This window comes from Heterodontus francisci, unplaced genomic scaffold (assembly GCF_036365525.1).
Source record: "Heterodontus francisci isolate sHetFra1 unplaced genomic scaffold, sHetFra1.hap1 HAP1_SCAFFOLD_136, whole genome shotgun sequence".
Taxonomy (NCBI): domain Eukaryota; kingdom Metazoa; phylum Chordata; class Chondrichthyes; order Heterodontiformes; family Heterodontidae; genus Heterodontus; species Heterodontus francisci.
The window spans coordinates 3,616-74,841 of record NW_027141926.1 but is presented as its reverse complement, the minus strand read 5'-3'; positions in this window follow the sequence as shown (position 1 = coordinate 74,841).

Below are 71,226 nucleotides of genomic sequence, written 5' to 3'. Positions count from 1 at the left end.
AAGATAGGTACATGGAGTTAGATCACACATCAGCCATGAGCTCATTGAATGACAGAACAGGGTTGAGGGGCCAAATGGCCTCCTCCTCTTCCTCTGTCCTACGACAAATATCCTGCGATCACGCTCTGTGTCTTGGTCTCTGTCTCCCTCTTTGTCTCTCTTTCTGTCTGTCTGTCTGTCTCTCTCTCACTCCTCTCATCTGTGGAAATCCACACACATCAGTCAGCCATTTTAGGTTCATTTTCAGTGGCCATTTTATGTTCCCACAACACTGGGACATTTATCGCTGTCTATCCCAAACCATCTCTCTTTGTAGTCTATTTGTGTTCTCCTCACAGCTTATTGTCCCACCTAACCTAGTATCTCTCTCCTTTGCTCCGTCTCACTCACGCACTCTCCCCCCTCTCTCTCCCCCCCCATTTCTCTCTCCCCCCATTTCTCTCTTCCCCCCCACCCCCCCCCCCCGCAATCTCTCTTTAAGTGTCCTGTTATCACATCCTTTATTATAGATTCGACCATTTTCCCTATGACTGATGTTAGACGAACAGGTCTTTAGTTCCCTATTTTCTCCCTCCTTCCTTTTGTAAATAGTGGGGTTACATTTGCTACCTTCTAATCTGACTCTCTCACTCTGCCTCTCTCACACTGCCTCTGTCCTTCGCTATCTGACTTTCCCCCCTCTCTCTCTCTCTATCTATCCCTCTCTGTCTTTTTCTCTCTCTCGCTCTATCTCTCCCTCTCTCTCTCTCTACCTCTGTCCACGTCTCAATTTGTGCCTCCCTCACACCATCACTCCCTCTCTCTCTGTCTCTCTCTATCTTTCTGTCTGCCTCTCTCTCTCTCTCTGCCTCTCTCTCTCTCTGCCTCTCTCTCTCTCTCTCTCTCTGTCACTCGCTCTCTCTCTTTCGCTGCCTCTGTCCACGTCTGAGTTTGTGTCGACTCCACACCATCTCTCCCTCCCTCTCTCCCTCCCTCTCTCTCTCTCTTTCTCCCTCTCTCCCTCCCTCTCTCTCTCTGTCTCTGTCTCAGAGTTACAGCTCAGATGATTAACCTCTTTATCCATGTGTTATGAACACGGGACTTTGTCTCTCTCCCATTTTCCAGGATGTTGCCAGGACTGGAGAATTGTAGCTATGAGGATAGGCAGGGGTTGTTGTCCTTGGAACAGAGAAGGCTGAGGGGAGATCTGATTGAAATGTACAAAATGTTGAGGGTCCTGGATAGAGTGGAGGTGAAGGGCAGAGAACCATAGCAGAAAGGTCAGTGATGAGGGGGCATAGATTTAAAGTGATTGGGAGAAAAATTAGAGGGGAGTTGAGGAAAATCTTTTTCATCCAGGGGGTCGTGATGGTCTGGAACTCACTGCCTGAAAGGGTAGTTGAGGCAGAGACCCTCAACTCATTCAGAAGGAGTCTGGATCGGCACCTCAAGTGCGGTAAGCTGCAGTGCTCGGACCAAATGCTGGAAGGTGGGATGAGAATAGGTTGATCGTTTTTCGGCTGGCACAGAGAGAATGGGTGAAGTGGCCGCTTTCAGTGCCTTAAAATTTCTATGTTGCCCTCGCCAACTCGATTTTACCCTCTGTTACCCTCTGAATCTCAGTCTCTCCCTCTCTGTTACCCTCTGAATTCCAGTCTCTCCCTCTCTGTTACCCTCTGAATTCCAGTCTCTCCCTCTCTGTTACCCTCTGAATCTCAGTCTCTCCCTCTCTGTTACCCTCTGAATCCCAGTCTCTCCCTCTCTGTTACCATCTGAATCCCAGACTCTCCCTCTCTGTTACCCTCTGAATTCCAGTCTCTCCCTCTCTGTTACCCTCTGAATCCCAGTCTCTCCCTCTCTGTTACCCTCTGAATTCCAGTCTCTCCCTCTCTGTTACCCTCTGAATCCCAGTCTCTCGCTCTCTGTTACCCTCTGAATCCCAGTCTCTCCCTCTCTGTTACCCTCTGAATCCCAGTCTCTCCCTCTCCGTTACCCTCTGAATCCCATTCTCTCCCCCTCTGTTACTCTCTGAATCCCAGTCTCTCCCTCCATGTTTCCCTCTGAATCCCAGACTCTCCCTCTCTGTTACCCTCTGAATCCCAGACTCTCCCTCTCTGTTACCGTCTGAATCCCAGTCTCTCCATCTCTGTTTCCGTCTGAATCCCAGTCTCTCCCTCTCTGTTACCCTCTGAATCCCAGCCTCTCCCTCTCTGTTACCCTCTGAATCCCAGACTCTCCCTCTCTCTTACCCTCTGAGTCCCAGTCTCTCCCTCTCATTTACCCTCTGAGTCCCAGTCTCTCCCTCTCCGTTACCCTCTGAATCCCAGTCTCTCCCTCTCTCTTACCCTCTGAGTCCCAGTCTCTCCCTCTCCGTTACCCTCTGAATTCCAGTCTCTCCCTCTCTGTTACCTGACCAGAGCTTTATAAATGTTCAGCGCACCCTCTCGGCTTTTGTACTCACTGTATACAGTGTAAATTGTGGTATTCCCCAGGGGTTTTGATTAGGACCACTGATCTTATTGATATATGAATGACTCAGACTGGGGTAAACAGGGCATAACTTCAACATTGTGCCATTTGCAATGTAATAAACAGTGAAGGGAATAGGAGTAGACTTCAGGAGGATAGAGGCAGTCTGGTGAAATGGTCAGACACATAGCAGGTTAACTTCAATGCTGAGAAATGTAAAATGATGCATTTTGGAAGGAAGACTGAGGAGAAGCGATATAAACTAAATGGTACAATGTTAAAATGGGTGCAGGGACAGAGAGATCTGGGATTTCATTTGTGTCACTTTTTACATCTAAAAGATTCAATTTGGGGCTTGCAATCTCTAAGTTGAATTTAGCTTCATCCTGAAAAGTGTTAGTAAACGTGTTGGGAAATGTGTCAAAAGCTGTTTCCATTCAGACATTCCAGCATTGTGGAAGTGTGAGCTGTCTTTGCAGAGACAGGAAATAGAGTTGTTTGAATGGACCTGCAGGTTTTAGTTGATGCAATAAGGTGAGAATTTGAATTGTGTCCCTTCCAGATACACAGAATTGAAGGTATTTACAGAACACCACATGAAGTAGTTTACCAATGTCTGATAAACTTCAAAGACTTCAAACACATGGAAGAAGAGGAGAAGGGAACAATATACAAAACCTCAGTCAGTCAGACATCAGCAGGAGGAAAATGAATCTCTTTTTATGGGTTTTAATTTGAAGGCCTGAGCTGATGATTGAAAAAGTAGGAGTTCAAATCCCACACAGGGCTGTTGTGAATTTGAATTCTATTTTTTCTTTAAAAAAACATAAATCTGGAATTAAAAAGCCTCTAGGATGGAATGATTCACTCCTGTCTACTAGTGCAAAGCCCGTGTGTGTCTCAGTTTTGCTGTATTTATTAATGATTTAAGATGATGTGGTAGAATGCAACATACCCAAGTTTACCAATGACACAAAAATAGGCAGCATTGTAAGCAGTGTAGCTGGAAGCAGAACAATGCAAAGAGATATTAATATCTTAAATAAATGGGCAAAACTGTGGTAGTTAGATTTCAATGTCAGCAAAAAAAGACTAGAACAGAGTACTTTATAAATGGTGAAAAGATAGAAATACTGGAGGTTGAAAGAGACTTTGGGGGGGTCCATGTCCATTTGAGTGCAGTGTAGATTTACCAGAATGATAACTGGACTCCAAGGGTTAAATTACGAGGTGATATTACACAAACTAGGGATATATTGCCTGGAATTTAGGAGGATCAAGGTAATTTGTTCAAAGCTGTTGAGATATTAAGGGGAACTGATGGGGTAGTTTGGGAGAAACTATTTCAGCAGCTTGGGAACATAGGAACAGGAGTAGGCCATTCAGCCCATCGAGCCTGCTCCGCCATTCAATACGATCCTGGCTGATCATCCACTTCAATGCCTTTTTCCCAGACTGAGTTTCCACAGCCCACTGGAGTAGAGAATTCCAAAGATTCACAACCCTCTGAGCAAAAATCCGCCACTCCAGGCTAAAGGTGGTAGTAGTATGGAACGTGTCTTCTGCACGCAAACATTGATGCAAAATCAATTGTCATTTTTAAATCGAAGGTTGATCTCATCAAATTCCTTTTGAAAATTGAAATATTCTTCTTTCGCGCTCTGTCCCTGAGTCACTCTGTTTCTGTGTGTGTGTGTTTCTGTGTGTGTGTGTTTCTGTGTGTGTGTGTGTGTGTTTCTGTGTGTGTGTTTCTCTGTGTGTGTGTGTGTTTCTGTGTGTGTGTGTTTCTGTGTGTGTCTCTGTGTGTGTGTGTTTCTGTGTGTGTGTGTGTGTTTCTGTGTGTGTGTTTCTCTGTGTGTGTGTGTGTTTCTGTGTGTGTGTGTGTGTTTCTGTGTGTGTGTTTCTGTGTGTGTGTTTCTGTGTGTGTGTGTCTGTGTCTGTGTGTTTCTGTGTCTGTGTGTTTCTGTGTGTGTGTTTCTCTGTGTGTGTGTGTGTTTCTGTGTCTGTGTGTTTCTCTGTGTGTGTGTGTGTTTCTGTGTGTGTGTTTCTGTGTGTGTTTGTCTATGTCTGTTTCTCTCTCCTCTCTCAGACCCTTTGTAAAGCTCCACATGCATCAGTTTGCCATTTGAAGTCAGCTGCTTTTGGTTTCACCGCATCTGCAGAGGTTGCACTTCCTTATGCAGGCTGGTAAGAAACATGTATTCCGCAGTTGGCTCCAATGTTCCCGTGAAAATTTAGATGTTGTGCGTGCCCAGTTTTTTTAACGTGAGCTCTCCCTTGAAATCTTTGAAGAATCTTTGAAGACGTGTGCTATTTATTGTGGAACAGGATCTGCGTGGGACCTTTGAGGCTGCTGCACGCAGATTTGCAGGAACATTGACCAACACTCTCCATCCCAATCTCTTCCTCTTTCTCTCTGGTACTCTCTCCCCATTGCAATCCTTCCCTCTCTCTCTTATTCTCCATATCTATCCCTGTTCTTTCTCACTGTTACTCTCTCCATCTGGATGGAGGAGGAGAAAGAGAGGCATATACAGAGGCAGCTTTACTCTGTATCAAACCCCACAGTGTACCTGCCCCCTAGATCTAGACTTCCCCACAAGGGGAACATCCTCCCAGCATCCGCCCTGTAAAGTCCCCTCAGAATCTTGTATGTTTCAATAAGATCACCTCTCATTCTTCTGAACTCCAATGAGTATAGGCCCAACCTGTTCCACCATTCCTCAAAGATAACCCCTTCATCCCAGGAATCAGCCGAGTGAACCTTCTCTGAACTGATTCCAATGCATCCAGGCCTGACCATTTATCCACTTTCAAAGCTGCCAAACACCTTCATATTTCCCCTCTCACTCTGTTTATCCCATCCAATATTTCACACTCCTCCTCTTTAACTACAATCTCTGTATCGTTCCCACTCTTTTATAAAGACGGACACAGAGAATTCATTAAGAACCATGCCCACATCTCCCACCTCCACAGGTAGGAAGAAGGAGGAGAGTCAATCTAAACTAAAGGATATAGTTATAAAGGGGCTAACATTCTCTGCCTCTTCCTTTGCTCTAATATAATCCTTGATTTCTATCATTAACAATGGTTGGAACAATTTACTGAGGTTCTGTCAAGGCTTACTCACATTCTTTATCTGTGTCTCTCTGTCCCAGAGAGATGGTGAAGAAACTATTGATGTGTTTCGTTCAGTTAAGTTTGATGTCAATGTTTCCCCAGGATGTTGACGCTGGGTGATTCAGTGATGGGATAATGCTTTGAATGCCAAGGGGAGGTGGTTGGATTCTCTCTTGTTGCAGATGGTCATTGCCTGGCACTTGTGTGACGTGAATGTTACTTGTCACTGGTCGGCCCAAGCCTGAATGTTGTCCGGGTCTTGGTGCATGTGGCTCTGGATTGCTTCATTATCTGAGGCAAAATACTGTGGATGCTGGAAATCTGGAAAGCATCGAGCTGAATCACTAACTCTGTTTCTCTCTCCACAGATGCTGCCTGACCTGCTCAGTATTTCCAGCACTTCCTGCTGGGATTTCATTATCTGAGGAGGTGTGAATGGAACTGAACACTGTGCAATCAACAGTGAACATCCCTACTTCTGACCGTACGATGGAGGGCAGGTCATTGAGGAAGCAGCTGAAGATGGATGGGCCGAGGGCACTAACCTGAGGAACTCCTGCAGTGATGTCCTGGGACTGAGATGATTGACCTCCAACAACCACAACCATCTTCCTTTGTGCTCGGTATGAGTCCAACCAGCGGATTCCCACTGACTTCAGTTTTACTCGGGCTCCTCGATGTCACACTCGGTCAAACACTGCCTTGATGTTAAGGTCAGTCTCTCTTCCCAGTAGCAGACAGGAGTGAATCGTTCCCTTTGACCCGTTGTACACTGAACAAGCTGTGTTTCTTCACAGCCTGATACAGGACTGTACACGGCCGATTAATGTAGCCCATCAAACACTCCCAGAGCAGGTTCAGCACAGCTTAGGAATAGAGTACTGTTCCTTCAACATTCTCTCTCTGTCTCTCCCTCCTGCTATCTCTGACACTAGGAGAGAGACAGAGGGAGAGAGGGTTAGATATACAGACAGAGAGAGTGCTGTGGAGAGAGACAAGGTTGGAGAGACAGAGAATGCAGGGTCGATTGAAAGGGAGAATGTAAGAGAAATTAATTTGATGTAATCCTTCACAAACATTTAAGAAGTAGGTATGGAGACAGAAACATCAGCAGAGATCTCTGTCTCTCTCTCTGTCTCTCCATCTGTCTTTCCCTCCCTGTCACACCCTCTCTCTCCTTCTATCTCTGTCTCTCTATCTCTCTGCCTCTCCATCTGTCCTTACCTCCCTGTCACACCCTCTCTCTCCTTCTATCTCTGTCTCTCTATCTCTCTGCCTCTCCATCTGTCCTTACCTCCCTGTCACTCCCTCTCTCTCCTTCTGTCTCTGTCTCTCCATCTCTCTGTCCCTCCATCTGTCTTTCCCTCCCTGACACTCTCTCTCTCTCCTTCTATCTGTATCTCTGCCTCTCTCTCTCGCTGTCCTCCATCTGTCTTTCCCTCTCTGTCACTCCCTCTCTCTCCTTCCAACTCTGCCTCTCTCTCTCTGTCTCACCATCTGTCTTTCCCTCTCTGTCTCTCCTTCTCTCTCTCTGTCTCTCCATCTGTCTTCACCCACCCCTCACTCCCTCTCTCTCCTTCTATCTCTGTCTCTGCCTCTCACTCTGTCTTTCTCTCTGTCCCTCCATCTGTATTTCCCTCTCTGTCACTCACTCTCTCCCTCTGTCCCTGTCTCTCTATCTCTCTATCCCTCCATCCATCCTTCCCTCTCAGTCACTCACTCTCTCCTTCTGTCTCTGTCTCTCACTCCGTCCCTCCATCTGTCTTTCCCTTCCTGACACTCCCTCTCTCTCCTAATATCTCTGTCTCTGCCACTCTCTCTGTCTCTCTCTCTGTCACTCCTTCTGTCTTTCCCTCTCTCTCTCTCCGTCTTTCTCCTTCTATCTCTCTCTCTGCCTGTCTCTCTGTCTCTCTCTCTGTCCCTCCATCTGACTTTCCCTCTCTGTCTCTCCCTCTCTCTCCTTCTCTCTCTGTCTCTCCATCAGTCTTTCCCTCTCTGTATCTCCCTCTCTCTCCTTCTCTCTGTCTCTGCCTCTCCCTCTGTCTCCCTCTCTGTGCCTCCATCTGTCTTTCCCACTCTGTCACTCCCTCTCTCTCCTTCTATCTCTCTCTCTCTCTCTGTCTCTCCATCTGTCTTTCCCTCCCTATCACTCCCTCTCTCTCCTTCCATCTCTGCCTCTCTCTCTCTCTGTCCCTCCATTTGTCTCCCCCCCTCCACACCGTCACTCCATCTCTCTCCTTCTATCTCTGTCTCTGTCACTCTCTCTGTCTCTCTCTCGATCCCTCCATCTGTCTTTCCCTCCCTGACACTCCCTCTCTCTCCTTCTCTCTCTGTCTCTCACTCTGTCCCTCCATCTGTCTTTCCCTCCCAGTCACACCCTCTCTCTCATTCCATCTCTGCCTCTCTCTCTGTCTCTCCATCATTCTTTCCCTCCCTGTCATTCCCTCTCTCTCCTTCTCTCTCTGTCTCTCTCTCTCTCTCTGTCCCTCCATCTGTCTTTCAATCCCTGACACTCCCTCTCTCTCCTTCTATCTCTGTCTCTCTCCCTGTCTCTCCATCTGTCTTTCCCTCTCTGTCTCTCCCTCTCTCTCCTTTTATCTCTGTCTCTCGCTCTCTGTCTCTCCATCTGTCTTTCGCTCCCTTTCGCTCCCTCTCTCTCCTTCCATCTCTGCCTCTCTCTCTCTGTCTCTCCATCTGTCTTTCCCTCTCTGTCTCTCCTTCTCTCTATGTCTCTCTCTCAATCCCTCCATCTGTCCTTCCCTCTATGTCACTCCACTCTCTCCTTCTATCTCTGTCTCTGCCTCTCTCTCTCTCTCTGTCCCTCCATCTGTCTTTCCCTCCCTGACACTCCCTCTCTCTCCTTCTATCTCTGTCTCTCTCCCTGTCTCTCCATCTGTCTTTCCCTCTCTGTCTCTCCCTCTCTCCTTCTCTCTCTGTCTCTCAGTCTGTCCCTCCATCTGTCTTTCCCTCCCTGTCACTCCCCCTCTCTCCACTTCTCTCTCTGTCTCTCTCTCTGTCCCTCCATCTGTCTTTCCCTCCCAGACACTCCCTCTCTCTCCTTCTATCTCTGTTTCTCTCTCTCTGTCTCTCCATCTGTCTTTCCCTCCCTGTCACTCCATCTCTCTCCTTCTCTCTCTGTCTCTCTCCCTGTCTCTCCATCTGTCTTTCCCTCCCTGTAACTCCATCTCTCTCCTTCTCTCTCTGTCTCTCTCTCTCTGTCTCTCTCTCCGTCCCTACATCTGTCTTTCCCTCTCTGTCTCTCCCGCTCTCTCCTTCTATCTCTGTCTCTCTCTCTCTGTCTCTCCATCTGTCTTTCCCTCTCTGTCACTCCCTCTCTCTCCTTCTCTCTCTGTCTCTCTCTCCCTGCCCCTCCATCTGTCTTTCCCTCTCTGTCTTTCCCTCTCTCTCCTTCTCTCTCTGTCTCTCACTCTGTCCCTCCATCTGTCTTTCCCTCCCTGTCACTCCCCCTCTCTCCACTTCTCTCTCTGTCTCTCTCTCTGTCCCTCCTTCATTCTTTCCCTCCCAGACACTCCCTCTCTCTCCTTCTATCTCTTTCTCTCTCTCTCTGTCTCTCCATCTGTCTTTCCCTCCCTGTCACTCCATCTCTCTCCTTCTCTCTCTGTCTCTCTCCCTGTCTCTCCATCTGTCTTTCCTTCCCTGTCACTCCATCTCTCTCCTTCTCTCTCTGTCTCTCTCCCTGTCCCTACATCTGTCTTTCCCTCTCTGTCACTCCATCTCTCTCCTTCTCTCTCTGTCTCTCTCCCTGTCCCTCCATCTGTCTTTCCCTCCCTGTCACTCCATCTCTCTCCTTCTCTCTCTGTCTCTCTCCCTGTCCCTCCATCTGTCTTTCCCTCTCTGTCTCTCCCGCTCTCTCCTTCTATCTCTGTCTCTCTCTCTCTGTCTCCCCATCTGTCTTTCCCTCTCTGTCACTCCCTCTCTCTCCTTCTCTCTCTGTCTCTCTCTCCCTGCCCCTCCATCTGTCTTTCCCTCTCTGTCTCTCCCTCTCTCTCCTTCTCTCTCTGTCTCTCACTCTGTCCCTCCATCTGTCTTCCCTCCCTGTCACTCCCCCTCTCTCTACTTCTCTCTCTGTCTCTCTCTCTGTCCCTCCATCATTCTTTCCCTCCCAGACACTCCCGCTCTCTCCTTCTATCTCTGTCTCTCTCTCTCTGTCTCTCCATCTGTCTTTCCCTCTCTGTCACTGCCTCTCTCTCCTTCTCTCTCTGTCTCTCTCTCCCTGCCCCTCCATCTGTCTTTCCCTCTCTGTCTCTCCCTCTCTCTCCTTCTCTCTCTGTCTCTCACTCTGTCCCTCCATCTGTCTTTCCCTCCCAAACACTCCCTCTCTCTCCTTCTATCTCTGTCTATATCTCTCTGTCTCTCCATCTGTCTTTCCCTGCCTGTCACTCCCCGTCTCTCCTTCTATCTCTGTCTCTCTTTCAGTCTTTCCATCTGTCTTTCCCTCCCTGTCACTCCCTCTCTCTCCTTCTATCTCTGTCTCTCACTCTCTGTCTCTCCATCTGTCCTTCCCTCCCTGTTACTCCATCTCTCTCCTCTCTCTGTCTCTCACTCAGTCCCTCCATCTGTCTTTCCCTCCCTGTCACTCCATCTCTCTCCTTCCATCTCTGCGTCTCTCTCTCTCTCTGTCTCTCCAACTGCCTTTCCCTCTCTGGTTGACTAACAGGAAGCAGAGAGTGGGGATAAATGAGTGCTCTTCTGGCTGGCAATCAGTCACTAGTGGTGTGCCTCAGGGATCGGTGTTGGGACCACAATTATTTACAATTTATATCGATGATTTGGAGTTGGGGACCATGTGTAGGGTGTTAAAGTTTGCAGATGACACTAAGATGAGTGGCAGAGCAAAGTGTGCAGATGACTGTGAAACTTTGCAGAGGAACATAGATACATTGAGTGAGTGGGCAAAGGTCTGGCAGATGGAATACAATGTTAATAAATGTGAAGTTATTCATTTCGGTAGGAGTAACAGTAAAAAGGATTATTACTTGAATGGTAAAAAGTTGCAGCATGCTGCTATGCAGAGGGACCTGGGTGTCCTTGTGCATGAATCGCAAAAGGTTGGTCTGCAGGTACAGCAAGTAATTAGGAAGGCAAATGGAATTTTGTCCTTCATTGCTAAAGGGATTGAGTTTAAAAGCAGAGAGGTTATGTTGCAGCTGTATAAGGTACTGGTGAGGCCGCACCTGGAGTACTGTGTGCAGTTTTGGTCTCCTTACTTGAGAAAGGATGTACTGGCACTGGAGAGGGTGCAGAGGAGGTTCACTAGGTTGATTCCAGAGTTGAGGGGGTTGGTTTATGAGGAGAGACTGAGTAGATTGGGATTAGATTCATTGGAGTTCAGAAGAATGAGGGGGGATCTTATAGAAACTGAAATTGAAATATTATAGAAATTGAAATATTCTTCTGTCACTCTCTGTCCCTTGGGCAGTCTGTTTGTGTGTGTGTCTGTGCATGTCGGTCTCTGTGTGTCTGTGCATGTCGGTCTCTGTGTCTGTGTGTCTGTGCATGTCGGTCTCTGTGTCTGTGTGTCTGTGCATGTGTGTTTCTCTGTGTGTGTGTTTCTCTGTGTGTGGGTGTGTGTCTGGCTGTCTGTGTCTATGCCTGTTTCTCTCTCCTCTCTCAGAACCTCAGTAAAACTCCACATACATCAATTTGCTATTTTAATTTGGCTGCTTTTGGTGATACCACAACTGCAGAGGGTGCACTTCCTTCTGCAGGCTGGTAGGAAACCCATATCCCGCTCTTTAACAGCATATTCTGTCTGCTTTGTATACTAAATTGATTAATCCCTAATAATTGATCAAATCAGACATTGATTACTGTTTGAAAGTCTCCAGGTTTACTTTCCTCCCAGGGCTGATTAAAAGTTCGAGTTTCCCTCAGTGTTTTGGAAATATCAAACCCTGATCCCACACCCAGTAAAGTATTTTACATGATGGGACACTGCAAATGTTGTTATACTCAGTGCGCACGGTCCCTTCATGTTGCAATAAGATGTTATAATCTCTATTCAGATAACTCTCATGCCACAGGGGCAAAATTTCACTGGGTCAACATTCTGACCAAACACTAAAACATTACAGAAAGCGAGGCTCACAAATTCAACACAAGTTTCCTTTTCTGTGTCTCGCTGGTCTGTTCTGATTTTCTGTTGGGTGACATCAGCCTAGATTTTGTGTTCAGACCTGAACCCACAAACGTATAACTCAGAGGCAGGGTTATTACCCACTGAGCTACAGCTGGCTCCAATGTTCCCAGAAAATTTAGTTGTTGTGCACGGCAAGTTTTTTTTGACCCACGTGCAGTCCCTTTAAATTTTTAAGAATCTTCGAAGACGTGTGTTATTTATCACGGAACAGGACCTGCGTGGCACCTTCCAGGCTGCTGCACACAGCTTTGCAGGAACACTGACCGACACTCTCCATCCCAATCTCTTCCTCTCTGGTAATCTCTCCCCATTGCTATCCTTCCCTCTCCCTGTTCTTCCCTCTCTATATCTATCCCTGTCTTTCTCACTGTTACTCTCTCCATCTGGATGGAGGAGGAGAAAGAGAGGCATATAGAGGCAGCTTTACTCAGTATCTAACCCCACACTGTACCTGTCCTGCGAGTGTTTTATAGAACAGAGAGGACAGAGATTTGCTCTGTAGATAACTCCATTCTGTACTTGGCTTGGCAGCATTTGAAGGGACAGTTTAGACGGAGCTTTACTCTGTATCCCTGGAATTTTGAAGTGTAAGGGGTGTTAAGTTTAGTTTAGTTTAGAGATACAGCACTGAAACAGGCCCTTTGGCCCACCGAGTCTGTGCTGACCATCAACCACCCATTAATACTAATCCTACACTAATTCCATATTCCTACCACATCCCCACCTGTCCCCATATTTTCCTACCACCCACCTATACTAGGGGCAATTGCTAATGGCCAATTTACCTATCAACCTGCAAGTCTTTGGCATGTGGGAGGAAACCGGAGCACCCGGTGGAAACCCACGCAGACACAGGGAGAACTTGCAAACTCCACACAGGCAGTACCCAGAATTGAACCCGGGTCTCTGGAGCTGTGAGGCTGCGGTGCTAACCACTGTGCCACTGTGCTGGGTGAATTGATCAAAGTTTACAAGACAATACTGGAAACTGATGGGGTAGATAGAGAGAAACTCTTCTCAATGGTTGGAGGAGTCTCGGACGAGGGGCACAGTCGAAAAATCGAACATTAGTCGAAGACCCTTTCAAGGGTGAAATTTATTAACACTTCTACACACAAAGGATGGTGGAATTTTGGAATTGTCTTCCACAAATGACCCCTCCCTATCTCTGCAATCTCCTCCAGCTCCACAATCCACCAATATCTGCCATCCTCTAATTCTGGCCTCTTGAACATCCCCAATTTGAATCGTTCCACCATTGGTGGCCGTGCCTTCAAGCTGCCAAGGCCCTAACTCTGGAATTCCTTTCCTAAACCTCTCCATCTCACTAACTCTCTTTCCTCTTTGAGGATTCTCCCTCAAACCAACCTCTGACCAAGTTTTTGGTCATCTGGTCTAATATCTCCTGAAGTGACTCAGTGTCAAATTTTTATTTTCTTGATTCATTTGTTGGATGTGTGCGTTAGTGGCCAGGACAGCATTTATTGCCCATTCATAATTGCCCTTGAGAAGGTGGTGTTGAGCCTCCTTCTTGAACCGCTGCAGTCCATGTGGGGTAGGTACACCCACAGTGCTGTTAGGAAGGGAGATCCAGGATTTTGACCCAGTCACAGTGAAGGAGCAGCGATATAGTTCCAAGTCAGGATGGTGTGAGACTGGAAGGGAAACTTGCAGGTGGTGGTGTTCCCATACGTGTTTCCTGTTTGTTTGCTCTCTCTCCCCCTCATTATTTCTAGACCTCCCTGTCCTCCTGTCCCTCTCTGTCATGGGAACCTAAGAACAGAAGGAAGTGGGTGCAGGAACAGAGAGCCCTGGGGATGTCTGTGCACAAATTGAAGGTGGCAGAGCTAGTCGAGAAAGTGGTTAAAAGGCATATGGGATCCTTGGCTTTGTAAATGGAGGCTGAGAGTATAAAAGCAAGGAGGTTATGATGAAGCTTTATAAAACACTGCTTCATCCTCAACTAGTATTGTGTCCAATTCTGGACACCGTACTTTCGGAAGGATGTGGAGGCTTTAGAGAGGATGCAGAAAAGACTCACGAGCAAGGTTCCAGGGATGAGGGACTTCAGTTACGTGGATAGATTGGAGAAACTGGTGTTGTTCTCCATAGAGAAGAGAAACTTGAGATGAGATTTGATAGAGGTGTTCAAAATCATGAGGGGTCCTGACAGAGTAGATGCAGGAGTAGGAATGCAGTACATAGGACATTCCAGACCCATTTCTGTTCAGTGTTTACTTAAACAAGTGAATTGACCATTTAATATTTTTAACTAACTTAACCCTTGTGTTCCCACAAAGATCAAGCTGGCAAATTCAACAGTGGTCACTTTGACTTCATCCCATCGTGTCTTATGTACATTCTCACAGGATAGCAGGTATAACTGTAGTCATAAAATTCAGCTGAAAATTGATCAGTTACATTGTTATTTCAGTCCATATTTACAGTACACACGGTACCTTACTGTTGTAATCAAGTCATATAGTGTCTATTCATCCCACTGGGGCAAAATGTCACTGGCTCAACATTCTCACCAAATACTAAAGCATTCCACAATGCAAGACTCACAAATTCAACACAAGTTTCCTTTTCTGAGTCTCGCTGGTCTGTTCTGATTCTCTGAGGGATTACTGATGCTTATCCTCCACATGAGCAGTCGTCCTAATCCCGTGTGCCTGTCCTGCTCCCAAACCCGGCATCCGCTTATGTTAAGGCAAGTGATACAGGAGCGTCTCAGTGACTGAGGCAGGTGAGTCTTGAGGCTGAGCCGGGGGCAGTGAGTGACCCGGGTTAATCCGACACTCCAGGGATTGTTTAAACGGAGCTTTACTCTGTATCTAACCCGTGCTGTACCTTCTCTGAGAGTGTTCGATGGGGCAGTGCAGACGAGGAGAGTTATTCCTTACCCATTTTAAATATAGAGAAGTGAATATCCAAGAGATTGTTTTAAATGTGATGAGGGTTTCTGCCTCTACCATCCTTTAGAGTCATCGAGAGATACAGCACTTATACAGGCCCTTCGGCCCACCCGGTCTGTGCCGGCCATCAACCACCCATTTTATACTAATCCTTTCAGGCAGTGAGTTCCAGACACCCACCAGCCACTGGGTGAAGAAACTATTGATGTGTTTCGTTCAGTTAAGTTTGATGTCAATGTTTCCCCAGGATGTTGATGCTGGGGGATTCAGTGATGGGATAATGCTTTGAATGCCAAGGGGAGGTGGTTGGATTCTCTCTTGTTGCAGATGGTCATTGCCTGGCACTTGTGTGACGTGAATGTTACTTGCCACTGGTCGGCCCAAGCCTGAATGTTGTCTGGGTCTTGGTGCATGTGGCTCTGGATTGCTTCATTATCTGAGGCAAAATACTGTGGATGCTGGAAATCTGGAAAGCATCGAGCTGAATCACTAACTCTGTTTCTCTCTCCACAGATGCTGCTTGACCTGCTCAGTATTTCCAGCATTCTCTCCTGGGATCTCAGCTGAAGATGGTTGAGCCTCGGACACTACCCTGAGGAACTCCTGCAGTGATGTCCTGGGACTGAGATGATTGACCTCCAACAACCACAACCATCTTCCTTTGTGCTCGGTATGACTCCAACCAGCGGATTCCCACTGACTTCAGTTTTACTCGGGCTCCTCGATGTCACACCCGGTCAAACGCTGCCTTGATGTTAAGGTCAGTCTCTCTTCCCAGTAGCAGACAGGAGTGAATCGTTCCCTTTGACTCTTTGTACACTGAACAAGCTGTGTTTCTTCACAGCCTGATACAGGACTGTACACGGCCGATTAATGTAGCCCATCAAACACTCCCAGAGCAGGTTGAGCACAGCTTAGGAACAGAGTACAGTTCCTTCAACATTCTCTCTCTGTCTCTCCCTCCTGCTATCTCTGACATTAGGAGAGAGACAGAGGGAGAGAGGGTTAGTTATGAAGGCAGAGAGAGGGCTGAAGAGAGGGACAAAGTTGGAGAGAGAGAGATTGTTGAGGTGGATGAAAAGGATAATGTAAGATATATTAATTTGATGTAATCTTTCACTGCTGTGTACACAAACAGAAAGAGATAGATACGGCAGAAAAACACATCGGCAGAGAGGGAAATGTAGATGAAGTTGGGGCACAGGCAGATACATTTGATGATCCAGAAGGAACAGCCTCCATTTTAAACATCCAGCAAGCTATTCCACTGTGGGAGCCATCACACCCTCATGATATTTGATGTGCAAATTTCATGCTGGCTTATTGGTTAATTTTTAAATCTGTGATTGATAGATTCTTGTTAACCAAAGGTATTAAGAGATAAGGGGCAAAGGCAGGATATATGGTGTAAGTTACATCACAGATCAGCCAAGATCACATTGGATGCCGGAACAGGATTGTGGGGTTAAATTGCATCCTCCTCTTCCGATATCCCCTGTTAAATATCCTTCTTTCTCTTTTAGTCACCCTGTCAGTCTATGTCTCTCTGTTTCTCTCTTTCTGTCTCTATCGGACAGTGCAGAGTGAGATTCACTCTGTATCCACCCCATGATGTTCCTGCCCTGGGAGTGTGTGATGGGACAGTGTAGAGGGAAATTCACTCTGTGTCAAACCCAACATTGTGCTTAGCTTGGGAATGTTTAATGGGACAGTGTAGCTGGAGATTTACTCTGTATCCCTGGAATTTTGAAGGCTCAGGTGTGATTTGATGATTGTTTTCAAGATAATAAGGGAAACTGATGGGGTAGACAGAGAGTAACAATTCCCACTGGCTGCAGAGTCTAGAACATGGGGGCATAGTCTAAAAATATAAACCTAGTCTAAAAACCTTTCAGGAGTGAAATGAAGAAACACTTCAACACACCAGGTGTGGTATCAGTTTGGAACTCTCTTCCACAAACAGCAATTGATGCTGAGACACTTGTTAATTTTTAAATCTGAGTTTGATAGATTTTTATGAAACCTCTCTGTCACTCCCTCTCTCTTCTCCCATCTCTGCCTCTCTCTGTCTCTCCATCTGCCTTTCCATCTCTGTTGCTCTCACTCTCTCCTTCTCTCTCTGTCTCTCTCTCTCTCTCTCTGTCTCTCCATCAGTCTCCACACTCATCACTCCCTCTCTCTCCTCCTATCTCTGCTTCTCTCTCTATCCCTCCATCTGTCCGTCCCTCCCTGTCACTCCATCTCTCTCTGTCTCTCAGTATGTCCCTCCATCTGTTTTTCCCTCCCTCTGTCACTCCCTCTCTCTCCTTCTATCTCTCTCTCTCTGTCGCTCTATCCCTCCATCTATCCTTCCCTCCCTGTCACTCCATCTCTCTCCTTCTCTCTTTGTCTCTATCTCCGTCTCTCCATCTGTCTTTCCCTTCCTGTCGCTCCCTCTCTCTTCTTCTATCTCTGTCTCTCACTCTCTGTCTCTTCATCTGCCTTCCCAACCCCCTGACAATCCCTCTCTCTCCTTCCATCTCTGTCTCTGCACCTCTCTCTGCCTCTCTCTCTGTCTCTCTCTCTTTCCCTCCATCTGCCTTTCCCTCTCTGTCACGCCCACTCTTTCCGTCTTTCTCTGTCTCTCTCTCTCTCTATCCATCCATCTGTCTTTCTCTCCATGACACTCCCTCACTCTCCTTCTATCTCTGTCTTTCTCTCTGTCTCTCCATCTGTCTTTCCCTCTCTGTCACGCCCACTCTCTCCGTCTTTCTCTGTCTCTCTCTCTATCCATCCATCTGTCCTTCCCTCTCTGTCACTCCTTCTCTCTCTGTCTCTCTCTCTCTGTCCCTCCATCTGTCTTTCTCTCCATGACACTCCCTCACTCTCCTTCTATCTCTGGCTTTCTCTCTGTCTCTCCATCTGTCTTTCCCTCTCTGTCTCTCCGTCTCTCTTCTTCTATCTCTGTCTCTGCCTCTCTCCTTCGATCTCTGTCTCTGCCTCTCTCTCTGTCTCTCTCTCTGTCCCTCCATCTATCCTTCCCTCCCTGTCACTCCATCTCTCTCCTTCTCTCTCTGTCTCTCACTCTCTCCCTCCATCTGTCTTTCCCTCTCTGTCTCTCCGTCTCTCTTCTTCTATCTCTGTCTCTGCCTCTCTCTCTGTTTCTCTCTCTGTCCCTCCATCTGTCAAAGAACAAAGAACAGTACAGCACAGGAACAGGCCATTCGGCCCTCCAATTCTGCGCCGATCTTGATGCCTGCCCAAACTAAAACCTTCTGCACTTCCGGGGTCCGTATCCCTCTATTCCCATCCTATTCATGTATTTGTCACGATGTCTCTTAAACGTCTCTATAGTACCTGTTTCCACCACCTCCCCCGGCAACACGTTCCAGGCACTCACCACCCTCTGTGTAAGGAACTTGCCTCGCACATCCCCTCTAAACTTTGCCCCCTCTCATCTTAAACCTCTGTCCCGTAGTAACTGACTCTTCCACCCTGGGAAAAAGCTTCTGACTATCCACTCTGTCCATGCCACTTATAACTTTGTAAACCTCTATCATGTCGCCCCTCCACCTCCGTCGTTCCAGTGTAAACAATCCGAGTTTATCCAACCTCTCCTCATCGCTAATGCCCTCCAGACCAGGCAACATCCTGGTAAACCTCTTTGGTACCCTCTCCAAAGTCTCCACGTCCTTCTGGTAGTGTGACGACCAGAATTCTAAGTGTGGCCTAACTAAAGTTCTGTACAGCTGCAACATGACCTGCCTATTTTTATACGCTATTCCCCGACCGATGAAGGCAAGCATGCTGTATGCCTTCTTGACTACCTTATCCACCTGTGTTGCACTTTCAGTGACCTGTGGACCTGTACGCCCAGATCTCTCTGCCTGTCAATACTCCGAAGGGTTCTGCCATTTACTGTATACTTCCCACCTGCATTAGACCTTCAGAAATGCATTACCTCACATTTGTCCGAATTAAACTCCATCTGCCATTTCTACGCCCAAGTCTCCAACCGATCTATATCCTGCTGTATCCTCTGACAATCCTCATCACTATCTGCAACTCCACCAACCTTTGTGTCGTCCGCAAACTGACTAATCAGACCAGCTACATTTTCCTCCTAATCATTTATATATCCTACAAACAGCAAAGGTCCCAGCAGTGATCCCTGCAGAACACCACTAGTCACATCCCTCCATTCAGAAAAACACCCTTCCACTGCTACCCTCTGTCTTCTATGACTGAGCCAGTTCTGTATCCATCTTGCAGCCAGTTCTGTATCCATTTTGTCTTTCCCTCCCTGTCACTCCCTCTCTTTCCTTCCATCTCTGCCTCTTTCTCTGTCTCTCCATCTCTATTGCCCTCTCTGTCTCTCCCTCTCTCTCCTTCCAGCTCTGTCTTTCTCTCTCTCTCCATCTGTCTTTCCCTCTCGGTCTATCCCTCTCTCTACTTCTCTCTCTCTCTGTCTCTCACTCTGTCCCTCCATCTGTCTTTCCCTCCCTGTCACTCCCTCTCTCTCCTTCTATCTCTGTCTCTCTCACTATCCCTCCATCTGTCCTTCCCTCCCTGTCATTCCATTTCTCTCCTTCTCTCTCTGTCTCTCTCTCTCTGTCCCTCCATCTGGCTTTCCCTCCCTGACACTCCCTCTCTCTCCTTCTCTCTCTGTCTCTCTCTCTGTCCCTCCAACTGTCTTTCCCTCCCTGTCACTCCCTCTCGGTCCTTCTTTCTCTGTCTCTCTCTCTCTGTCTCTCCATCTGGCTTTCCCTCTCTGTCACTCCCTCTCTCTCCTTCTATCTCTGTCTCTCTCTCTCGCTATCCCTCCATCTGTCCTTCCCTCCCTGTCACTCCATCTCTCTCCCTGTCTCTCTCTCTCTGTCCCTCCATCTGTCTTTCCCTCCCGAACACTCCCTCTCTCTCCTTCCATCTTCCCCTTTCTCTCTCTGTCTCTCCGTCTGTCTTTCCCTCTCTGTCTCTCCCTCTCTCTCCTTCTATCTCCGTCTCTCTCTCTCTGTCTCTCCGTCTGTCTTTCCCTCCCCTGTCACTCCCTCTCTCTCCTTCCATCTCTGTCTCTCTGTTCCTCCATCTGTCTTTCCCTCTCTGTCTTTCCCTATCTCTCCTATCTCTGTCCCTCTCTCTCTGTCTCCATTTTAAATATTCAGCAAGCTATTCCACTGTGGGAGCCATCACACCCTCATGATATTGTTTGTGGAAATTTCATGCTGGCAAAGACAGGATATATGGTGTAAGTTACATCACAGATCAGCCAAGATCACATTGAATGCTGGAACAGAGTTGTAGGGTTAAATTGCATCCTCCTCTTCCAATATCCCCTGTGAAGTATCCTTCTATCTCTTTTAGTCACCCTGTCAGTCCATGTCTCTCTGTTTCTCTTTTTCTGTCTCTCTCTCTCTCTCTCTCTCTGTCTCTATCAGACAGTGTAGAGTGAGATTCACTCTGTATCCACCCCATGATGTTCCTGCCCTGGGAGTGTGTGATGGGACAGTGTAGAGGGAAATTTACTCTGTGTCAAACCCAACCTTGTGCTTGGCTTGGGAATGTTTAATGGGACAGTGTAGCTGCGATTTACTCTGTATCCCTGAAATTTTGAAGGCTCAGGTGTGATTTGATGATTGTTTTCAAGATAATAAGGGAAACTGATAGGGTGGACAGAGAGTAACAATTCCCACTGGCTGCAGAGTCTGGAACGTGGGGGCAGAGTCTTTGGTACCCTCTCCAAAGTCTCCACGTCCTTCTGGTAGTGTGACGACCAGAATTCTAAGTGTGGCCTAACTAAAGTTCTGTACAGCTGCAACATGACTTGCCTATTTATATACGCTGTGCCCCGACCGATGAAGGCAAGCATGCTGAATGCCTTCTTGACTACCTTATCCACCTGTGTTGCACTTTCAGTGACCTGTGGACCTGTACGCCCAGATCTCTCTGCCTGTCAATACTCCGAAGGGTTCTGCCATTTACTGTATAATTCCCACCTGCATTAGACCTTCAGAAATGTATTACCTCACATTTGTCCAAATTAAACTCCATCTGCCATTTCTCCGCCCAAGTCTCCAACCGATCTATATCCTGCTGTATCCTCTGACCATCCTCATCACTATCCGCAATTCCACCAACCTTTGTGTCGTCCGCAAACTTACTAATCAGACCAGCTACATTTTCCTCCAAATCATTTATATATCCTACAAACAGCAAAGGTCCCAGCAGTGAGCCCTGCGGAACACCACTAGTCACATCCCTCCATTCAGAAAAACACCCTTCCACTGCTACCCTCTGTCTTCTATGAACGAGCCAGTTCTGTATCCATTTTACCTTTCCCTCTCTGTCACTCCCTCTCTCTCCTTCTATCTCTGTCTCTCTCTCTGTTCCTCCATCTGTCCTTCCCTCTCTGTCACTCCATCTCTCCCTCTCTACTTCTCTCTGCCTCTCCCTCTCGCTCCTTCCCTCTCTCTGTCCCTCCATCTCTCTTTCTCCCCCTGTCACTCCCTCTCTCTCTGTCTATCTCAGTCTCTGCCTCTCTCTCTGTCCCTCCATTTGTCTTACCCTCTCTGTCACTCACTCTCTCTCCTTCTATCTCTGTCTCTCTCCATCTGTCCCTCCATCTGTCCTTCCCTCCCTGTCATTCCATCTCTCCCATTCTCTCTCTGTCTCTCACTTTGTCCCTCCATCTGTTTTTCCCTCCCTGACACTCCCTCTCTCTCCTTCCATCTCTGTCTTTCTCGCTGTCTCTCCATCTGTCTTTCCCTCCCTGTCACTCCCTCTCTTGCCTTCCATCACTGCCTCTCACTCTGTTTCTCCATCTGTCTTTCCCTCTCTGTCTCTCCCTCTCTCTCTCTGTCTCTCTCTCACTCTGTCTCTCTCTCTGTCCCTCCATCTGTCTTTCCCTCCCTGACACTCCCTCTCTTTCCTTCCATCTCTGTCTCTCTCTCTGTCCCTCCATCTGTTTTGCCCTTCTTGTCACTCCCTCGCGCGCCTTCTATTGCTGTCTCTCCCTCTCTGTCTCCCATCTGTCTTTCCCTCCCTGACACTCCCTGTCTCTCCTTCTATCTCTGTCCCTCTCTCTGTCCCTAAATTTGTCTTTCCCCCACTGTCACTACCACTCTCTCCTTCTCTCTCTGTCTCTCTCTCTCTATCCCACATCTGTCCTTCCCTCCCTGTCACTCCATCTCTCTCCTTCAATCTCTGTCTCTCACTCTGTCCCTCCATCTGTATTTCTCTCCCTGTCACGTCCTCTCTCTCGTTCCATCTGACTCTCTCTCTCTCTGTCTCACCATCTGTCTTTCCCTCTCTGTCTCTCCATCTCTCTCCTTCTCTCTCTGTCTCTCCATCTCTCTCTCCCCCCACCCCTGTCACTCCCTCTCTCTCCTTCTATCTCTGTCTCCTCTCTCTGTGTCCCTCCATCTGTCCTTCCCTCTCTGTCTCTCCCTCTCTCTCCTGATATCTCTGTCTCTGCCTCTCTCTCTGTCTCGCTCTCTTTCTCTCCAACTGCCTTTCCCTCTCTGTCTCTCCCTCTCTCTCCCTCTCTCTCCTTCTCTCTCTGACTCTGCCTCCCTCTCTGTCTCTCTCTCTGTCTCTCTCTCTGTATCTCCATCTGTCCCTCCATCTGTCTTTCCCTCTCTGTCACTCCCTCTCTCTCCTTCTCTCTCTGTTCCTCCATCTGTCTTTCCATCTCTGTCATTCCCTCGCTCACATTCTCTCTCTGTCTCTCACTCTGTCCCTCTATCCGTCTTTCCCTTCCTTACACTCCCTCTCTCTCTTCTTTCCCTCTCTGCCACTCTCTCTGTCTCTCTCTCTGTACCTCCATTTGGCTTTCCCTCTCTGTCTCTCTGCTTCTATCTCTGTCTCTCTCTCTATCTCTCCATCTATCCTTCCCTCCCTGTCACTCCCTCTCTCTACTTCTCTCTCTGCCTCTCTCCATCTGTCATTCCCTTCCTGTCTCTCCCTCTCTCTCCTTCCATCTCTGCCTCTCTCTCTCTCTGTCTCTCCATCTGTCTTTCCCTCTCTTTCTCTCCTTCTCTTTCCTTCTATCTCCGTCTATCACTCTCTGTCTTTCCATCTGTCTTTCTCTCCATGACACTCCCTCACTCTCCTTCTCTCTCTGTCTCTCATTCTGTTCCTCCATCTGTCCTTCCCTCTCTGTCACTCGTTTTCTCCTTCTCTTTCTCTTTCCTTCCATCTGTCTTCCCCTCCCTGTCTCTCCATCTCTCTCCTTCTCACTCTGTCTCTCTCTCTCTGTCTCCAAACGTGTCCTTCCCTCCCTGTCACAACGTCTCTCTCCTTCTATCTCTGCCTCTCTCTCCGTCTGTCTCTCTCTGTCCCTCCATCTGTCTTTCCCTCCCTGACACTCCCTCTCTCTCCTTCTATCTCTGCCTCTCTCTCTGTCTGTCTCTCTCTGTCCCTCCATCTGTCTTTCCCTCTCTGTCTCTCACTCTCTCTCCTTCTCTCTCTGTCTCTCTCTCTCTGATCTCTCCATCTATCTTCCCCACCGCCTGTCATTCCCTCTCTCTCCTTCTATCTCTATCTCTGCCTCTCTCTCTGTCCCACCATCTGTCTTTCCCTGCCCTGTCACTCCCTCTCTCTCCTTCTATCTCTGTCTCTTTCTCTCTATCGCTCCATCTTTCCTACCCTCCCTGTCTCTCCATCTTTCTCCTTCTCTCTCTGTCTCTCACTTTGTCCCTCCATCTGTCTTTCCCTTCCTGACCATCCCTCTCTCTCCTTCTATCTCTGTCTCTGCCACTCTCTCTGTCTGTCTCTCTTGTCCCTCCATCTGTCTTTCCCTCTCTAACTCTCCCTCTCTCTCCTTCTATCTCTGCCTCTCTCTCTGTCTGTCTCTCTTGTCCCTCCATCTGTCTTTCCCTCTCTAACTCTCCCTCTCTCTCCTTCTATCTCTGCCTCTCTCTCTGTCTGTATCTCTCTGTCCCTCCATCTGTCTTTCCCTCCCTGACACTCCCTCTCTCTCCTTCTATCTCTGCCTCTCTCTCTGTCTGTCTCTCTCTGTCCCTCCATCTGTCTTTCCCTCCCTGACACTCCCTCTCTCTCCTTCTATCTCTGCCTCTCTCTCTGCCTCTCCTCTCTGTCCCTCCATTTGTCTTTCCCTCTCTGTCTCACTGTCTCTCTGCTTCTATCTCTGTCTCTCTCTCTATCTCTCCATCTGTCCTTCCCTCCCTGTCACTCCCTCTCTCTACTTCTCTCTCTGCCTCTCTCTCTCTGTCTCTCCATCTGTCATTCCCTTCCTGTCTCTCCCTCTCTCTCCTTCCATCTCTGCCTCTCTCTCTCTCTGTCTCTCCATCTGTCTTTCCCTCTCTTTCTCTCCTTCTCTTTCCTTCTATCTCCGTCTATCACTCTCTGTCTTTCCATCTGTCTTTCTCTCCATGACACTCCCTCACTCTCCTTCTATCTCTGTCTCTCTTTCTGTTCCTCCATCTGTCCTTCCCTCTCTGTCACTCGTTTTCTCCTTCTCTTTTTCCTTCCATCTGTCTTCCCCTCCCTGTCTCTCCATCTCTCTCCTTCTATCTCTGCCTCTCTCTCTGTCTGTCTCTCTCTGTCCCTCCATCTGTCTTTCCTTCCCTGACACTCCCTCTCTCTCCTTCTATCTCTGCCTCTCTCTCTGTCTCTCTCTCTGTCCCTCCATCTGTCTTTCCCTCTCTGTCTCTCCACACTCTTCCTCTATCTCTGTCTCTCTCACTCTCTGTCTTTCCATCTGTCTTTCCCTCCCTGTCACTCCCTCTCTCTCCTTCCATCGCTGCCTCTCTCTCTCTCTGTCTCTCCAACTGCCTTTCCCTCTCTGTCTCTCCCACCCTCTCCTTCTCTCTCAGTCTCTGCCTCTCTCTATCCTTCCATCTGTCCTTCCCTCCCTGTCACTCCATCTCTCTCCTTCTCTCTCTCTCTGTCCCTCCATCTGTCTTCCACCCCCCATCACTCCCTCTCTCTCCGTCTCTCTCTCTCTATCCCTCCATCTGACCTTTCCTCCCTGTCACTCCATCTCTCTCCTTCTCTCTCCGTCTCTCACTTTGTCCCTCCATCTATCTTTCCCTCTCTGTCTCTCCCTCTCACTCCTTCTATCTCTGTCTCTCACTGTGTTCCTCCATCTGTCTTTCCCTCTCTGTCTCTCCCTCTCTCTCCTTCTCTCTGTCTCTCCCTCTCTCTACTTCTCTCTGTCTCTGCCTCTCTCTCTGTCTCTCTCTCTGCCCCTCCATCGGTCTTTCCCTCTCTGTCTCTCCTTCTATCTCTGTCTGTCCATCTGTCTTTCCCTCTCTGTCTCTCCCTCTCTCTCCTTCTCTCTGTCTCTCCCTCTCTCTCCTTCTCTCTCTCTCTGTCCCTCCATCTGTCTTCCCCCCCCCCGTCACACCCTCTCTCTCCGTCTCTCTCTCTCTATCCCTCCATCTGACCTTCCCTCCCTGTCACTCCATCTCTCTCCTTCTCTCTCTGTCTCTCACTTTGTCCCTCCATCTGTCTTTCCCTCTCTGTCTCTCCCTCTCACTCCTACTCTCTCTGTCTCTCACTGTGTCCCTCCATCTGTCTTTCCCTCTCTGTCTCTCCCTCTCTCTCCTTCTATCTCTGTCTGTCCATCTGTCTTTCCCTCTCTGTCTCTCCCTCTCTCTCCTTCTATCTCTGTCTGTCCATCTGTCTTTCCCTCTCTGTCTCTGCCTCTCTCTCTGTCTCTCTCTCTGTCTCTGTCCCTCCATCTGTCTTTCCCTCTCTGTCACTCCCTCTCACTCCTTCTCTCTCTCTGTCTCTGTCCCTCCATCTGTCTTTCCCTCCCTGACACTCCCTCTCACTCCTTCTCTCTCTGTCTCTCTCTCTGCTATCACTGACACTAGGAGAGCGACAGAGGGAGGGAGGGTTAGATATGACGGCATAGAGAGGGCTGTAGTGAGGGACAAACCTGGAGAGAGAGAGATTGTTGAGGTGGATGAAGAGGATAATGTAAGATATATTAATTTGATGAAATCCTTCACTGCTGTGTCCACAAACATATTTGAGATAGGTATGGAGAGAAAACGAACATCGGGAGAGGGAGGAATGCTGATGAAGTTGGGGCCCAGACGGACACTTTTGATGATCTTGAAGGAATAGCCTCCATTTTAAATATTCAGTAAGCTATTCCACTGTGGTAGCCATCACACCCTCATGATATTGATTGTGGAAATTTCATGCTGGCTTATTGGTTAATTTTTAAACCTGTGATTGATAGATTCTTGTTAACCAAATGTATTAAGAGATAAGGGGCAAAGGTAGGATATATGGTGTAAGTTTGATCACAGATCAGCCATGATCTCATTGAATGCCGGGACGGAGGTGTGGGGTTAAATTACATCCTCGTCTTCCAATATCCCCTGTTAAATATCCTTCTTTCTCTGTCAGTCACCCTGTCAGTCTATGTCTCTCTGTTTCTCTCTTTCTGTCTCTCACTCTGTCTCTATCGGACAGTGTAGAGTGAGATTCACTCTGTATCCACCCCATGATGTTCCTATCCTGGGACTGTTGGATGGGACAGTGTAGAAGGAGCATTACTCTGTATCTAATCCATGCTGTACCTGTCTGGGGAATGTTGATGGGAGAGTGGAAACAGAGAGGTCTGGGACCAGGGTCCTCATGGGGAGGACTTAATGGTGCCTCCTAATTGACCAGTTAGCAATATTGGTGCTCCAGGGATGAAAGGGACATTGGCTGAGTGGATACGACATTGGCTGAGAGAGTGGACAATGGTTGTTTCAGACTGGAGGGAGGTATACAGTGGAGGTTTATATTAGGATCACTGATCTTTTTGATATATACTAATGACTTGGACTTGTGTTTACAGGGCATAACTTCAATGTTTGCCAATGTTTGTGACATCTGCAATGTAATAAACCGGGAAGGGACTAGTAGCAGACTTCAGGAGGATAGAGGCAGTCTGGTGAAATGGAACACACAAGAACAAATGAATTAGGAGCAGGAGTAGGCCATTCGGCCCCTCGAGCCTGCTCTGCCATTCAATGGCTGATCTGATTGTGAACTCAACTCCACTTTCCTGTCTGTGTCCCATAACCCTTGACTCACTAATTGATCTAAAATCTATCTAACTCAGCCTTGAATATATTCAATGATCCAGCCTCCACTGCTCTCTGGGGAAGAGAATTCCACAGACTGACCCCCCCTCTGAGAGAAACACATTTCTCCTCATCTCAGTTTTAAATGGTACGTCCCTAATTTTTAAACTGTGTCCCCTAGTTCTAGTCTCCCCAACAAGGGGAAACATCCTCTCAGCATCCACCCTGTCCAGTCCCCTCGGGACCTGAGATGTTTCACTCAGATCACCTCTCATTCTTCTAAACTCCAGTGGGTATAGACCCAACCTGTTCAACCTTTCCTCATAAGATAACCCCTTCATCCCAGGAATCAGCCCAGTGAACCTTCTCTGAACTACTTCGAATGCAATTATATAATTTCTTCAGTAAGGAGACCAAAAGTGTCCACAATCCTGCAGACGTCGTCTAACTTATGCCCTGTACAGCTGTAACAACACTTCCCTACTTTGATATTCTATTCACCTTGCAATAAACAACAACATTCCATTTGCCTTCCTAATCACTCGCTGTAGCTACACGGTAACATTTTGTGATTCATGTACCAGGACACCCAGATCCCTCTGTACCGTACAGTTCTGCAGTCTCTCTCCATTTCAATAATATACTGATTTTTATTCTTCCAGCTAAAGTGGACAAGCTCACATTTTCCCACATTGTACTCCATCTGCCAATTTTTTGCTCACTCACTTAAACTATGGAAATCTCTTTGTACACTTTATGTCCTCCTGACAGCTGGTGAAATGGTCAGACACAGGGCAGGTTAACTTCAATGCTGAGAAATGTAAAATGATGCATTTTGGAAGGAAGGCTGAGGAGAAGCGATATAAACTAAATGGTCCAATGTTAAAATGGGTGCAGGGGCAGAGAGATCTGGGATTTCATTTGTGTCACTTTTTACACCTAAAAGATTCAATTTGGGGCTTGCAATCTTGTCAGTTGAATTTAGCTTCATCCTGAAAAGTGTTGGTAAACGTGTTGGGAAATGTGTCAAAAGCTGTTTCCATTCAGACATTCCTGCATTGTGGAAGTGTGAGTTATCTTTGCAGAGACAGGAAATAGAGTTGTTTGAATGGACCTGCAGGTTTTAGTTGATGGAATAAGGTGAGAATTTGAATTGTGTCCCTTGCAGATACACAGAATTGAAGGTATTTACAGAACACCACATGAAGTAGTTTACCAATGTCTGACAAACTTCAAAGACTTCAAACACATGGAAGAAGAGGAGAAGGGAACAATATACAAAACCTCAGTCAGTCAGACAACAGCAGTAGGAAAATGAATCTCATTTTATGGGTTTTAATTTGAAGGCCTGAGCTGATGATAGAAAAAGCAGGAGTTCAAATCCCACACAGGGCTGTTGTGAATTTGAATTTTTTTTTAAACATTAATGTGGAGTTAAAAAGCCTCGAGGTTGGAATGATTCACTCCTGTCTTCTAGTGCAAAGCCCGTGTGTGTCTCAGTTTTGCTGTATTTATTAATGATTTAAGATGATGAAGATAGATGAAGTAGGGCGGCACAGTGGCGCAGTGGTTAGCACCGCAGCCTCACAGCTCCAGGGACCCGGCTTCGATTCCAGGTACTGCCTGTGTGGAGTTTGCAAGTTCTCCCTGTGTCTGCGTGGGTTTTCTCCGGGTGCTCCGGTTTCCTCCCACAAGCCAAAAGACTTGCAGGTTGATAGGTAAATTGGCCATTATAAATTGTCACTAGTGTAGGTAGGTGGTAGGGAAATATAGGGACAGGTGGGGATGTTTGGTAGGAATATGGGATTAGCGTAGGATTAGTATAAATGGGTGGTTGATGTTCGGCACAGACTCGGTGGGCCGAAGGGCCTGTTTCAGTGCTGTATCTCTAATCTAAGAATGTAACATACCCAAGTTTACCAATGACACAAAAATAGGCAGCATTGTAAGCAGTGTAGCTGGAAGCAGAACATTACAAAGAGATATTAATATCTTAAAGAGATGGGCAAAACTGTGGCAGTTGGATTTCCATGTCAGCAAAAAAAGACTAGAACAGAGTACTTTATAAATGGTGAAAAGATAGAAACACTGGAGGTTCAAAGAGACTTTGGGGGGTCCATGTCCATTTGAGTGCAGTGTAGATTTACCAGAATGATAACTGGACTCCAAGGGTTAAATTACGAGGTGACATTACACAAACTAGGGATTTATTGCCTGGAATTTAGGAGGATCAAGGTGATTTGTTCGAAGATGTTGAGATATTTAGGGGAACTGATGGGGTAGTTTGGGAGAAACTATTTCAGCAGCTTGGGAACATAGGAACAGGAGTAGGCCATTCAGCCCATCGAGCCTGCTCTGCCATTCAATACGATCCTGGCTGATCATCCACTTCAATGCTTTTTTCCCAGACTGAGTTTCCACAGCCCTCTGGGATAGAGAATTCCAAAGATTCACAACCCTCTGAGCAAAGACATTTCTCCCCATCTCTGTCCCAAGTGGCTTCCCCCTGATTTTGAAATTGTGTCCCCTGGTTCTAGACTCCCGAACCAAAGGAGACATCTTACCTACATCTAACCTGTCTATCCCTTTAAGTATTTAGTATGTTTCAATAAGATCACCTCTCATTCTTCTAAACTCCAATGAGTATCGGCCCAACCTGTTCAACCATTCCTCATAAGACAACCCCTTCATCCCGGGAATCAGCCGAGTGAACCTTCTCTGAACTGGTTCCAATGCATCCAGGCCTGACCATTTATTCACTTTGAAAGTTGCCAAACACGTTAATATTTCCCTCTCACTCTGTTTATCCCATCCAATATTTCACACTCCTCCTCTTTAACTACAATATCTGCATTGTTCCCCCTCTTTTATAAAGATGGAGACAAAGTATTCATTAAGAACCATGCCCACATCTCCCACCTCCACACACACATTCCCTTTTTGGTCCCTAATACTCTATCCTTAATTATCCTCTTGCTCTTCATTTATTTATAAAACATCTTTGTGATTTCTTTGATTTAATGGTAATATTATTTTCCGGCCATTTCTTTGCTCTCCTAATTTGATTTTTAATTTCACCCTTGTACTTTCTCCACTCATCTCGGCCTCTGTGGTATTGAGCTCTCGGTATCCGACATAAGCTTCCCTCTTGTGCCTTATCGTACCCGGTTTGATCCTTGACATCCAAGGAGCTCTAGATTTCGGAGTACCACCCTGTTTGTCTTTGTGTGAACATATTTGTCATATACCCACAAAACAGGACTGGGCAGATAATGGGGATTGTTACTGAGGTTGTGTTTGGGGATTTTTACTGACATCAGTGTGGATTTTAAAGTGTGTCTCCCCTTCCCTCACATCTAAAGTCTCTCAGTGTTGTTGTTGTGTGTTGACAGCTTTTCCAGTGTCCAGTCCCTTTCAACTTTTAATAAAATCTGTGGAACACAAAGAAATGTAAAGTTTCTCCCACAAGCTGTTTTGTCCTCCCTCTTTCACTGTCTTTCTCTGTCACTGCCCTATCTCTCTCTCTGTCTCTCTCAGGACTGGGCAGACACTGGGGATTGTTACTGAGGTTCTGTTGGTCATTTTTACTGACATCAGTGTGGATTGTAAAATCTGTGTGTGTGTGTGTGTGTCTGTGTGTGTGTGTGTGTGTCTGTGTGTGTGTGTGTGTGTCTGTGTGTGTGTGTCTGTGTGTGTGTGTGTGTCAGTGTGTCTGTGTGTGTGTGTGTCTGTGTGTGTGTGTGTGTCAGTGTGTCTGTGTGTGTGTGTGTCTGTGTGTGTGTGTGTCCCTTTATGTATGTGTCTGTGTGTGTCTGTGTGTCTGTGTCTGTGTGTGTGTCTGTGTGTGTGTGTGTGTCTGTGTGTGTGTGTCTGTGTGTGTGTGTCTCTGTCTGTCCCTTTATGTATGTGTCTGTGTGTGTCTGTGTCTGTGTGTGTGTGTCTGTGTGTGTGTGTCTCTGTCTGTCCCTTTATGGATGTGTCTGTGTGTGTCTGGATGTGTGTGTGTGAGAGAGAGAGAATATCAGGGTCAACTCGCTCCATCTCCATCTCTCCTTCTCTCTCTGTTTCTCCTTCTCTCTCCCTCTCTCAATCCGCCTCTCTCATAGAAACATAGAAAATAGGAGCAGGAGCAGGCCATTCGGCCCTTTGGGCCTGCTCCGTCATTCAATAAAGATCATGACCGATGGTCTAATTCAGTACCCTGTTCCCACTTTCTCCCCATACCCCTTGATCCCTTTGACATTTAGAAATATATCTCTCTCCTCCATGAATATATTTAATGACTTGGCCTCCACTGCCTTCTGCGGTAGAGAATTCCACAGGTTCACCACCCTCTACCCCATCCATCTCTCCCCCTCTATCTCCGTCTCCACCCTCTATCTCCCTCTCCCCCTCTATCTCCCAATTCCCCTCTATCTCCCTCTCCCCCTCTATCTCCCTCTCCACCCTCTATCTCCCTCTCCCCCTCTATCTCCCAATTCCCCTCTATCTCCCAATTCCCCTCTATCTCCCTCTCCCCCTCTATCTCCGTCTCCACCCTCTATCTCCCTCTCCCCCTCTATCTCCCTCTCCCCCTCTATCTCCCAATTCCCCTCTATCTCCCTCTCCCCCTCTATCTCCCTCTCCACCCTCTATCTCCCTCTCCCCCTCTATCTCCCAATCCCCCTCTGTCTCCCTCACGCCCCTCTATCTCCCTCACCCCCCTCTATCTCCCTCACCCCCATCTATCTCCCTCACCCCCCTCTATCTCCCTCACCCCCCTCTATCTCCCTCCTCCCTCTATCTCCCACTCCCCCTCTATCTCTCTCTACACCCTCTATCTCCCTCTCCCCCTCTATCTCCGCCTCCACCCTCTATCTCCCTCTCCCCCTCTATCTCCCAATCCCCCTCTATTTCCCTCTCCCACTCTATTTCACTCTTCCCCTCGATCTCACTCTTCCCCTCGATCTCACTCTCCCCCTCGATCTCACTCTCTCCCTCTATCTCACTCTCTCCCTCTATCTCACTCTCCCCCTCTTACTGTCTCTCCCCCCTCTATCTCCCTCTCCCCCTATATCTCCCTCTCCCCGTCTATCTCACTCTCCCCCTCTATCTGTCTCTCCCCCAACTATCTCACTCACCTTAACTATCTCACACACACCCTCTCTTTCCCTCTCCCCCTCTATCTCCCTCTCCCCATCTATCTCCCTCTCCCCCTCTATCTCACTCTCCCCCTCTATCTGTCTCTCGCCCTCTATCTGTCTCTCGCCCTCTATCTCACTCTATTCCTCTATCTGTCTCTCCCCCTCTATCTCCGTCTCTCCCTCTCCCGCTCTCTCTCCCTCTCCCACTCTCTCTCCCTCTCCCCCCTCTATCTCCCTCTCCCCATCTATCTCCCTCTCCCCCTCTATCTCACACTCCCCCTCTATCTCCCTCTCCCCATCTATCTCCCTCTCCCCCTCTATCTCACTCTCCCCCTCTATCTGTCTCTCGCCCTCTATCTCACTCTCCCCATCGATCTGTCTCTCGCCCTCTATCTCACTCTCTCCCTCTCCCACTCTCTCTCCCTCCCCCGCTCTCTCTCCCTCTCCCCCTATATCTCCCTCTCCCCCACTCTCTCTCTCCCTCTCCTCCCTCTATCTCCCTCTGCCCCTCTATCTCCCTCTGGCCCTCTATCTCCCTCTCCCTCTCAATCTCCCTCCCCCCCTCTATCTCACTCTCCCCCTCTATCTGTCTGTCTCTCCATCTATCTGTCTGTCTCTCCCTCCATCTGTCTCTCTCCATCTATCTGTCTCTCCCCCCTCTATCTCCCTCTCCCCCTCCTCCTGACACTCCCTCTCTCTCCTTCTATCTCTGTCTCTGCCACTCTCTCTGTCTCTCTCTCTTGTCCCTCCTTCTGTCTTTCCCTCTCTGTCTCTATGTTTTTCCCCTGCGATCTCTTTCTCTTAATCTCTCTCTCTCCGCCCCTCCATCTGCCTTTTCCTCTCTGTCTCTCAATCTCTCCTTCAATCTGTGTGTGTCTCTCTCTCTGTCTCTCCTTCTGTCTTTCCCTTTCTGTCTCTCCCTCTCTCTCCTTCTCTCTCTGTCTCTCCATCTGTCTTTCCCTTTCCGTCCCTCCCTCTCTCTCCTTCTCTCTCTGTCTCTGCCTTTCTCTCTGTCTCTCCCTCTCTCTCCTTCTATCTGTGTGTCTCTCTCCCTCTGTCTCTCCATCTGTCTTTCCCTTTCTGTCTCTCCCCCTCTCTCCTTCTCTCTCTGTCTCTCCATCTGTCTTTCCCTTTCCGTCCCTCCCTCTCTCTCCTTCTCTCTCTGTCTCTGCCTCTCTCTCTGTTGCTCCCTCTCTCTCCTTCTCTCTCTGTCTCTGCCTCTCTCTCTGTCTCTCTCTCTGTCCCTCCATCTGTCTTTCCCTTTCGGTCACTCCCTCTCTCTCCTTCCATCTCTGTCTCGATCTCTGTTCCTCCAACTGTCTTTCCCTCTCTGCCAATCCCTCTCTCCTTCTCTCTGTCTCTCGCTCTCTCTCCTTCTCTCTCTCTCGGTCCCTCCATCTGTATCCCCTCCCTCCATCTGTCACTCCCTCTCTCTCCTTCTATCTATGTCTCTCGCTCTCTATCCCTCCATCTATCCTTCCCTCTCTGTCACTCCATCTCTCTCCTTCTCTCCCTTTCTCTCTCTCTCTGTCTTTCCATCTGTCTTTCTCTCCCTGTCACTCCCTTTCTCTCCGTCCATCTCAGCCTCTCTCTATCTCTGTCCCTCCATCTGTCCTTCCCTCCCTGTCACTCCCTCTCTCTCCTATCTCTTTCTTTCTCTCTGTCTTTCCATCTGTATTTCCCTCCCTATCACTCCCTCTCACTCGTTCCATCTCTGCCTCTCTCCCTGTCCCTCCATCTGTCTTCCCACACCCCTCCCATCACTCCATCTCGCTCCTTCTAGCTCTGTCTCTATCTCTCTATCCCTCCATCGGTCCTTCCCTCCCTCTCTCTCCTTCTCTCTCTCTCTGCCTCTCTGTCCCTCCATCTGTCTTTCCCTCACTGTCTCTCCTGCTCACTCCTTCCATCTCTGCCTCTCTCTCTCTCTCTGTCTCTCCATCTGTCTTTACCTCTCTGTCTCGCCCTCTCTCTCCATCTAGCTCTGTCTCTCTCTCTCTGTCTTTCCATATGTCTTTCCCTTCCTGTCACTCCCTCTCTCTCCTTCCATCTCTGCCTCTCTCTCTCTCTCTCCGTCTCTCCAACTGCCTTTCCCTCTCTGTCTCACCCATACTCTCCTTCTCTCTCTCTCTCTGTCTCTCTGCCTGCCTCTCTCTCTGTCTCTCTGTCTCTCTCTCTCTCTCTGTCCCTCCATCTGCCTTTCCCTCCCAGTCACTCCTTTCTCTCTCCTTCTATCTCTGTCTCTCTCTCTGTCCCTCCATCAGTCTTTCCCTCTCTGACACTCCCTCTCTCTCCTTCTATCTCTGTATCTCTCTCTGTCCCTCCATCTGTTTTTCCCTCTGTCAGCCCCATTCACCTTCTCTGTCTCTCCCTCTCTCTCACTCTGTCCCTCCATCCGTCTTTCCCTCCCTGTCACTCCCTCGCTCTCCTATCTCTATCTTTCTCTCTGTCTTTCCATCTGTATTTCCCTCCCTATCACTCCCTCTCACTCGTTCCATCTCTGCCTCTCTCCCTGTCCCTCCATCTGTCTTCCCACACCCCACCCATCACCCCATCTCTCCTATCTCTGTCTCTATATCTCTATCCCTCCATCTGTCCTTCCCTCCCTGTCACTCCATTTCACTCCCTGTCTCTCTCTCTCTGTCCCTCCATCTGTCTTTCCCTCCCTGACACTCCCTCTCTCTCCTTCTCTCTCTGTCTCTCTCTCTGTCCCTCCATCTGTCTTTCCCTCTCTGTCTCTCCCGCTCTCTCCACCTCTCTGACGTTCCCGCTCTTCTCTTCCATCTCTGCCTCTCTCTCTTTCTGTCTCTCCATCTGTCTTTCCCTCTCTGTCTCTCCTGCTCTCTCCTTCCATCTCTGCCTCTCTCTATCTCTCTGTCCATCCATCTGCCTTTCCCTCTCTGTCTCATCCACACTCTCCTTCTCTCTCTGTCTCTGCCTCTCTCTCTGTCTCTCTCTCTCTGTCCCTCCATCAGCCTTTCCCTCCCAGTCACTCCCTCTCTCTCCTTCTATCTCTTTCTCTCTCTCTGTCCCTCCATTTGTCTTTCCCTCTCTGTTGCTCCATCTCTCTCCTTCTATCTCTGTCTCTCTCTCTGTTCCACCATTTGTCTTCCCCTCTCTGTCACTCCCACTCTCCTTCTCTCTATCTCTCCCTCTCCCTCCTTCACTTTCTCACCGTCCCTCCATCTGTCTTTCCCCCCATGTCACTCCCTCTCTCTCCTTCTATCTCTGACCCTCTCTCTCTCCGTCCGTCAGTCAGGAACTTGGGGCATAGTCAAAAATATAAACAGTGGCCACTTTGACTTCATCCCATCGTGTCGTATGTACATTCTCACATATAGCAGGTATAGCAGCACATATATAACAGGATTGCAGGTATAACTGTAGTTATAGTATTCAGCTGAAAATTGATCAGTTACATTGTTATTTCAGTCCATATTTACAGTACACACGGTACCTTACTGTTGTAATCAAGTCATATAGTGTCTATTCATCCCACTGGGGCAAAATGTCACTGGCTCAACATTCTCACCAAATACTAAAGCATTCCACAATGCAAGACTCACAAATTCAACACAAGTTTCCTTTTCTGAGTCTCGCTGGTCTGTTCTGATTCTCTGAGGGATTACTGATGCTTATCCTCCACATGAGCAGTCGTCCTAATCCCGTGTGCCTGTCCTGCTCCCAAACCCGGCATCCGCTTACATTAAGGCAAGTGATACAGGAGCGTCTCAGTGACTGAGGCAGGTGAGTCTTGAGGCTGAGCCGGGCACAGTGAGTGACCCGGGTTAATCCGACACTCCAGGGACAGTTTAAACGGAGCTTTACTCTGTATCTAACCCGTGCTGTACCTTCTCTGAGATTGTTTGATGGGGCAGTGCAGACGAGGAGAGTTATTCCTTACCCATTTTAAATATAGAGAAATGAATATCCAAGAGATTGTTTTAAGTGTGATGAGGGTTTCTGCCTCTACCATCCTTTCGAGTCATCGAGAGATACAGCACATATACAGGCCCTTCGGCCCACCCAGTCTGTGCCGGCCATCAACCACCCATTTTATACTAATCCTTTCAGGCAGTGAGTTCCAGACACCCACCAGCCACTGGGTGAAGAAACTATTGATGTGTTTCGTTCAGTTAAGTTTGATGTCAATGTTTCCCCAGGATGTTGACGCTGGGTGATTCAGTGATGGGATAATGCTTTGAATGTCAAGGGGAGGTGGTTGGATTCTCTCTTGTTGCAGATGGTCATTGCCTGGCACTTGTGTGACGTGAATGTTACTTCCCACTGGTCGGCCCAAACCTGAATGTTGTCCGGGTCTTGGTGCATGTGGCTATGGATTGCTTCATTATCTGAGGCAAAATACTGTGGATGCTGGAAATCTGGAAAGCATCGAGCTGAATCACTAACTCTGTTTCTCTCTCCACAGATGCTGCTTGACCTGCTCAGTATTTCCAGTATTTCCTCCTGGGATCTCAGCTGAAGATGGTTGAGCCTCGGACACTACCCTGAGGAACTCCTGCAGTGATGTCCTGGGACTGAGATGATTGACCTCCAACAACCAAAACCATCTTCCTTTGTGCTCGGTATGATTCCAACCAGTGGAGAGATTTCCCCCGATTCCCACTGACTTCAGTTTTACTCGGGCTCCTCGATGTCACACTCGGTCAAACGCTGCCTTGATGTTAAGGTCAGTCTCTCTTCCCAGTAGCAGACAGGAGTGAATCGTTCCCTTTGACCCGTTGTACACTGAACAAGCTCTGCTTCTTCACAGCCTGATACAGGACTGTACACGGCCGATTAATGTAGCCCATCAAACACTCCCAGAGCAGCTTCAGCACAGCTAAGGAACAGAGTACAGTTCCTTCAACATTCTCTCTCTGTCTCTCCCTCCTGCTATCTCTGACACTAGGAGAGAGACAGAGGGAGAGAGGGTTAGATATGAAGGCAGAGAGAGGGCTGCAGAGAGGGACAAAGTTGGAGAGAGAGAGATTGTTGAGGTGGATGAAAAGGATAATGTAAGATATATTAATTTGATGTAATCCTTCACTGCTGGAGTACACACACATAGAAGAGATAGATATGGAGAGAAAAAAAACATCAGGAGAGGGGGAAATGCAGACAATGTTGGGGCCCAGGCGTATACGTTTGATGATCCAGAAGGAATAGCCTCCATTTTAAACATCCAGCAAGCTATTCCACTGTGGGAGCCATCTACAGACCCCTATCTGATATCTCAAGTTAACTGACCCCCATCTAATACCCTCACTATCAACAGACCCAGGAACAGACCCCCATCTAATTATCCCCATCCAGGACCGAGTCCCATCTAGATACCCCCCCAGGAACAGACTCCCATCTAGATACCACCCCCCCCAGGACCGAGTCCCATCTAGATACCCCCCCAGGAACAGACTCCCATCTAGATACCCCCCCCCCCAGGACCGAGTCCCATCTAGATACCCCCCCAGGAACAGACTCCCATCTAGATACCACCCCCCCCAGGAACAGGCTCCCATCTCGATACCCCCCCAGGAACAGACTCCCATCTAGATACCACCCCCCACCCTCCCCCCAGGACCGAGTCCCATCTAGATACCCCCCCAGGAACAGACTCCCATCTAGATACCACCCCCCCCCAGGAACAGGCTCCCATCTCGATACCCCCCCAGGAACAGACTCCCATCTAGATACCCCCCCCAGGACCGAGTCCCATCTAGATGCCCCCCCCCCCCCAGGAACAGAGTCCCATCTAGAGACCCCCCCAGGAACAGAGTCCCATCTAGAGACCCCCCCAGGAACAGAGTCCCATCTAGAGACCCCCCCAGGAACAGAGTCCCATCTAGATACCCCCCCAGGAACAGACTCCCATATAGATACCTCCCCAGGACCAAGTCTCATCTAGATACCTCCCCAGGACCGAGTCCCATCTAGATACCCCCCCCAGGAACAGACCCCCATCTAATTATCCCCATCCAGGAACAGACCCCCATCTAGATACCCCCCCAGGAACAGACTCCCATCTAGATACCCCCCCCAGGAACAGACTCCCATCTAGATACCCCCCCAGGAACAGACTCCCATCTAGATACCCCCCCCCTCCCCCCAGGAACAGACCCCCATCTAATTATCCCCATCCAGGACCGAGTCCCATCTAGATACCCCCCCAGGAACAGACTCCCATCTAGATACCCCCCCCCCCAGGACCGAGTCCCATCTAGATACCCCCTCCCAGGAACAGACTCCCATCTAGATACCCCCCCCAGGACCGAGCCCCATCTAGATACCCCCCCAGGAACAGACTCCCATCTAGATACCCCCCCCCCCCCAGGACCGAGCCCCATCTAGATACCCCCCCCCCCCCAGGAACAGGCTCCCATCTCGATAACCCCCCACAGGAACAGACTCCCATCTAGATAACCCCCCAGGAACAGACTCCCATCTAAATATCCCCCCCAGGACCGAGTCCCATCTGGATACCCCCCCCCCCCCCAGGGACAGACCCCCATCTAGATACCCCGCCGGGGACAGACCCCCATCTAAATACATCCCCGGGGACAGACCCCCATTTAAATACATCCCCGGGGACAGACCCCCATCTAGATACATCCCTGGGGACAGACCGCCATCTAAATACATCCCCGGGGACAGACCCTCATCTAAATACTAACCCCAGGGACAGACCCCCATCTAAATACCCCCCCCCCGGGACAGACCCCCATCTAAATACTAACCCCGGGGACAGACCCCCATCTAAATACATCCGTGGGGACAGACCCCCATCTAAATACATCCCCGGGGACAGACCCCCATCTAAATATACCCTTATAATACCCCTATTACAAATACCTGACTGGAACAGACCCCCATCTAAATACCATCCCCCCGGGGACAGACCCCCATCTAAGTACTAACCCTGGGGACAGACCCCGATCTAAATAGATCCCCGGGGACAGACCCCCATCTAAATACATCCCTGGGGACAGACCCCCATCTAAATACTAACCCCGGGGACAGACCCCCATCTAAATACATCCCTGGGGACAGACCCCCATCTAAATACATCCACGGGGACAGACCCCCATCTAAATACCCCACCCGGGGACAGACCTCTATCCAGATACCCCACCCGGGGACAGACCCCCATCTAAATACTAATCACGGGAACAGACCCCATTCTAAATACATGCCCGGGAACAGACCTCCATCCAGATACCCCACCCGGGGACAGACCCCCATCTAATTATACCCTTATAATACCCCTGTTACAAATACCTGACGGGAACAGACCCCCATCTAAATACTAACCCCGGGGACAGACCCCCATCTAAATACATACCAGGATACAGACCGCCATCTAAATACATCCCCTGGGACAGACCCCCATCTCAGTACTAATCACGGGAACAGACCCCGATCTAAATACATGCCCGGGAACAAACCCCAATCTAAATACCCCACCCGGGGACAGACTCCCATCTAAATACTAATCACGGGAACAGACCCCATTCTAAATACATGCCCGGGATCAGACCCCCATCTAAATACCCCACCCGGGGACAGACCCCCATCTAAATACTAATCACGGGAACAGACCCCGATCTAAATACATGCCCGGGAACAGACCCCCATCCAGATAACCCACCCGGGGGCAGACCCCCATCTAATTATACCCTTATAATACCCCTGTTACAAATACCTGACGGGAACAGACCCCCATCTAAATACTAACCCCGGGGACAGACCCCCATCTAAATAAATCCCCGGGGACAGACCCTCATCTAAATACATCCCCGGGGACAGACCCCTATTTAGATAGCCCAACCGGGGACAGACCCCCAACTAAATAAAACCCCGGGGACAGACCCCCATCTAAATACAGACCCCCATCTAAATACAGACCCCCATCTAAATAAATCGCCGGGGACAGACCCCTATTTAGATAGCCCACCCGGGGACAGACCCCCAACTAAATAAATCCCGGGGACAGACCCCTATTTAGATAGCCCACCCGTGGACAGACCCCCAAATAAATAAATCCCCGGGGACAGACCCCTATTTAGATAGCCCACCCGGGGACAGACCCCCATCTAATTATACCCTTATAATACCCCTGTTACAAATACCTGATGGGAACAGACCCCCATCTAAATACTAACCCCGGGGACAGACCCCCATCTAAATACTAACCCCGGGGACAGACCCCCATCTAAATACTAACCCCAGGGACAGGCCCCCATCTAAATACCCCCCGCCCCGGGACAGATCCCCACCTAAATACTAACCCCGGGGACAGACCCCCATCTAAATACTAACCCCCGGGACAGACCCCCATCTAAATACCCCCCGCCCCGGGACAGATCCCCACCTAAATACTAACCCCGGGGACAGACCCCCATCTAAATACTAACCCCGGGGACAGACCCCCATCTAAATACCATCGAAATATGCAGAGACAGAAAGAGGTGGAGGGGCAGAGATACAAAGTAAGATGTGTTCACAGTATGGAGAGGGGTGTCCCGGGACAGGTGGGAGGGAAATGCAGAGATAATCTTGCAGGAAAGGAGGAGCAGAGATGGAAAGATTCAGGGATTTGGAAGTGAGTGAGAGAAGAAATGGACTGAGAGAGAGACAGATAAAGATGCAGAGAGTCGCAGAAAGAGAATGACAATGGAAACCTGTGAGACTCCAGAGAGAGGCAAAGATAGAAAGGATGTTGAGAGATACAGAGATAGGGATTTAAAGATGTGAAGAAACAGAGTTAGGAACAAAGAGGAAGGTGCAGGGAACAAGTTGCAGCAAGAGATGGAGAGAGGGAAATCTATGGGATTACAGTGACTGTTCTGGAGCAGCGATTCCCAAACTATTCCCTTCGGAGCACCATCCAGCCCCCTCCCATCCACAGACCCCCGAAAACACAAAATCAAAATACTGCGGATGCTGGAAATCTGAAATAAAAACTGTTCTGGAAATACTGAGCATTTCCAGCACTTTGTTTTTCTATCAGCCCCGAAATCACACAGTCTTCTTTTCTGGATCTAGAAATTAATTTGACAATGACAAATATATTTTTATTATTACTTTCCCTCTCCGGTTAAAGCTCTTGTCGGAGAATTCCACGTGGCCAAAAGATTCTCCCTCTGCATCATCACAGCTGCAGCTTCCGAAAAGATTCTCCTTGGGAATAAGAGAAATAAAATTGATTCAAACAAAGCAAAGCATTTTTGCACAGAAATAAAACACAGCGAGAGCCCAGGACTCTCTCTCAAACTCACTGACATAAAACAATCTCTCAGTGACTTACAAACACATCCCCTGACACAGAGCCAGAGACTGGGAAGTGTAGATGTGTTTACCCTGTCATTTCCTGCTGTCTCTCTCTCTCCCTCTCTCTCTCTATTTCTCTCTGTGTGTCTCTCTACATCTGTTTCTGCCTCATTGTAAAAGCACACAAACACTGGTGACCCCCATCCCCTCTCCTGTAGAAGGATAGAGAGAGAAATCCACATTCCCATCCCTGAAAATCTGAATTCAAATGGTCCCCCGGTGTTTCATTTCACTGTCAAATTCAGCCCACAGCCTAAAACACCAGCAATATTCGGGAATGAGAACAAGCCTTTACAAACCTTCACATTTCACCCATTTCATTGCTGATTCACAGAAGTATTTGACACTCAATGAATCAATTTTTAAAGTGCTCGTCACTGTTGCAACGTTGGAAATGCTGTCGGCCATTGATGCACAGCAAGATCCCACAAGCAGCAGTCTGATAACAGTGGGCTACCCCTTCTCCGCCCCCTCTTGATTCCCTCCATGTTTCCCTCACTCTCCTGCATCTCTCTCCCTCCTGTTACTCTCATTCAGAGAGACAGATGGAGAGAGAGAGAGAAATTCACGTCACTGCCCAAAACACCAGCATTATTCGGGAATTATACCGGCTTCAAGCTCCGGACTTAAATTCCAGGCCTTCAGGAGAGCTTTACACACAATGAATTCACTTCTAAAATGCACTCACTGTCACAATGCAGGGAATTCTGCAGGCAAGCTGGGCACAGCAAGATCCCAGCAATGGTGACACTTCAAAATTCAGTTTACCAAGATTTTGAGTGTGGATTTCTCTCTCTCTCTGTCTTTCTCCATCTTTCTCTGCCTTCCCTCCCTCATCCACACTCCGCCTGTCTCTCTCTCTCTCTGATTTACCTGCCACCTCCAGCTGTTTCTCTCTCTCCCTCTTTTTCTCTCCATCTGTTCCTGCCTCAGTGTTGTAATGTAAGAATTGATGCAGGGAATGTATGCACAGCAGGATCCCACAATGTGATCATAGCCAGATATCCTATCACAGTCCTCTGAAAATGCTGAACTCCATCTTTAAACTTTTCACAAGCCTTTAGACAGCTTCACGTTCAGCTCTTGTAATTATTGGCCCTCAGGAGCAGTTGAGAATCAATGAACTAATTTTTAAAGTGGTCCTCACTGTTACAATGCAGGAAACCTGTAGGCAATCTGTGCACAGCAAGATCCCAAAGGCAACAATATGCTAATATGCAGATAATCTGTTTTCAGTGATGTAAGTTTCGAGAAATCAGAGGGAGGGACATTCCTGCAGTTTGAAAATCTCAAACACCCCTCTCCCTGTCTTTCTCCTGCTCCCTCCCCCCTGCACCCCATCCACATCTGTTTCTTTTTCTCTCGATCTGGGATTTAATCTAGATTGAAACGTCCGCTGAAATGTTTCTGTCACCGTTTAAAATAACCACACGTCACATTCGATTCATAGAGAGATACAGCACTAAAACAGGCCCTTCGGCCCAACACTGACCATCAGCCACCCATTTATGCTAATCCTACATTAATGCCATTTTTCCCTCTCTCACATCCCCACCTTCCCTCAATTCTCCCACCACCTACCTACACGAGGGGCAATTTTTATAATGGCCAATTTACCTATCGACCCGCAAGTCTTTGGCATGTGGCAGGAAACCAGAGCACCCGGAGGAAACCCACACGGAGAACTTGCAAACTCCGCACAGGCAGTACCCAGAACCCAACCTGGGTTGCTGGAGCTGTGAGGCTGCGGTACTAACCACTTAGCCGCTGCAGGAAAGTCCCTCCCTCTGCGATCCCGAAACTTACATCACTGAAAACACATTATCTGTATATCATCATATTGCTGCCTGTGGGATCTTGCTGTGCACACATTGTGGCACCTATTGATTAATGGTTGAAATAGAGAAAGTGCGGGGGAGAGAAAAGCAGAGGAAGATGGAGAGAAAACAGAGAAATCCACACTACACCCTCAGGAAGCTGAATTTTAAAGTGTCCTCATTACTGTGCAGGAAATGTTGCTGGGCACGAGATGCACAGCAAGATCCCACGAGCAACAATGTGATAAAGGCTAGATTTCAGTCCCCAGAAAGGGCAAAACTCCCTCTTTAAACTGGGAACAAGCTGCTGATTTTGTCTCACCATTTCAAATAACGACAAATCACATTGCTGTGTGTGGCATGTTTTTAGTTAAATTTATTAAAGGTTTAATTGGAGAAGGTGAGTGTGAAACCGAGACAGAGAAGAGAAAGCATGGGGGGAGATAGAGACACAGGGAAAGAAGGTGGAGACAGAGAGAAAGCTCAGACCTACAGTAAAATGAATTAAAATGGGCATTGTGCATCTTATTTAACTGTTAGCTTCATAGCATTGACCAAAACACCAGCAAACCTCACAGACAGGGCTGGAAGGAGCAAGGGGCAAATGGGACTCCCTCCTGGGGCTGCTCCTTTAACCCCAGGCTTTCAATCTGTATAAAACACCAGGAGCCCCAATCCAACATGAAATGGTTAACCCAGGGCCCCAGAGAGGAAATTAAACCTCAGGGTCATAAACAGACACAACTCACGTGGGCCCTTTGGGTGCAGCCTGTGGACAAGGCCTCAGTCCGTCCCCTCTGGAGGAAGCTCCTGTCCAAGGATTCCTCATCCCAAACTTTCCCTCTTTTCACCTTCACCATGCAGTTTTCAGAAAGAAATTTCCTAAGGCAAGAGCGGGGGGGGAAGAGAAAATTGATGAAAAGGCATTGTTAAACAAAATAGCACAGCAAGAGCCCAGGAATTGCCCTTGGTTACACAGACACTCTCTCAGCAACACCCAAATACAAACAAATCACAGTTAATAAACCAGAGGATAAAAGGATTGTGACAGCAACCTCCACCTCTGTGTGTGTGTGTGTGTGTGTCTGTCTCTGTATCTCTCTCTCCCCTGTCTCTGTATCTCTCTCTGTTCCTGTCACATTCGTCCCCTGTCTCTCTTTCTCTTTGTCCATATCTGTTCTTGTCCCTCTATCTCATATGTAATGTTGACTGAAAATAGCTGTGAAATATTTCTGTCTCACCATTGAAAACAACAACAAATCACACAGCTGTGTGTGTTTTTAACTATTAAAGGTTTAAAGAGAGAGACAGAGAGAGAAATCGAAACTCAGAACTTCAGTCAAATGAACTGAAATGAATCGGGAACATTTGACACTCAGTGAATTGTTTGTTAAAGTGTTCGTCACTGTTGCAATGTTGGAAACACTGCATGCCATTTGTGCACAGCAAGATCCCACAATTTCATTTCACCCTCAAATTCACGGCACTGCCCAAAACACCATCATTACTCGGGAATTATACCAGCTTCAAGATCAGGACTTTAATTCCAAGCCTTCAGATAATGCAAATATGCAGATAATCTGTTTTTAGTGCACAGAAAGATCCCAGCAATGGCGACACTTCAATATTCAGTGTACCAAGCTTTTGAGTGTGGATTTCTCTCTCTCTCTCTCTCTGTCTTTCTCGATCTTTCTCTGCATTCGCTCCCTCACACACACTCTGCCTGTTTCTCCCTCTCTCTCTCTCTGTTTAACCTGCCACCTCCAGCTGTTACTCACTCTCCCTCTTTTTCTCTCCATCTGTTTCTGCCTCAGTGTTGGATGAAGGAATTGACGCAGAGAATGTATGCACAGCAGGATCCCACAATGTGATCATAGCCAGATATCCCATCACAGTCCTCAGAAAATGCTAAACACCATCTTTAAACTTAGAACAAGTCTTTATCCAGCTTCACGTTCAGCTCTTGTAATTATTATAAAATTCTTGTAAAAACACAGAGAAATCCACATTCAGACCCTCAGGAAGCTGAATTTTAAACTGTTGTCATGGACAAAATGCTGGAGGGCGCTATAAGCACAGCAAGATCCCACAAGCAGCAATGTGATAATAGCCAGATTTCAGTCCCCAGAAAGGGCAAAACTCCCTCTTTAAACTGGGAACAAGCTGCTGATTTTGTCTCACCATTTCAAATAACGACAAATTACATTGCTGTGTGCGGCATGTTTTTAGTTAAATTTATTAAAGGTTTAATTGAAGAAGGTGAGTGTGAAACCGAGACAGAGAAGAGAAAGCATGGGGGGAGATAGAGACACAGGGAAAGAAGGTGGAGACAGAGAGAAAGCTCAGACCTACAGTAAAATGAATTAAAATGGGCACAGTGCATCTTATTTAACTGTTAGCTTCATAGCATTGACCAAAACACCAGCAAACCTCACAGACAGGGCTGGAAGGAGCAAGGGGCAAATGGGACTCCCTCCTGGGGCTGCTCCTTTAACCCCAGGCTTTCAATCTGTATAAAACACCAGGAGCCCCAATCCAACATGAAATGGTTAACCCAGGGCCCCAGAGAGGAAATTAAACCTCAGGCTAATAAACAGACACAACTCACGTGGGCCCTTTGGGTGCAGCCTGTGGACAAGGCCTCAGTCTGTCCCCTCTGGAGGAAGCTCCTGTCCAAGGATTCCTCGTCCCAAACGTTCCCTCTTTTCACCTTCACCGTGCAGTTTTCAGAATGAAAATTCCTCAGGGGAAAAAAGAAGAAAATTGGATTAAAATACAAAGCGAGGACATTTTTAAACAAAATTGCACAGCAAGAGCCCACAGTTTCCTCTCTCAGTTACACAGACAATCAGCAATATTCAAATACAATCAAATCACAGTTATAAAGCAGATTGAGACAGAGAGAGCACAAACACAGATACACAGACACACACATTGAATCAGACTGGGGAATGTGTCCACTCTCTGCAGACAGAGAGTGAAAGGTGGGTTTTGTGATTGGAACTGAGATCTTCAAACCCAGTTTATATCCTGAGTGAGCTGTTTGCAAACTCCACCCCTTGAGCGTTTGACATGTTGGGCTGTCTCTCAATCTCCTGCCTCGGGGGGCGGGGGAGGGGGCCTGTCCATTGATATGTTAATCCCAGGACAGGACCTTCCTGACTTTTACAGTCCATTGATATGTTAATCCCAGCACAGCAATGCTTTCAGACATCTCTTAGTTCATTTTAAACCTTTAATTCTTTCCCTGCAGTTTCAAAATATCAAACACTGATCCAAACCTCCCCCCTCAAACCCTCACACTAAACCCACAAAAAAGACAGAGGCGCAAGGGAAGAGCCAACTGTGTAACAGCCCCGACAATCACATTTCTCTGCAGCACCTGTGGAAGAAGAGCTTGTCACTCTAGAATTGGCCTTTATCGCCACTCCAGGCGCTGCTCCACACACCACTGATCCACCTCCAGGCACTTACCCATTGTCTCTCGAGATAAGGAGGCCAAAGAAGAAAACCCACAAAACAGGACTGGGCAGATAATGGGGATTGTTTCTGAGGTTGTGTTTGGGGATTTTTACTGACATCAGTGTGGATTTTAAAGTGTGTCTCCCCTTCCCTCACATCTAAAGTCTCTCAGTGTTGGTGTTGTGTGTTGACAGCTTTTCCAGTGTCCAGTCCCTTTCAACTTTTAATAAAATCTGTGGAACACAAAGAAATGTAAAGTTTCTCCCACAAGCTGTTTTGTCCTCCCTCTTTCACTGTCTTTCTCTGTCACTGCCCTATCTCTCTCTCTGTCTCTCTCAGGACTGGGCAGACACTGGGGATTGTTACTGAGGTTCTGTTGGTCATTTTTACTGACATCAGTGTGGATTGTAAAATCTGTCTGTGTGTGTGTGTGTGTGTGTGTGTGTGTGTGTGTGTGTGTGTGTGTGTCTCTCTGTCTGTCCCTTTATGTATGTGTCTGTGTGTGAGAGAGAGAGAATATTAGGGTCACCTCGCTCCATCTCTATCTCTCCTTCTCTCTCTGTTTCTCCTTCTCTCTCCCTCTCAATCCGCCTCTCTCATAGAAACATAGAAAATAGGAGCAGGAGCAGGCCATTCGGCCCTTTGGGCCTGCTCCGTCATTCAATAAAGATCATGACCGATGGTCTAATTCAGTACCCTGTTCCCACTTTCTCCCCATACCCCTTGATCCCTTTGACATTAAGAAATATATCTCTCTCCTCCATGAATATATTTAATGACTTGGCCTCCACTGCCTTCTGCGGGAGAGAATTCCACAGGTTCACCACCCTCTACCCCATCCATCTCTCCCCCTCTATCTCCGTCTCCACCCTCTATCTCCGTCTCCACCCTCTATCTCCGTCTCCACCCTCTATCTCCCAATTCCCCTCTATCTCCCTCTCCCCCCTCTACTTCCCTCTCCCCCTCTATCTCCCAATCCCCCTCTATCTCCCTCTCCCGCTCACTCTCCCTCACCCCCTCTATCTCCCTCTCCCCCTCTATCTCCCTCTGCCCCTCTATCTCCCTCTCCCTCTCTATCTCACACATCCCCTCGATCTCACACATCCCCTCTATCTCACTCTTCCCCTCTATCTCACTCTTCCCCTCTATCTCACTCTCTCCCTCTATCTGTCTCTCCCCCCTCTATCTCACTCTCCCCATCTATCTCCCTCTCCCCCTCTATCTCCCTCTCCCCCTCTATCTCCCACACCCCCTCTATCTCCCACACCCCCTGTATCTCCCACACCCCCTCTATCACACACAGCCTCTATCTCACACACCCCCTCTATCTCCCACACCCCCTGTATCTCCCACACCCCCTCTATCACACACAGCCTCTATCTCACACACCCGCTCTATCTCACACACCCCCTCTATCTCACACACCCGCTCTATCTCACACACCCCCTCTATCTCACACACCCCCTCTATCTCACACAGCCTCTATCTCACACACCCCCTCTATCTCACACACCCCCTCTATCTCACACACCCCCTCTATCACACACAGCCTCTATCTCACACACCCCCTCTATCTCACTCTCGCCCTCTATCTCACTCTCGCCCTCTATCTGTCTCTCCCCCTCTATCTCCCTCTCTCCCTCTCCCGCTCTCTCTCCCTCTCCCCCCCTATCTCCCTCTCCCCCTCTATCTCCCACTCCCCCTCGATCTGTCTCTCGCCCTCTATCTCACACACCCCCTATATCTCCCTCTCCCCCTATATCTCCCTCTCCCCCTCTATATCTCCCTCTCCCCGTCTCTCTCCCTCTGCCCCTCTATCTCACTCCCCCCTCTATCTCACTCGTCCCCTCTATCTGTCTCTCCCCCCACTATCTCACATACCCCCAATATCTCCCTCTCCCCCTATATCTCCCTCTCCCCCCTCTCTCCCTCTGCCCGTCTCTCTCCCTCTGCCCCTCTCTCTCCCTCTGCCCCTTTATCTCACTCTGCCCCTCTATCTCACTCTCCCCCTCTATCTCACTCTCCCCCTCTATCTGTCTGTCTCTCCCTCTATCTGTCTGTCTCTCCATCTATCTGTCTGTCTCTCTCCCTCTATCTGTCTCTCTCCATCTATCTGTCTCTCCCCCCTCTATCTCCCTCTCCCCCTCCTCCTGACACTCACTCTCTCTTCATCTACCTCTGTCTCTGCCACTCTCTCTGTCTCTCTCTCTGTCCCTCCTTCTGTCTTTCCGTCTCTATCTCTATGTATTTCTCCTTCTATCTCTCTCTCTGCCCCTCCATCTGCCTTTTCCTCTCTGTCTCTCCCTCTCTCTCCTTCTATCTGTGTCTCTCTCTCTCTCTGTCTCTCCATCTGTCTTTCCCTTTCTGTCTCTCCCTCTCTCTCCATCTCTCTCTGTCACTGCCTCTCTCTCTGTTCCTCCATCTGTCTTTGCCTCTCGGTCACTCCCTCTCTCTCCTTCTATCTCTGTCTCACTCTCTGTTCCTCCAAATGTCTTTCCCTCTCTGTCAATCCCTCTCTCCTTCTCTCTGTCTATCCCTCTCTCTCCTTCTCTCTCTCTCGGTCCCTCCATCTGTATCCAACCCCCCCCATCACCTGTCACTCCCTCTCTCTCCTTCTATCTATGTCTCTCTCTCTGTCACTCCATCTCTCTCCTTCTCTCCCTTTCTCTCCCTTACTCTCTCTCTCTGTCTTTCCATCTGTCTTTCTCTCTCTGTCACTCCCTCTCTCTCCGTCCATCTCTGCCTCTCTCTATCTCTGTCTCTCCATCTGTCTTTCCCTCTCTATGTCTGTCCATCGATCTCCTCTCTCTCTCTGTCCCTCCATTTGTCGTTCCCTCTCTGTCACTTCCTCTCTCTCCTTCTATCTCTGCCTCTCACTCTCTGTCCCTCCATCTGTCTTTCCCTCTCTGTCTCTCCATCTCTCTCCTTCTATCTCTGTCTCTCTCTCTCTCCATCTGTCTTTCCCTTTCTATCACTCCCTCTCTCTCTCCTTCCACCTCTGCCTCTCTCTGTCTCTCCATCTGTCTTTCCCTTTCTGTCACTCCCTCTAAGTCCTTCTATCTCTCTCTCTCTCTCTCTCTATCCCTCCATCAGTCCTTCCCTCCCTGTCACTCCATCACTCTCTCTGTCTGTCAGTCTGTCCCTCTATCTGTCTTAGCCTCCCTGACACTCCCTCTCTCTCCTTCCATCTCTGTCTCTCCATCTGTTTTTTCCTCTGTCAACCCCTCTCTCCTTCTCTGTCACTCCCTCTCTCTCCTTCTCTCTCACTCTGTCCCTCCATCCGTCTTTCCCTCCCTGTCACTCCCACTCTCTCCTATCTCTGTCTTTCTCTCTGTCTTTCCATTTGAATTTCCCTCCCTATCACTCCCTCTCACTCGTTCTATCCCTGCCTCTCTCCCTGTCCCTCCATCTGTCTTCCCACACCCCACCCATCACTCCATCTCGCTCCTTCTATCTCTGTCTCTATCTCTCTATCCCTCCATCTGTCCTTCCCACCCTGTGACTCCATTTCTCTCCCTTTCTCTCTCTCTCTGTCCCTCCATCTGTCTTTCCCTCTCTGTCTCTCCCGCTCTCTCCCCCTCTCTGTCTCTCCCTCTCTCTCCTTCCATCTCTGCCTCTCTGTCTCTCTGTCCATCCATCTGTCTTTACCTCTCTGTCTCTCCCTCTCTCTCCATCTATCTCTGTCTCTCTCTCTCTGTCTTTCCATATGTCTTTCCCTTCCTGTCACTCCCTCTCTCTCCTTCCATCTCTGCCTCTCTCTCTCTGTCTCTCCAACTGCCTTTCCCTCTCTGTCTCACCCACACTCTCCTTCTCTCTCTGTCTCTGCCTGTCTCTCTGTCTCTCTCCCTCTGTCCCTCCATCTGCCTTTCCCTCCCAGTCACTCCTTCTCTCTCCTTCTATCTCTGTCTCAATCTCTGTCCCTCCATCTGTCATTCCCTCTCTGTTGCTCCCTCTCTCTCCTTCTATCTCAGTCTCTCCAACTGCCTTTCCCTCTCTGTCTCACCCACACTCTCCTTCTCTCTCTGTCTCTGCCTCTCTCTCTGTCTCTCTCCCTCTGTCCCTCCATCTGCCTTTCCCTCCCAGTCACTCCTTCTCTCTCCTTCTATCTCTGTCTCACTCTCTGTCCCTCCATCTGTCATTCCCTCTCTGTTGCTCCCTCTCTCTCCTTCTATCTCAGTCTCTCTCTCTGTTCCACCATTTGTTTTTCCCTTTCTGTTGCTCCCTCTCTCTCCTTCTATCTCTGTCTCTCTCTCTGTTCCACCATTTGTCTTTCCCTCTCTGTCACTCCCACTCTCTTTCTCTCTGTCCCTCCATCTGTCTTTACCCCCATGTCACTCCCTCTCTCTCCTTCTATCTCAGTCTCTCTCTCTCTATCCCTCCATCTGTCCCTCCCTCCCTGTCATTCCATCTCTCTCCTTCTCTCTCTGTCCCTCACTTTGTCCCTCCATCTGTCCTTCCCTCCCTGTCACGCCATCTCTCTCCTTCGCTCTCTCTCCCTCACTTTGTCCCTCCATCAGTCTTTCCCTCTCTGTTGCTCCCTCGCTCTCCTTCTAACTCTGTCTCTCTCTCTGTTCCACCATTTGTCTTTCCCTCTCTGTCACTCCCACTCTCCTTCTCTGTCTCTCCCTCTCCCTCCTTCGCTTTCTCGCCGTCCCTCCATCTGTCTTTCCCATCATGTCACTCCCTCTCGCTCCTTCTATCTCTGACCCTCTCTCTCTCCGTCCGTCTGTCTTTCCTTGCTGTCACTCCCTCTCTCTCCTTCTATCTCTGACCCTCTCTCTCTCTGTCCATCTGTCCTTCCCTCTCTGTCTCTCCCTCTCTCTCCTTCTCTCTCTGTCTTTCTCTCTGTCTCTCCATCTGTCTTTCCCTCCCTGTCACTCCCTCTCTCTCCTTCCATCTCTGCCTCTCTCTCTCTCTGTCTTTCCAACAGCCTTTCCCTCTCTGTCTCTCCCAATCTCTCCTTCCCTCTTTGTCTCTGCCTCTCTCTCTGTCTCTCTCTCTGTCCCTCCATCTGTCTTTCCGTCTCTGTCTCTCCCTCTCTCTCCTTCTATCACTGTATCTCTCTCTCTCTCTTTCCATCTGTCGGTCCCTCCCTGTCACTCCCTCTCTCTCCTTCCATCTCTGCCCCTCTCTCTCTCTGTCTCTCCAACTGCCTTTCCCTCTCTGTCTTTCCCACTCTCTCCTTCTCTCTCTGTCTCTGCCTCTCTCTCTGACTCTCTCTCTATCCCTCCATCTGTCATTCCCTCCCTGACACTCCCTCTCTCTCCTTCCATCTCTGCCTCTTTCTCTGTCTCTCCATCTGTCATTCCCTCTCTCTCTCTCCTTCTATCTCTGTCTCTCTTCTCTGTCCCTCCATCTGTATTTCCCTCTCTGTCTCTCCATCTCTCTCCTTCCATCTCTGCCTCTCTCTCTCTCTGTCACTCCAACTGCCTTTCCCTCTCTGTCTCACTCACACTCTCCTTCTCTCTCTGTCTCTGCCTCTCTTTCTGTCTCTCTGTCTCTCTATGTCCCTCCAACTGCCTTTCCCTCTCTGTTGCTGCATCTCTCTCCTTCTATCTCTGTCTCTCTCTCTGTTCCACCATTTGTCTTTCCCTCTCTGTCACTCCCACCCTCCTTCTCTCTGTCTCTCCCTCTCCCTCCTTCACTTTCTCTCTGTCCCTCCATCTGTCTTGACCTCTCTGTCACACCGTCTCTCTCCTTCTCTCTCCGTATCTCTCTCTCTGTCCCTTCTTCTGCCTTTCCCTCTCTGTCACTCCCTCTCTCTCCTTCTATCTCTGTCTCTCAGTCTGTCCCTTTATCTGTCTTTGCCTCCCTGACATTCCCTCTCTCTCCTTCTATCTCTGTATCTCTCTCTGTCTCTCCATCTGTTTTTCCCTCTGTTACCCCCTCTCTCCCTCTCTGTCTCTCCCTCTCTCTCCTTCTCTACCTCTCTGTCTCTCCATCTGTATTTCCCTCCCAATCACTCCCTCTCACTCGTTCCATCTCTGCCTCTCTCCCTGTCCCTCCATCTGTCTTCCCACCAACCCCCCATCACTCCATCTCTCTCCTTCTATCTCTGTCTCTATCTCTCTATCCCTCCATCTGTGCTTTCATCCCTGTCACTCCATTTCTCTCCCTGTCTCTCTCTCTCTGTCCCTCCATCTGTCTTTCCGTCCCTGACACTCCCTCTCTCTCCTTCTCTCTCTGTCTCTCTCTCTGTCCCACCATCTGTCTTTCCCTCTCTGTCTCTCCCGCTCACTCCTTCCATCTCTGCCTCTCTCTCTCTCTGTCTCTCCATCTGTCTTTACCTCCATGTCTCTCTCCATCTATCTCTGTCTCTCTCTCTCTGTCTTTCCATATGTCTTTCCCTTTCTGTCACTCCCTCTCTCTCCTTCCATCTCTCCCATTCTCTCTCCAACTGCCTTTCCCTCTCTGTCTAACCCACACGCTCCTTCTCTCTCTGTCTCTGCCTCTCTCTCTGCCTCTCTCTCTGTCTCTCTGTCTCTCTCTCTCTGTCCCTCCATCTGCCTTTCCCTCCCAGTCACTCCTTCTCTCTCCTTCTATCTCTGTCTCTCTCTCTGTCCCTCCATCTGTCTTTCCCTCTCTGTTGCTCCCTCTCTCTCCTTCTATCTCTGTCTCTCTCTCTGTTCCACCATTTGTCTTTCCCTCTCTGTCACTCCCACTCTCCTTCTCTCTGTCTCTCCCTCTCCCTCCTTCTCTCTCTCTCTGTCCCTCCATCTGTCTTTCCCCCCATGTCACTCCCTCTCTCTCCTTCTATCTCTGTCTTTCTCTCTGTCTCTCCATCTGTCTTTCCCTCCCCATCACTCCCTCTCTCTAGTTCCATCTCTGCCTCTCTCTCTGTCCCTCCATCTGTCTTCCCACCTCCACCCCATCACTCCATCTCTCTCCTATCTCTGTCTCTCTCTCTCTATCCCACCGTCTGTCCTTCCCTCCCTGTCACTCCATTTCTCTCCCTGTCTCTCTCTCTCTATCCCTCCATCTGTCTTTCCCTCCTTGACACTAACTCTCTCTCCTTCTCTCTCTGTCTCTCTCTCTATCTCCCCATCTGTCTTTCCCTCCCTGACACTCTCTCTCTCTCCTTCCATCTCTGCCTTTCTATCTGTCTTTCCCTCCCTGTCTCTCCCTCTCTCACCTTCCATCTCTGCCCCTCTCTCTCTCTGTGTCTTTCCAACTGCCTTTCCCTCTCTGTCTCTCCCAATCTCTCCTTCTCTCTTTGTCTCCGCCTCTCTCTCTGTCTCTCTCTCTGTCCCTCTATCTGTCTTCCCCTCTCTTTCTCAACCTCTCTCTCCTTCTATCTCTGTCTCTCTCTCTCTATCTTTCCATCTGTCTTTCCCTCCCTGTCTCTCCCTCTCTCTCCTTCCATCTCTGCCCCTTTCTCTCTCTCTGTCTTTCCAACAGCCTTTCCCTCTCTGTCTCTCCCAATCTCTCCTTCCCTCTTTGTCTCTGCCTCTCTCTCTGTCTCTCTCTCTGTCCCTCCATCTGTCTTTCCGTCTCTGTCTCTCCCTCTCTCTCCTTCTATCACTGTATCTCTCTCTCTCTCTTTCCATCTGTCGGTCCCTCCCTGTCCCTCCCTGTCACTCCCTCTCTCTCCTTCCATCTCTGCCCCTCTCTCTCTCTGTCTCTCCAACTGCCTTTCCCTCTCTGTCTTTCCCACTCTCTCCTTCTCTCTCTGTCTCTGCCTCTCTCTCTGACTCTCTCTCTATCCCTCCATCTGTCATTCCCTCCCTGACACTCCCTCTCTCTCCTTCCATCTCTGCCTCTTTCTCTGTCTCTCCATCTGTCATTCGCTCTCTCTCTCTCCCTCTCTCTCCTTCTATCTCTGTCTCTCTTCTCTGTCCCGCCATCTGTATTTCCCTCTCTGTCTCTCCATCTCTCTCCTTCTATTTCAGTCTCTCTCTCTCTCTCTCCATCTGTCTTTCCCTTTCACTCACTCCCTCTCTCTCCTTCCATCCCTGCATCTCTCTGTCTCTCCATCTGTCTTTCCCTCTCTTCACTCCCTCTATGTCCTTCTGTCTCTCTCTCTCTCTCTCTCCCTCTATCCCTCCATCTGTCCTTCCCTCCCTGACACTCCCTCTCTCTCCTTCTATCTCTGTATCTCCCTCTGTCTCTCCATCTGTTTTTCCCTCTGTCACCCCTCTCTCCTTCTCTGTCTCTCCCTCTCTCTCCTTCTCACTCACTCTGTCCCTCCATCCGTCTTTCCCTCCCTGTCACTCCCTCTCTCTCCTATCTCTGTCTTTCTCTCTGTCCTTCCGTCTGTATTTCCCTCCTTATCACTCCCTCTCACTCGTTCCATCTCTGCCTCTCTCCCTGTCCCTCCATCTGTCTTCCCACCCCCCACTCTCACTCCATCTCTCTCCTTCTATCTCTGTCTCTATCCCTCCTTCTGTCCTTCCTTCCCTGTCACTCCATTTCTCTCCCTGTCTCTCTCTCTGTCCCTCCATCTGTCTTTCCCTCTCTTTCTCTCCCGCTCTCTCCTTCCATCTCTGCCTCTCTCTCTCTCTCTCTCTCTCCATCTGTCTTTACCTCTCTGTCTCTCCCTCTCTCTCCATCTATCTCTGTCTCTATCTCTCTATCTTTCCATATGTCTTTCCCTTTCTGTCACTCCCTCTCTCTCCTTCCATCTCTGCCTCTCTCTCTCTCTGTCTCTCCAACAGCCTTTCCCTCTCTGTCTGTCCCACAATCTCCTTCTCTCTCTGTCTCTGCCTCTCACTCTGTCTCTCTCTCACTGTCCCTCCATCTGCCTTTCCCTCCCAGTCACTCCTTCTCTCTCCTTCTATCTCTGTCTCTCTCTCTGTCCCTCCATCTGTCTTTCCCTCTCTGTTGCTCCCTCTCTCTCCTTCTATCTCTCTCTCTGTTCCACCATTTGTCTTTCCCTCTCTGACACTCCCTCTCTCTCCTTCTATCTCTGTCTCTCTCTCTCGATCCCTCCATCTTTCTTTCCCTCTCTGTCACTCAATCTCTCTCCTTCTATCTCTGTCTCTCTCTCTCTATCCCTCCATCTGTCCCTCCCTCTCTGTCACTCCCTCTCTCTCCTTCTATCTCTGTCTCTCTCTCTCTATCCCTCCATCTGTCCCTCCCTCTCTGTCACTCCCTCTCTCTCCTCCTATCTCTGTCTCTCTCTCTCTATCACTCCATCTGTCCCTCCCTCCCTGTCACTCCCTGTCACTCCCTCTCTCTCCTTCCATCTCTGCCCCTCTCTCTCTCTGTCTCTCCAACTGCCTTTCCCTCTCTGTCTTTCCCACTCTCTCCTTCTCTCTCTGTCTCTGCCTCTCTCTCTGACTCTCTCTCTATCCCTCCATCTGTCATTCCCTCCCTGACACTCCCTCTCTCTCCTTCCATCTCTGCCTCTTTCTCTGTCTCTCCATCTGTCATTCCCTCTCTCTCTCTCCCTCTCTCTCCTTCTATCTCTGTCTCTCTTCTCTGTCCCGCCATCTGTATTTCCCTCTCTGTCTCTCCATCTCTCTCCTTCTATTTCAGTCTCTCTCTCTCTCTCTCCATCTGTCTTTCCCTTTCACTCACTCCCTCTCTCTCCTTCCATCCCTGCATCTCTCTGTCTCTCCATCTGTCTTTCCCTCTCTTCACTCCCTCTATGTCCTTCTGTCTCTCTCTCTCTCTCTCTCCCTCTATCCCTCCATCTGTCCTTCCCTCCCTGACACTCCCTCTCTCTCCTTCTATCTCTGTATCTCCCTCTGTCTCTCCATCTGTTTTTCCCTCTGTCACCCCTCTCTCCTTCTCTGTCTCTCCCTCTCTCTCCTTCTCACTCACTCTGTCCCTCCATCCGTCTTTCCCTCCCTGTCACTCCCTCTCTCTCCTATCTCTGTCTTTCTCTCTGTCCTTCCGTCTGTATTTCCCTCCTTATCACTCCCTCTCACTCGTTCCATCTCTGCCTCTCTCCCTGTCCCTCCATCTGTCTTCCCACCCCCCACTCTCACTCCATCTCTCTCCTTCTATCTCTGTCTCTATCCCTCCTTCTGTCCTTCCTTCCCTGTCACTCCATTTCTCTCCCTGTCTCTCTCTCTGTCCCTCCATCTGTCTTTCCCTCTCTTTCTCTCCCGCTCTCTCCTTCCATCTCTGCCTCTCTCTCTCTCTCTCTCTCTCCATCTGTCTTTACCTCTCTGTCTCTCCCTCTCTCTCCATCTATCTCTGTCTCTATCTCTCTATCTTTCCATATGTCTTTCCCTTTCTGTCACTCCCTCTCTCTCCTTCCATCTCTGCCTCTCTCTCTCTCTGTCTCTCCAACAGCCTTTCCCTCTCTGTCTGTCCCACAATCTCCTTCTCTCTCTGTCTCTGCCTCTCACTCTGTCTCTCTGTCTCTCTCTCACTGTCCCTCCATCTGCCTTTCCCTCCCAGTCACTCCTTCTCTCTCCTTCTATCTCTGTCTCTCTCTCTGTCCCTCCATCTGTCTTTCCCTCTCTGTTGCTCCCTCTCTCTCCTTCTATCTCTCTCTCTGTTCCACCATTTGTCTTTCCCTCTCTGACACTCCCTCTCTCTCCTTCTATCTCTGTCTCTCTCTCTCGATCCCTCCATCTTTCTTTCCCTCTCTGTCACTCAATCTCTCTCCTTCTATCTCTGTCTCTCTCTCTCTATCCCTCCATCTGTCCCTCCCTCTCTGTCACTCCCTCTCTCTCCTTCTATCTCTGTCTCTCTCTCTCTATCCCTCCATCTGTCCCTCCCTCTCTGTCACTCCCTCTCTCTCCTCCTATCTCTGTCTCTCTCTCTCTATCACTCCATCTGTCCCTCCCTCCCTGTCACTCCATCTCTCTCCTTCTCTCTCTGTCTCTCAGTCTGTCCCTTTATCTGTCCTTGCCTCCCTGTCATTCCCTCTCTCTCCTATCTCTGTCTTTCTCTCTGTCTCTCCATCTGTATTTCCCACCCACACCCCCATCACTCCATCTCTCTCCTTCTATCTCTGTCTCTCTCTATCTATCCCACCATCTGTCCTTCCCTCCCTGTCACTCCATTTCTCTCCCTGTCTCTCTCTCTCTCTGTCCCTCCATCTGACTTTCTGTCCCTGACACTCCCTCTCTCTCCTTCTCTCTCTGTCTCTCTACTGTCCCTCCATCTGTCTTTCCCTCTCTGTCTCTCCACACTCTCCTTCTATCTCTGCCTCTCTCTCTCTCTGCCCATCCATCTGTCTTTACCTCTCTGTCTCTCCCTCTCTCTCCATCTATCTCTGTCTCTCTCTCTCTGTCTTTCCAAATGTCTTTCCCTTCCTGTCACTCCCTCTCTCTCCTTCCATCTCTGCCTCTCTCTCTCTGTCCCTCCAACTGCCTTTCCCTCTCTGTCTCACCCACACTCTCCTTCTCTCTCTGTCTCTGCCTCTCTCTCTGTCTCTCTGCCTCTCTCTCTCTGTCCCTCCATCTGCCTTTCCCTCCCAGTCACTCCTTCTCTCTCCTTCTATCTCTTTCTCTCTCTCTGTCCCTCCATCTGTCTTTCCCTCTCTGTTGCTCCCTCGCTCTCCTTCTATCTCTGTCTCTCTCTCTCTTCCACCATTTGTCTTTCCCTCTCTGTTGCTCCCTCTCTCTCCTTCTATCTCTGTCTCTCCCTCTGTTCCACCATTTGTCTTTCCCTCTCTGTCACTCCCACTCTCCTTCTCTCTGTCTCTCCCTCTCCCTCCTTCACTTTCTCGCCATCCCTCCATCAGTCTTTCCCCCCATGTCACTCCCTCTCGCTCCTTCTATCTCAGTCTATCTCGCTGTCCCTCCATCTGTCTTTCCTTGCTGTCACTCCCTCTCTCTCCTTCTATCTCTGACCCTCTCTCTCTGTCTTTCCCTCCCTGTCACTCCCACTCTCTCCTATCACTGACCCTCTCTATCTCTCCATCTGTCCTTCCCTCCCTGTCTCCCCATCTCTCTCCTTCTCTCTCCTTCTATCTCTATCTCTCCATCTGTCTGTCCCTCTCTGTCACTCCCTCTCTCTCCTTCCATCTCTGCCTCTCTCTCTGTCTTTCCCTCCCTGTCACTCCCACTCTCTCCTATCACTGACCCTCTCTATCTCTCCATCTGCCCTTCCCTCCCTGTCTCTCCATCTCCCTCCTTTTATCTCTATCTCTCCATCTGTCTGTCCCTCTCTGTCTCTCCATCTCTCTCCTTCTCTCTCTCTCTCTCACTTTGTCCCTCCGTCTGTCTTTCCCTCCCTGTCACTCCCTCTCTCTCCTTCTATCGGTGTCTTTCTCTCTGTCTGTCCATCTGTCTTTCCCTCCCCATCACTCCCTCTCTCTCCTTCCATCTCTGCCTCTCTCTCTGTCTTTCCCTCCCTGTCACTCCCTCTCTCTCTCCTTCTCTCTCTGTCTTTCCATCTGTCTTTCCCTTCCTGACATCTCCTCTCCCTCCTTCCATCTCTGCCACTCTCTTTCTTGCTCTGTCTCTCCAACTGCCTTTCCCTCTCTGTCTCTCCCAATCTCTCCTTCTCTCTTTGTCTCTGCCTCTCTCTCTGTCTCTCTCTCTGTCCCTCCATCTGTCTTTCCCTCTCTGGCTCTCCCTCTCTCTCCTTCTTCCACTGTCTCTCTCTCTCTGTCTTTCCATCTGTCTTTCCCTCTCTCTCCTTACATCTCTGCCTCTCTCTCTCTCTCTGTCCCTCCATCTGCCTTTCCCTCTCTGTCTCTCCCAATCTCTCCTTCTCTCTCTGTCTCTGCCTATCTGTCTCTCTCTCTGTCCCTCCATCTGCCTTTCCCTCTCTGTCTCTCCCTCTCTCTCCTTCTATCTGTGTGTGTCTCTCTCTCTGTCTCTCCATCTGTCTTTCCCTTTCTGTCTCTCCCACTCTCTCCTTCTCTCTCTGTCTCTGCCTCAATCTCTGTCTCCTCATCTCTCTCTCTCTCTCTCTATCACTCCATCTGTCCTTCCCTCCCTGTCACTCCATCTCTCTCCTTCTCGCTCTGTCTCTCAGTCTGTCCCTCCATCTGCCTTTCCCTCCCAGTCACTCCTTCTCTCTCCTTCTATCTCAGTCTCTCTCTCTCTGTCCCTCCATCTGTCTGCCCTCTCTGTTGCTCCCTCTCTCTCCTTCTATCTCAGTCTCTCTCTCTCTGTCCCTCCATCTGTCTGCCCTCTCTGTTGCTCCCTCTCTCTCCTTCTATCTCTGTCTCTCTCTCTGTTCCACCATTTGCCTTTCCCTCTCTGTCAATCCCACTCCGCTTCTCTCTGTCTCTCCCTCTCCTTCCTTCACTCTCTCTTTCTCCCCTGTCACTCCCTCTCTCTCGGTCCATCTCAGTCTCTGCCTCTCTCTCTGTCCCTCCATCTGTCCTTCCCTCCCTGTCACTCCATCTCTCCCATTCTCTCTCTGTCTCTCACTTCGTCCCTCCATCTGTTTTTCCCTCCCTGACACTCCCTCTCTTTCCTTCCATCTCTGTCTTTCTCTCTGTTTCTCCATCTGTCTTTCCCTCTCTGTCTCTCCCTCTCTCTCTCTGTCACTCTCTCACTCTGTCTCTCTCTCTGTCCCTCCATCTGTCTTTCCCTCCCTGACACTCCCTCTCTTTCCTTCCATCTCTGTCTCTCTCTCTGTCCCTCCATCTGTTTTGCCCTTCTTGTCACTCCCTCGCTCGCCTTCTATTGCTGTTTCTCCCTCTCTGTCTCCCATCTGTCTTTCCCTCCCTGACACTCCCTGTCTCTCCTTCTATCTCTGTCCCTCTCTCTGTCCCTAAATTTGTCTTTCCCCCACTGTCACTACCACTCTCTCCTTCTCTCTCTGTCTCTCTCTCTCTATCCGACATCTGTCCTTCCCTCCCTGTCACTCCATCTTCCTCCTTCAATCTCTGTCTCTCACTCTGTCCCTCCATCTGTATTTCTCTCCCAGTCACGCCCTCTCTCTCGTTCCATCTGACTCTCTCTCTCTCTGTCTCACCATCTGTCTTTCCCTCTCTGTCTCTCCATATCTCTCCTTCTCTCTCTGTCTCTCCATCTCTCTCTCCCCCCACCCCTGTCTCTCCCTCTCTCTCCTTCTATCACTGTCTCTCCCTCTCTGTCTTTCCATCTGTCTTTCCCTCCCTGTCACTCCCCCTCTCTCCTTCCATCTCTGCCCCTCTCTCTTTCTCTCTGTCTCTCCAACTGCCTTTCCCTCTCTGTCTCTCCCAATCTCCCCTTCACTCTCTCTCTCTCTGTCTCTCTCTCTCTGTCTCTCTCTGTCCCTCCATCTGTCTTTCCCTCTCTGTCTCTCCCTCTCTCTCCTTCTGTCTCTGTCTCTCTCTCTCTCCATCCCTCCATCTGTCCATCGGTCCTTCCCTTCCTGTCACTCCATCTCTCTCCTTCTCTCTCTGTCTCTCTCTTGGTCTCTCCATCTGTCTTGCCACCCACCCCCATCACTCCATCTCTCTCCTTCTATCTCTGTCTCTCTCTCTCTCTATCCCTCCATCTGTCCTTCCTTCACTGTCACTCCATCTCTCTCCTCTCTCTGTCTCTCACTCTGTCCCTCCATCTGTCTTTCCCTCTCTGTCACTCCCTCCCTCTCCTTCTATCTCTGTCACTCCCTCACTGTCTTTCTATTTCTATCTCTCTCTCTGTCTCTCTGTCTCTCCATCTGTCCTTCCCTCACTGTCACTCCATCTCTCTCCTCTCTCTGTCTCTCACTCTGTCCCTCCATCTGTCTTTCCCTCTCTGTCACTCCCTCCCTCTCCTTCTATCTCTGTCTCTCTCTCTGCTATCACTGACACTAGGAGAGAGATAGAGGGACGGAGGGTTAGATATGAAGGCATAGAGAAGGCTGTAGAGAGGGACACACTTGGAGAGAGAAAGAGATTGTTGAGTTGGATGAAGAGGATAATGTAAGATATATTAACTTGATTTAATCCTTCACTGCTGTCTGCACAAACATATTTGAGATAGGTATGGAGAGAAAAAAAACAACGAGAGAGGGAGGAATGCAGATGAAGTTGGGGCCCAGGCGGACACTTTTGATGATCCAGAAGGAATAGCCTCCATTTTAAATATTCAGCCAGCTATTCCACTGTGGGAACCATCACACCCTCATGATATTGTTTGTGGAAGTTTCATGCTGGCTTATTGGTTAATTTTTAAACCTGTGATTGATAGATTCTTGTTAACCAAATGTATTAAGAGATAAGGGGCAAAGGTGGGATATATGGTGTTAGTTAAATCACAGATCAGCCCTGATCTCACTGAATGCTGGAACAGGGTCGAGAGGTTAAATTGCCTCCTCATCTTCCTATGTCTGATGTTTTATATCCTTCTTTCACTCTCAGACACCCTGTCTGTCTGTGTCTCCCTCTATTTCTCTCTTTCCGTCTCTCTCTCTGTCTGTTTCGGACAGTGTAGAGTGAGATTCACTCTGTATCCACCCCATGATGTTCCTGTCCTGGGACTGTTGGATGGGACAGTGGAGAAGGAGCATTACTCTGTATCTAATCCATGCTGTACCTGTCTGGGGAATGTTGATGGGAGAGTGCAAATGGAGAGTTCTGGGACCAGGGTCCTCATGGGGAGGACTTAATGGTGCCTCCTAATTGACCAGTTAGCAATATTGGTGCTCCAGGGATGAAAGGGACATTGGCTGAGTGGATACGACATTGGCTGAGAGAGTGGACAATGGTTGTTTCAGACTGGAGGGAGGTATACAGTGGAGGTTTATATTAGGACCACTGATCTTTTTGATATATACTAATGACTTGGACTTGTGTTTAAAGGGCATAACTTCAATGTTTGCCAATGTTTGTGTCATCTGCAATGTAATAAAAGGGAAGGGACTAGGAGCAGACTTCAGGAGGATAGAGGCAGTCTGGTGAAATGGAACACACAAGAACAAATGAATTAGGAGCAGGAGTAGGCCATTCGGCCCCTCGAGCCTGCTCTGCCATTCAATGGCTGATCTGATAGTGAACTCAACTCCACTTTCCTGTCTGTGTCCCATAACCCTTGACTGCCTAATTGATCATTGGACAGACACAGGGCAGGTTAACTTCAATGCTGAGAAATGTGAAGTGATGCATTTTGGAAGGAAGACTGAGTGATATAAACTAAATGGTACAATGTTAGAATGGGTGACAGGACAGAGAGATCTGGGATTTCATCAATGTTCCCTGTTCTACCCAAAAGCTCAATTTGGGGCTTGGAATCTGTCAGTTGAATTTAGCTTCATCCTGAAAAGTGTTAGTAAACGTGTTGGGAAATGTGTCAAAAGCTGTTTCCATTCAGACATTCCTGCATTGTGGAAGTGTGAGCTGTCTTTGCAGAGACAGGAAATAGAGTTGTTTGAATGGACCTGCAGGTTTTAGTTGATGCAATAAGGTGAGAATTTGAATTGTGTCCCTTCCAGATACACAGAATTGAAGGTATTTACAGAACACCACATGAAGTAGTTTACCAATGTCTGACAAACTTCAAAGACTTCAAACACATGGAAGAAGAGGAGAAGGGAACAATATACAAAACCTCAGTCAGTCAGACAACAGCAGGAGGAAAATGAATCACTTTTTATGGGTTTTAATTTGAAGGCCTGAGCTGATGATTGAAAAAGTAGGAGTTCAAATCCCACGCTGGGCTGTTGTGAATTTGAATTTTGTTTTTTCTCAAAATAAACATAAATCTGGAATTAAAAAACCTCTGGGATGGAATGATTCACTCCTGTCTACTAGTGCAAAGCCCGTGTGTGTCTCAGTTTTGCTGTATTTATTAACGATTTAAGATGATGTGGTAGAATGCAACATACCCAAGTTTACCAATGACACAAAAATAGGCAGCATTGTAAGCAGTGTAGCTGGAAGCAGAACAATGCAAAGAGATATCTGAAGTGAATGGTTAAAACTGTGGTAGATAGATTTCAATGTCAGTAAAAAAGACTAGAACAGAGTACTTTATAAATGGTGAAAAGATAGAAAAACTGGAGGTTCAAAGAGACTTGAGGGGTCCGTGTCCATTTGAGTGCAGAGTAGATTTACCAGAATGATAACTGGACTCCAAGGGTTAAATTACAAGGTGATATTCCACAAACTGGGAATAATTCCCTGGAATTTAGGAGGTTCAAGGTGATTTGATCAAAGATGTTGAGATTTTCAGGGGAACTGATGGGGTAGTTTGCGAGAATCTATTTCGGCAGCTTTGGAATATATGAACAAGAGTAGGCCATTCAGCCCATCGAGCCTGCTTCGCCATTCGAGACGATCATGGCTGATCATCCACTTCAATGTGTTTTTCCCAGACTATCCTCATATCCCTTTATGTCATTGGTATTCAGCAATCTGTCAATCTCTGCTTTAAACATACTCAATGACTGAGCTTCCACAGCCCTCTGGGATAGAGAATTCCTAAGATTCACAACCCTCTGAGTAATGACATTTCTCCTCATCTCTGTCCCAAGTGGCTTCCCCCTTATTTTGAAATTGTGTCCCCTGGTTCTAGACTCCTCAACCAGGAGAAACATCTTACCTACATCTACCCTGTCTATTTGTAACATTACCCCAGGGTCTCCACACAGCCTGTCTCCCCGTCCCCCTGCTTCTAAAGTGTCTCGGGGTCTCCTGGCACTTTCTCTCTCTCTGCTTCTGTCTCTATCCCTCACTATCTCTCTGTTCTCTCTCCATTTCTATCTCTCCCTATATCTCTGTTACTCTATCTCTGTTCCTCTCTCTCTGTCTATCACTCTCTCCCACCATGTTGGTTATCATTGGGGGTTGAGTTAAATCACAGACAAAATAAACACTTCACCTGTCTGCCCCGGAATAAATAGCAAAATTTGTGGATATTTTATGTCTGTATTCAGACAATATAGACAGGAGTGTATATTATATGATGGGATGCTGCAAATCGATTTACACTAGTACTGTCGGAAAAACAACTTAAAAAGAATTATTCACAAGTCTAGTCCAACTTAACGACAGATTTGACCCGATAAGGTAATAAATGCCAAAAGTCTGGAGTTTTTTGGAGTACGTTAAGCTTTTCTCTGTCTGGCTTTCAGAAATTAAACATTACACATGCACTGCAAGATTAAAGATTATACATAGGTTAGGTTACATAGAATTTTGGAAGGACTAACAAGGCTAGGGAATATCCAATGAATGGTAGGATCATAGGAAGTACCGAGTGTCAGAGGGATCTTGGTGTACTTGTCCATAGATCACTGAAGGCTGCAGCGCGGGTAGACAAGGTGGTTAGGAAGGTATATGGGATACTTGCCTTTATTAGTTGAGGCATAGAATATAAGAACAGGGAGGTTATGATGGAGCTGTATAAAACACTGGTTAGGCCACAGCTGGAGTACTGTGTACAGTTCTGGGCACCACACTATAGGAAGGATGTGATTGCACTGGAGAGGATGCAGAGGAGATTGACCAGGATGTTGCCTGGGCTGGAGCATTTCAGCTATGAAGAGAGACTGAAAAGGCTGGAGTTGTTTTCCTTAGAGCAGAGAAGGCTGAGGGGGACCTGATTGAGGTGTACAAAATTATGAGGGGCATTGATAGGTTAGATAGGAAGAAACTTTTTCCCTTAGCGGAGGGGTCAATAACCAGGGGGCATAGATTGAAGGCAAGGGGCAGGAGGTTTAGAGGGGATTTGAGGAAAAGATTTTTCACCCGGAAGGTTATTGGGTGATTTGATGAAGGTTTTAAATGTGATGAGGGTTTCTGCCTCTTCCATCCTTTCGAGTCATCGAGAGATACAGCACTTATACAGGCCCTTCGGCCCACCCAGTCTGTGCCGGCCATCAACCACCCATTTTATACTAATCCTTTCAGGCAGTGAGTTCCAGACACCCACCAGCCACTGGGTGAAGAAACTATTGATGTGTTTCGTTCTGTTAAGTTTGATGTCAATGTTTCCCCAGGATGTTGATGCTGGGGGATTCAGTGATGGGATAATGCTTTGAATGCCAAGGGGAGGTGGTTGGATTCTCTCTTGTTGCAGATGGTCATTGCCTGGTACTTGTGTGACGTGAATGTTACTTGCCACTGGTCGGTCAAGCCTGAATGTTGTCTGGGTCTTGGTGCATGTGGCTATGGATTGCTTTATTATCTGAGGCAAAATACTGTGGATGCTGGAAATCTGGAAAGCATCGAGCTGAAACACTAACTCTGTTTCTCTCTCCACAGATGCTGCCTGACCTGCTCAGTATTTCCAGTATTCTCTCCTGGGATCTCAGCTGAAGATGGTTGAGCCTCGGACACTACCCTGAGGAACTCCTGCAGTGATGTCCTGGGACTGAGATGATTGACCTCCAACAACCACAACCATCTTCCTTTGTGCTCGGTATGAGTCCAACCAGCGAATTCCCACTGACTTCAGTTTTACTCGGGCTCCTCGATACCACACTCGGTCAAACGCTGCCTTGATGTTAAGGTCAGTCTCTCTTCCCAGTAGCAGACAGGAGTGAATCGTTTCCTTTGACCCGTTGTGTACTGAACAAGCTGTGCTTCTTCACAGCCTGATACAGGACTGGACACGGGCGATTAATGTAGCCCATCAAACACTCCCAGAGCAGCTTCAGCACAGCTTAGGAACAGAGTACTGTTCCTTCAACATTCTCTCTCTGTCTCTCCCTCCTGCTATCTCTGACATTAGGAGAGAGACAGAGGGAGAGAGGGTTAGATATGAAGGCAGAGAGAGGGCTGATTTGGTTGTGCAAATTTCATGCTGGCTTATTGGTTAATTTTTAAATCTGTGATTGATAGATTCTTGTTAACCAAAGGTATTAAGAGATAAGGGGCAAAGGCAGGATATATGGTGTAAGTTACATCACAGATCAGCCAAGATCTCATTTGATGCTGGAACAGGATTGTGGGGTTAAATTGCATCCTCCTCTTCCAATATCCCCTGTGAAGTATCCTTCTTTCTCTTTTAGTCACCCTGTCAGTCCATGTCTCTCTGTTTCTCTCTTTCTGTCTCTCTCTCTCTGTCTCTATCGGACAGTGTAGAGTGAGATTCACTCTGTATCCACCCCATGATGTTCCTGCCCTGGGAGTGTGTGATGGGACAGTGTAGAGGGAAATTTACTCTGTGTCAAACCCAACATTGTGCTTGGCTTGGGAATATTTAATGGGACAGTGTAGCTGGAGATTTACTCTGTATCCCTGGAATTTTGAAGGCTCAGGTGTGATTTGATGATTGTTTTCAAGATAATAAGGGAAACTGATGGGGTAGACAGAGAGTAACAATTCCCACTGGCTGCAGAGTCTAGAACATGGGGGCATAGTCTAAAAATATAAACCTAGTCTAAAAACCTTTCAGGAGTGAAATGAAGAAACACTTCAACACACCAGGTATGGTATCAGTTTGGAACTCTCTTCCACAAACAGCAATTGATGCTGAGACACTTGTTAATTTTTAAATCTGAGTTTGATAGATTTTTGTTAACCAAAGGTATTAAGGGGCAAAGATAGGTACATGGAGTTAGATCACACATCAGCCATGAGCTCATTGAATGACAGAACAGGGTTGAGGGGCCAAATGGCCTCCTCCTCTTCCTCTGTCCTACGCCCAATATCCTGCGATCACGCTCTGTGTCTTGGTCTCTGTCTCCCTCTTTGTCTCTCTTTCTGTCTGTCTGTCTCTCTCTCTCTCCTCTCATCTGTGGAAATCCACACACATCAGTCAGCCATTTTAGGTTCATTTTCAGTGGCCATTTTATGTTCCCACAACACTGGGACATTTATCGCTGTCTATCCCAAACCATCTCTCTTTGTAGTCTATTTGTGTTCTCCTCACAGCTTATTGTCCCACCTAACCTAGTATCTCTCTCCTTTGCTCCGTCTCACTCACGCACTCTCCCCCTCTGAATCCCAGCCTCTCCCTCTCTGTTACCCTCTGAATCCCAGCCGCTCCCTCTCTGTTTCCCTCTGAATCCCAGTCTCTCCCTCTCTGTTACCCTCTGAATCCCAGCCTCTCCCTCTCTGTTACCCTCTGAATCCAAGTCTCTCCCTCTCTGTCTCTCTCTCCCTCCCTCTCTGTTTCTTTCTCTCTCTCTGGCTCTCTCTGTCTCTCAGTGTCTCTCCCTCTCTCTCTCTCTCTGCCTCTGTCCATGCCTCTGTCTCTCTCACACCATCTCGCCTTCCCTCTCTCTGTCACTCCCTCTGTCTGCCTCTCCCTCTCTCTGCCTCTCCATCTCTCTCTCTCTCTCTCTCTCTCTGTCTCTTTCCATGACTCCATTTGTGCCTCCCTTACACCATCTCTCCCACTCACTCTGTCTCTACCTCCCCCTCTCTGTATCTGCTTTCTCTCTCTGCCTCTCCATCTCTCTCTCTCTCTCTCTCTCTCTCTCTCTCTCTCCTTCTTTTACTTTGTCTCTCCCTATCTCTGTTTCTCACCCTGTGTCCATGACTCTGTTTACATCTCTCTCTCTCTCTCTATCCATGATTCCATTTGTGCCTCTCTTGCACCATCTCTCCCACTCTCTCTGTCTCCATCTGTCTCACTCTCTGTCTCTCTCTCTGTCTCTCTCTCTGTCCCTCCATCTGTCTTTCCCTCTCTGTCACTCCCTCTCTCTCCAACTATCTCTGTCTCTGCCACTCTCTCTGTCTCTCTCTCTGTCCCTGCATCTGTCTTTCCTGCTCTGTCACTCCCTCTCTCTCCTTCTATCTCTGTCTCTCTCTCTCTCTCTATCCCTCCACCTTTCCTTCCCTCCCTGTCACTCCATCTCTCTCCTTCTGTCCCTGTCTCTCACTTTGTCCCTCCATCTGGCTTTCCCTTCCTGACACTCCCTCTCTCTCCTTCTCTCTCTGTCTCTGCCACTCTCTCTGTCTCCCTCTATGTCCCTCCATCTGTTTTTCCCTCTCTGTCTCTCCGTCTCACTCCTTCTATCTCTGTCACTCCCGCTCTCTCTCTGTCTCTCTCTCTGTCCCTCCATCTGTCTTTCCTTCTCTGTCTCTCCCATGCTCTCCTTCTATCTCTGTCTCCCCATCTGTCTTTCCCTCTCTGTCTCTCCCTCTGTCTCCTTCTCTCTCTGCCTCTCTCTCTGTCTCTCTCTCTGTCCCTCCATCTGTCTTTCCCTTCCTGTCACTCCCTCTCTCTCTCCTTCCATCTCTGCCCCTCTCTCTCTCTCTCTGTCTTTCCAACTGCCTTTCCCTGTCTGTCTCTCCCAATCTCTCTTTCTCTCTTTGTCTCTGCCTCTCTCTCTGTCTCTCTCTCTGTCCCTCCATCTCTCTTTCCATCTCTGTCTCTCCCTCTCTCTCCTTCTATCTCTGTCTCTCTCTCTTCCTCTCCATCTCTCTTTCCCTCCCAGTCACTCCCTCTCTCTCTTTCAATCTCTGTCTCTCCCTCTTTCTCCTTCTTTCACTGTCTATCTCTCTCTGTCTTTCCATCTGTCCTTCCCTCCCTGACACTCCCTCTCTCTCCTTCTCTCTCTGTCTCTCTCTCTGTCCCTCCATCTGTCTTTCCCTCTCTGTCACTCCCTCTCTCTCCTTCCAACTCTGCCTCTCTCTCTGTCTCTCCATCTGTCTTTCCCTCACTGTCTCTCCCTCTCTCTCCTTCTATCTCTGTCTCTCTCTCTCTGTCCCACCATCTGTCTTTCCCTCCCTGTCACTCCCTCTCTCTCCTTCCATCTCTGCCCCTCTCTCTCTCTCTCTCTGTCTTTCCAACTGCCTTTCCCTCTCTGTCTCTCCCAATCTCTCTTTCTCTCTTTGTCTCTGCCTCTCTCTCTGTCTCTCTCTCTGTCCCTCCATCTCTCTTTCCATCTCTGTGTCTCCCTCTTTCTCCTTCTTTCAATGTTTATCTCTCTCGGTCTATCCATCTGTCCTTCCCTCCCTGACACTCCCTCTCTCTCCTTCTCTCTCTGTCTCTCTCTCTGTCCCTCCATCTATCCTTCCCTCCCTGTCACTCCATCTCTCTCCTTCTCTCTCTGTCTCTCACTCTCTCCCTCCATCTGTCTTTCTCTCCCTGTCACTCCCTCTCTCTCCGTCCATCTCTGCCTCTCTCTATCTCTGTCTCTCCATCTGTCTTTCCCTCTCTATGTCTGTCCATCGATCTCCTCTCTCACTCTGTCCCTCCATTTGTCGTTCCCTCTCTGTCACTCCCTCTCTCTCCTTCCAACTCTGCCTCTCTCTGTCTCTCCATCTGTCTTTCCCTCCCTGTCACTCCCTCTCTCTCCTTCTGTCTCTCTCTCTCTCTCTCTCTGTCCCACCATCTGTCTTTCCCTCCCTGTCACTCCCTCTCTCTCCTTCCATCTCTGCCCCTCTCTCTCTCTCTCTGTCTTTCCAACTGCCTTTCCCTCTCTGTCTCTCCCAATCTCTCTTTCTCTCTTTGTCTCTGCCTCTCTCTGTCTCTCTCTCTGTCCCTCCATCTCTCTTTCCATCTCTGTCTCTCCCTCTCTCTCTTTCAATCTCTGTCTCTCCCTTTCTCTCCTTCTTTCACTGTCTATCTCTCTCTGTCTTTCCATCCGTCCTTCCCTCCCTGACACTCCCTCTCTCTCCTTCTCTCTCTGTCTCTCACTCTGTCCCTCCATCTGTCCTTCTCTCCCTGTCACTCCCTCTCTCTCATTCTCTCTCTGTCTCTCTCTCTATCCCTCCATCTGTCCTTCTCTCCTTGTCACTCCATCTCTCTCCTTCTCTCTCTGTATCTCACTCTGTCCCTCCATCTGTCTTTCCCTACCTGACACACCCTCTCTCTCCTTCTACCTCTGTCTTTCTCTCTGTCCCTCCATCTGTCTTTCCCTCTCTGTCACTCCCTCTCTCTCCTTCTCTCTCTGTCTCTGTCTTTCCATCTGTCTTTCCCTCTCTGTCACTCCCTCGCTCTCCTTCTCTCTCTGTCTCTCTGTCTCTGTCTCTCCATCTATCTTCCCCACCCCATGTCACTCCCTCTATCTCCTTCTAGCTCTGTCTCTGCCTCTCTCTCTGTTTCCCTCTCTGTCCCTCCATCTGTCTTTCCCTCACTGACACTCCCACTCTCTCCTATCTCTGTCTCTCTCTTTCTATCCCTCCATCTGTCCTTCCCTCCCTGTCACTCCATCTCTCTCCTTCTCTCTCTATCTCTCACTCTGTCCCTCCATCTGTCTTTCTCTCCCTGGAACTCCCTCTCTCTCCATCTCTCTCCTTCCCTCTGTCTCTGCCTCTCTCTCTGTCCCTCCATCTGTCTTTCCCTCTCTGTCACTCCCTATCTCTCCTTCTATCTCTGTCTCTCTCTCTCTTTATCCCTCCATCTATCCTTCCCTCCCTGTCACTCCATCTCTCTCCTCTCTCTGTCTCTCACTCTGTCCCTCCATCCCTCTTTCCCTTCCATACACTCCCACTCTCTCCTTCTTTCCCTCTCTTCCACTATCTCTGTCTCTCTCTCTCTGTCCCTCCATTTGTCTTTCCCTCTCTGTCTCTCTCCTTCTATCTCTCTGTCTCTGCCTGTCTCGCTGTCTCTCTCTCTGTCCCTCCATCTCTCTTTCCATCTCTGTCTCTCCCTCTCCTTCTATCTCTGTCTCTCTCTCTACCTCTCCATCTCTCTTTCCCTCCCAGTCACTCCCTCTCTCTCTTTCAATCTCTGTCTCTCCCTCTCTCTCTGTATCTTTCTCTGTCCCTCCATCTGATTTTCCCTCTGTCTCTCCCTCTCTCTCCTTCTATCTCTGTCTCTCTCCTGGTCTCTCCATCTGTCTTTCCCTCACCATCACTCCCTCTCTCTCCATCCATCTCTGCCTCCCTCTGTCTCTCCATCTGTCTTTCCCTCTCTGTCTCTCCCTCTCTCTCCTTCTATCTCTCTCTTTCTCTCTGTCTCTCCCTCTCTCTCCTTCTATCTCTGTCTCTCTCTCTATCCCTCCGTCTGTCCTTCCCTCCCTGTCACTCCATCTGTCTCCTTCTCTCTCTGTCTCTCTCTCTGTCCCTCCATTTGTCTTTCCCACCCTGACACTCCCTCTCTCTCCTTCCCTCTCTGTCTCTCTCTGTCCCTCCATCTGTCTTTCCCTCTCTGT